This window comes from Lagenorhynchus albirostris, chromosome 16 (assembly GCF_949774975.1).
Source record: "Lagenorhynchus albirostris chromosome 16, mLagAlb1.1, whole genome shotgun sequence".
Lineage (NCBI taxonomy): Eukaryota > Metazoa > Chordata > Mammalia > Artiodactyla > Delphinidae > Lagenorhynchus > Lagenorhynchus albirostris.
In genome coordinates, this window is record NC_083110.1 from 81,554,909 (window position 1) to 81,626,997 (window position 72,089).

At 45.4% G+C, this 72,089-nt stretch overlaps 2 protein-coding genes across 4 annotated transcripts in view; one reads left to right on the forward strand and one right to left on the reverse strand.

The window, feature by feature from the left end:
* Nucleotides 1-7,446: 7,446 nt before the first annotated feature.
* C16H10orf143 (chromosome 16 C10orf143 homolog) lies at nucleotides 7,447-47,208 on the reverse strand. 3 transcript variants are annotated; one of them, XM_060126557.1, is made up of 4 exons: nucleotides 47,070-47,208; nucleotides 20,542-20,715; nucleotides 20,381-20,443; nucleotides 7,447-7,887 (listed from the first exon to the last, which is right to left on the reverse strand). In XM_060126557.1, exons 1-4 carry the CDS (start codon nucleotides 47,136-47,138, stop codon nucleotides 7,858-7,860), a joined length of 336 nt encoding a protein of 111 aa, XP_059982540.1. In that variant the 5' UTR covers nucleotides 47,139-47,208; the 3' UTR covers nucleotides 7,447-7,857. The 3 variants fall into 3 exon arrangements, 2 of the variants coding, with proteins under 2 accessions (XP_059982540.1, XP_059982541.1); XM_060126558.1 differs by lacking the exon at nucleotides 7,447-7,887 and adding an exon at nucleotides 18,814-19,357; XR_009536140.1 differs by lacking the exons at nucleotides 20,381-20,443; nucleotides 20,542-20,715; nucleotides 47,070-47,208 and adding an exon at nucleotides 8,307-9,433.
* A 17,054-nt stretch (nucleotides 47,209-64,262) lies between these two features.
* GLRX3 (glutaredoxin 3) overlaps nucleotides 64,263-72,089 on the forward strand; it is a 17,648-nt gene continuing 9,821 nt past the window's right edge. Inside the window, exons 1-2 of the mRNA XM_060125781.1 lie at nucleotides 64,263-64,393; nucleotides 70,126-70,234. Of these exons, the coding sequence (XP_059981764.1) occupies nucleotides 64,305-64,393; nucleotides 70,126-70,234 (198 nt within the window). The 5' untranslated portion in view covers nucleotides 64,263-64,304. The remainder of the gene's footprint in view (nucleotides 64,394-70,125; nucleotides 70,235-72,089) is intronic.

The window sequence follows — 72,089 nt, forward strand, 5'->3', positions numbered from 1 at the left end:
TCTGTGTGACCATTTTCCCAAAGAATCCAGGGCAGGGGGGCTTGTCTGAGTTCCTGAATTATCCCAGGGTTTCCAGTGGCTGGAGGAAGAGGAAGAAGTGGAAAATGAGTGGTTGGATTTGGGTTGTCCACAGCCGGTGACTTACAGGAAGCAAGGAAAAGAAAGGGAAGCGGTGGGACTTCCCTGGCGGTCCAGTGGTTAAGACTTGTGCTTCCACTGCAGGGGGCTTGGGTTTGATCACTGGTCGGGGAACTAGAATCCCGCATGCTGCGTGATGCAGCCAACAAAAAAGAAAGGGAAGGACTGAGTCACTGCAAGTCTTGATTTTTTATTCTGGTGAAATACACGACAAAGAACTTACCATTATAACCATTTCTAAGTGTACATTGCATCGGCATTCAGTACATTCATATTGTTGTGTAACCATCACCCCCCATTCATGTCCAGAACTTTTCCGTCCTCCCCAACAGAAGTTCTGTCCCCACTCCCGCTCTGAGCCCTGCTGTTTGCATTAGACAGCCCTGCCTTCCCACCGGGTGCAGAAGTGACAGTGATCATGGGAGGCGGACGCCCAGGAATCCTCACCAAATAAGCACGCATTCTGTAAGTAACTGATGGGCCAGAAGTTCCTAAAGGCTCTCTAAAATAAGCACAAAAATCAAGAATACTATCATGAGCTCGGGGGCCGCGGGCCATGGTGATGAGGTCTGGGATGGTACTCGCCATGTGGCTCTGATGGCAAGGGAGGGGGCTTCACAACAGGGTCCGTGTCAGGGGCAGAGAGAGCCCGCTTTAACCTCCTCTGTCGAGGCTGCCTGTGACCCTGCACACTGGGCTGGGTGGCTCAAAGGCCCCATGCCAGTGGACCCCCTTCTAGCACCTCAAGTACATCACAGCATCGGCCCCGATGCAGCTTATTACAAGGGGGGCACCGTGGTTGCCATTTCACAGGCAGGAAACCGAGGCGCTGGGTTGGAGTGAGGAAGCGGCAGGAGCCCCGGGCCCCCGACCCATCAGACGTCACCACTGCAGGTGCTGGACACCGAGACTAGGGACTTCCTAGGCTGTCCAGTTATTCCAGGAAAACGGAAACACCTTCCACACTGGAGCCCGGGGACTGCCTGCACCTCCACGAAGGCCCCATGTCACAGGGTCCTAAGTGACTCGGGGACATGCCGGTTCTCAGAGTGTGGTCAACGGCACCTCCTGGGGCACCTCCTGGGAGCCCCTCCCCCAGACCCAGAGACTCTGCTTTTTAAGCAGCCCCTCCCGCCACCAGGATCCAGGAGTGCTTTGAGGAGAGCGGGCGGGTCTGGAGGGGCAGATGCTGGGATCCAAGGAGCCTGGTTTGGACCCGTGGCCTGGCCGTGGATAACTGACCTGGTCTCACCGATCCTCTATCCTTATAAGTACAGTGAGGATAATTCTCCCCCCAAAGGGTTTTTTGAGGGTTAAAATTGATACTTTAGTACAACATCTGACATACAGTGTTGCTCTCTAAAGGGCAGCTTCCTTCCCTTTGCTTTTGGGGAAAAACTGCACCAGAAAACTGAGTTTTAAGCAGCAAAATTTCCGGAAATGATCTGGTATAACAGTTATAATCAGAAAATGTAATGGAAAAAAGATGATCTAGGACTGAGCTTAAAGTGTGAGACTGATACTAACAAAACAAAAACCAAAAATGAGGGGAAAGAAGGAAACTTTTAGCTGCACACGGAAGAAGTATTATCAGAGTAAAGTGTGCTGTGTCTCCGGTGACAAGTCACAACAGTGTAAAGTCACCGCTTATCCCATTTAATCGGTAAATTCAGCACAAATCCAATAAATACTTTATGTGGTTTTTACTTCTGATATTTTGACAAAACGATCCTGAAGTTGATCTGGAAGAACGAGCACGTGAGGAGAACCGGGAGCATCTGACAAATACCAGGGGGCGGTGCCGCATCAGCCGTCCACACAAGCGTGTGCGCTGGGCCTGGACACTCCTTTTTTTCCCTTTTCTGCTCATGTGTTATATTTTAACAAAAAGGCCCCCCCCACACGCACATACACATCCCACACGCACAGGTGGTGTAACAGCCACCAGATGAGAAAGATCAAAGAACAGAAGAGGAAGTACAGAAGCAACCCCACGTATAGAAGTGGGATTTATAATCGGTGCAGAAAGATGTGGTTAGAATAACTGGTTAATATTTGGGGAAAAGAAAAGTTAGATATATCACCCTTTATGTCCCCGAACTTTGCAGCTAAAGCAAAGTTCTATGTGTTCAAAATGAAATCAGAATCATGACAAATGTCGATGCATAATTTACATGTCAGTTCATATAATGTATGTAATCCGGGGGAAAGGAAGGTCTTTCTCGAATGGTTCCAAGAAGAGAAACAGGCTAAAAAGAGGCCAACAGATATGACAGCTAAAAACTTCCAGCAAAGGACTTTGTAGACCTCACTGAAAAGAATGTGAAAAATTGTAAATGGGGAAAAAAATACATGTAAGAGATGAGAGGAAAACAGACTTATTATTTAACTCCTAAAAATAAACGACCATGACATGCACCCCAACAGGAAAATGGCCAAAGATGGGACATTCAGAAAGGACACCCACGTGGCCGATGACACGTGTCAGAAACGCAACGCAGGACCCGCGCATTAAGACCACGAACTTGGTGCAAAGGTCAGATTGGCAGGGATCAAAAAGGAACTTTTGCCAAAAAATCAAAATTGAATCTGATTAAGCTTCTGGATCAACATCAATTTATAGAAAGTACAGAGGTCAGAGAAGTAGGTAGAACACGGGAGATGCAATTAGCAACATCTCAGCACAAACTCTACGAATAGTTTCCTGAAAATACACTGCAAGTGGGGACAGGAGGTGGGGGACCCATGATGAGAGACTCAGGACAGATCAGCCACTCAGGTGCGTGGACCCTGTCTGCGTCCTGCATCCAACTCAAACAAGTCATGAAAAACCAAACAAAATAAAAACAGTCACCTGTGAAATCGAAGAGGCATGTAGGAATTTGACCAAAGACTACAGAGAGATTTCATAGTATAAGGAATTATTGTAAATTTTGTTTGAGGGCTGAAAATTGTATTGTGGTTATGCTTTTCACTTTGTCTGTTTGGGAGAACAGACTGAAATAATTATAGTTGAACTAATATTATGTCTGGGATCTGCTTCCAGTACACAGGGAGGGGGAGAGGAGGTGGGCAGGACTGGCCGTGGTGACCCTTGTTGGAGCAGGCCAAAGGCTAAAGGGGGTCCTTGTACTATTTCTTCTGCCTACTTTTGTGTGTGTTTAAGACGTGCTAAGTTAAAAAGAAAAAATAAGAGTGGGTTCTATTCGGTGTTGGTGAAAGGGAAGGGACATGGGACCACCTTTCCAGAGGACAGAAGACAAGTGCACCCACTGACCTAGCAATACAACCTCTAGAATCTTCTCTTATGAATATAATTGAAAAACTTTATAAAAATGTATGTGTAGGACTTCCCTGGTGGTGCAGTGGTTACAAATCCACCTGCCAAAGCAGGGGACACGGTTTCGAGCCCTGGTCCAGGAAGATCCCACATGCCACAGAGCAACTAAGCCCGTGCGCCAAAACTACTGAGCTTGCGCTCTAGAGCCCGCAAGCCACAACTACTGAGCCCACGTGCCACAACTACTGAGCCTATGTGCCACAACTACTGAAGCCCACGGGCCTAGAGCCCATGCTCTGCAACAAGAGAATCCACCGCAATGAGAAGCCTGCGCACCGCAACAAAGAGTAGCCCCCGCTCACCGCAACTAGAGAAAAGCCCACGCACAGCAACAAAGACCCAACACAGCCAAAAATAAATTAAAAAAAAAAGTATATGTAAGAATATTTATCCAGCAATTTTTGTGATAGCAAGTAGATGAAAGAAAGAAAGAATGAATGAATGAATGCAAAGAACCTACATGCACATTAGACAGAAAGTGGGCAAATGCACTGTGTATTTTCAGTCAATGGAATACTATGCAGCCCTCTTTTTTTTTTTTTTTTTTGGCCATGCCGTGCGGCTTTTAGGATCTCAGTTCCCCCACCAGGGATTGAACCTGGGCCCTCGGTTCCCCCACCAGGGATTGAACCTGGGCCCTCAGCAGTGAAAGTGCTGAATCCTAACCACTAAACCACCAGGGAACTCCTGATGCTGCCCTTTAGAATGACAACCTCATACACACTTGCTGACATGAGAAGAGGTACATGATGTTAACATCAAAAGTACAGGCCTACAGATGTGCGTGTCCACACAGAAAAAGATTTATAAGGATACACGCTGAAATGTAAACATTAGTTACCTTTGCATAGGGATCATAGATGACTTTTTAAAAAAAATTTATTTTATTTGGTTGCACCAGGTCTTAGTTGCGGCAGGCGGGCTCCTTAGTTGCAGCTCCTGGGCTCCTTAGTTTCAGCTCACCATCTCCTTAGTTGTGGCACGCATGTGGAATCTAGTTCCCCAACCAGGAATTGAACCTGGGCCCCCTGCATTGGGAGCGCGCAGCCTTATCCACTGCGCCCCCAGGGAAGTCCCTGACTTTTATTTATTTATTTATAAATTAATTTTATTTATTAATTTTTGGTTGTGTTGGGTCTTTGTCGCTGCACACGTTTCTCTCTAGTTGCAATGAGCGGGGGCTACTCCTCGTTGTGACACGTGGGCTTCTCATCGTGGTGGCTTCTCTTTGTTTCGGAGCACGGGCTCTAGGCACGTGGGCTTCAGTAGTCGTGGCTCACGGGCTCAGTAGTTGTGGCGCACGGGCTTAGTTGCTCCACGGCATATGGGATCTTCCCAGACCAGGGCTTGAACCTGTGTCCCCTGCGTTGGGAGCGCAGATTCTTAACCACTGTGCCACCAGGGAAGCTCCCTGACTTTTATATTTATATTTCATTTCAACTTATCTAAAATTAAAATTTTTCTTTAGTAAGTGTGAATTTGAGGTATCATTTTGAAATGCATTAAAAACAAATTTGAAAATAAACTATTTTAAAAGCAGGCAAAACAGTTCAAGTGATGTTAATAAGTCTTCGATAACCATTTACCATGCTTTTGAATTTTCTGAGAGTTTTGTAATTTGTTCCAAGGTTTAGAAACCATTATAAACTTATTTGGTAAAATGATAAAAGGTATGTGTTGATATTTTTGTCCCTACACAAAAAGCAAACAATGACAGATCATGATTAAGAAGAAATGGAAAATTTAATGGATGGATATTCATGTATATGTATATCTAATACACATACGCAAGTGCCTGGTCTGTTTCCTCAGTGTTCCTCCTCTTTTGACAAGAAGAGAAAGACGAAGCACCTTAAAGGGATAATCACATTTCATGCCGTCATGGGTGTGTCAAAACCCCGTTTCGTGGAATCTGTGCAGGTTTTGCGTGTCGCTAGTCTGTTTTCGTACCTGTGGTGTGGACAAATTGGTGTGGCAGGGAGAGGTGGTCCCTGTGCGGGGTCTCCGGGCGGCGGGCCTGCTTCCTGCCTGTCACATCCCCTTACATCCCGGCAGAGACAGACAGGCTCCCTGCAAACTTGCCTACGGACTTTAAAGCCAGCCCTTCCCCACCAAAGGGCACAGCTAGTGTCAGAGCCATCAAAACAATGCCCTGCTTGTCCCCAGGTGGGGTACCGTGCCACCTTTTAAAACGATGTTTTCCTACAATGATGTGGGAGCATGTTCACTACAAAACACTCAGAAGTAAAAAAGAAGTCCACATCCAGAGGGTGGCCCGCCAGCAGGCCAAGGGTGGCAATGCGGGGTGAGGGGTTTTGTTTTCCTTTCTCTATTTTATTCTACATGAACAAGTATTATTTTTATAATCATAAAAAAGCCAATTAAGAAAGTTTTACCAAAACGTCGTCTCCCTCATCCTTTGCAGGCTGCAGGGCCCAAAAGGAGGCGGGTTGGGCGGGACAGAAGGGACGATTCCGGAGCCGGGGTGAAGTCAAAGGCCAGGTGGGCGAGGTGGGCTGCAGGACGTGCTGCCAGGCTCTGCAGCGCCAGAGGTCTCTGCTGGGCAAGAGGGCCTGCTGGTGGGCTCCGCGGGGCACAGGGGTGGTTCTGGAAGCCTAGACCCAGCACACTCTACCGCGGGCCTGTTCTACAGGGACAGAGAATGCTGAGGCCACACCTCCCAGGGGCCCCCATAAGCTCTTCCATGCTGCGTTTTCTCTTTACCATTTAAGAACTGTAGGAATTTAGGATAAAACTGCCGGTTCCCGCACGCTGGCCGGCTTCACCTCACCCCTCTTGTCACGTTCACACTGTGAGGACTCCTCATACGGGGCTTTTCCAGAGAAGGTCGCCTGCTCTGGCCTCAAAGGAGCCATGTGGCAGGGCAGGGGACGGACCCTGAGCAGTGGCCAGGCCTCGGTCTCACTCCTGGGTCTCACACTAATGACAGCCTGTGGGTCACCAGACCCTTTCACAGAGGGACGGCAGCCGAGACGCTGGAGGCAGCGCGGGAAGGTGAGCCCTGACTGCACGTCCACCCAACTCTACCCAAGGGCGTCCGTCCTGCGCCAGGCAGGGTGCTGCACAGGGGCTCTTCCCCCCCAGGAAAGCTTTCAGTCCATGTAAACGGCTGGGGCGACCGCTGTGCTGCTTCAATTACCAAAACACCTAGCTGTGAATATGTGGTCAGCTCCTCGCCCCATGAATTTGGGGGAAAAGGAAGAGCTTATACACAAAACAAAATGTTGTCATCTAAGAATTTTCACGTTTTCCATAAAAATTAAGATGTGTATCTCATTTGGAAAAGACAGAAGCAAATTAAAGCTCTTTAAAGATGTATTTTTAAGGCCACAAATCTCAGTACTTTCTCTCTGCCCTGACTGGCGTTTCCTCATCAAGTCACAGCTCTGCGAGCTTACTCGGGTTTAAGATGCTGCGGACAGAAAAGTCAGCTTTCTGTCCTGAACCTGGCAGTGCGTCCAGTGACTGGGTAATCCATATCACAGACGGTCGCACTAAGCTCCTTTCTGCCCTGTGTCTTCTTCTGCCCCATCTTTCCAGTATGAGGTACTTCCGTGACTACACACAGTGGTTTACGGGTCGGGCTCTTCGGGACGCGGATGCTGCAGCCCGTCACTGGCAGAGGACACGGCCACACAGCTAACACAGGGCAACACGGCGAGCACGGGGCTGCGTCCGCCCGGGCAAAGGACCCGAGAGCAAGCCTACGACCCAGTGGTTTCACCAGGACCCGTCTCTAGGTGACAAGGGCATCTCAGGGTGCCTGCAGACCCAGGGGAACAATGCCAGTCTCCACAGTCAGGCCATACACTGAAAACGCAAGAGAAGGTGAGAAATTCCCATTTTAACATAAAGGTGGTCCTGTGCCTGATAAGTTTAGTTGGGGAATCACACAGAACAGACTGGATCCTAACATTTACTGAAATTCAGTTTAAGATTATAGAGCATTTTCAATATAAAAATAAGACTTTTAATTAAAAAAGAGTACATAAGCAGCTCTGGATACATCCACAAAACAACAGAAAAGTATAAAGTGGGGCGACATCTGGATATGGCTCCGTAAGCTACAGGGCTCTCAAACCTCACGGGAAGTTTGATACTGAAGTTTTTAAACTTTTAAATAAAGCAATTGATCTTCTTCTCAAGCAAGATGCATTTGAAAGGAGGCTTCATGAGGAGTAACATTTGGAGGCTCTTCTGGCTCTGGAGCGGAGGAGGACGTGGGATTTCCTGACGGGAGGGTACCGGGCGCTATTTGAACAGGTGGGCACACACATCCACCCAGGAGAGGTTTACATTCGCTGGCACGTGAGGGTTCAAAACCACAACTGGAATCTTCCGTTTTCAGCTTGCATCTTCTACCAACTCTCCAGATGGTTAAAATGTCCCTACAATGATAAAACAGCATGTCGTGGGAATCAATTTACCTTGGCTTCACATTCACCAACACAAAGCACTGCATTTAAAACGGCTGAGCTAACACTTATTTCTGCGGTAAGTACATATTTATAGAATATGTATAAAATACTGTAAGATATTTAAAGCACTTCCTACAGTGCCTGGTACATAGAATGTTCTCAATAAATGTTACTTCTCTTCTCTCCCACAGTTCTATGAGAGGGAAAAAAAATAAAAATCATTTATAAATTCATAAATAGTTTTTAAAAATGATGTCTAAATATGGAATATGATTCAGCACAAAAGCACTGCAGCAGGGGCCAGGGTCTGGAAGTAACCCAGCGTCGGGAGGATCCGCACCCGGTCCCCCGCCCTCCCCGCCCCTGGAGCAGACCTCCTGTCTCCTCACCTTCGCCCGCAGAAGTCACTAGGAGCACCGGACGGCTGGGGGCAGACCCGTGGCCAGACACTGTGCCACCATGAAATGAGAGGTCTTGTCCAGCATCCAAAAACCTTTATCACACTTGCCACTGTCCCGGCAAAGAGCAGTGTGGCTCCGTGGCCCCTGGGCAGAGGCTGGCAGGGCACCCCTGCACTCCAAGGCTGCGCCGTTGTGGCAGAAGGCTCGCTGCGCTGGCTGAGGCCAGGAAGGGAGTGGTGGGCCAGGCGGTGGGGGGACAGAGCAGTCCGGTCCACGATGGCATCCTGTTTCCTGGAAGGCGGGTGCTGCCCTGAGCCACGGGGACCCAACAAGAGAGACTGAGGACTTGCGGTCGGCAAGGGAAGCAGCACCCAAGCTCGTGAACACCCGTTTCACACGGATGGCTCACTGGGGTGACTGGAACGGGATGCTGTGGCTGATGAACCTGACGAGGGGTGGGGAAGGCTTCACACACATGGACCGTGGAGGCACAGCAGAACCTTACAAGATGGGAGATGGCACCCCAGGCAGTGAGAACGGCAGGTCAGAGTGTTCCAGAACCAGAGCAGCTGCCTGTGTGACCGAAGCCAGGGTTCATGGTGCACAGAGACAGGGACGGGAGATCTGCCTGGAAGGTCAGGGGAGGTCAGGCTGGGCCAGGCTGCAAAAGGTCCTGAAGACCACGATGAATACAGAGGCTGGATTTGTTCAATGGACCTGTGTTTTCCAAAACAGTCTCAGAAGCACATGTATAACAGGCGTCCCTTGACAAAAGGACGTTCTAGAAATACTAGGCTGAGCAAAATCAAACCCATCTCTTCACTTGATTCTCGGGACCAACAGTCTAATGTACATCACACCTCCAAAGGTGGGGAAAGGATGCAGCATTTCCCGAACTCCTCTGGCCGGAAACTCTTGTCAGGAGCCCCTGAGCAGCAGGGCCCCCGGTGGGGAGGCGGGGAAGAGGCCAGACAGAGCGTGGAGGCTCTATGGAGGGGCCGCGGGAGAGGTAGAGGAGGGGACAGGTCAGCAGGCAAGGCTGCAGAGAAGACGGGCCTCTCGGGAGAGACACTGGGACTGGGGGGAGGGGCGGGGAGAAGACGAGCGACTCTTTTTAATTAATTTCATCATCATCGTCGTCAACACCACCACGTGGGTCAAAAAAGTTTTTTTTGTTGAAAAGGTCTTCAGTGAGATGCTCATTCCTGCCCCCACCCCCACCCTCCTGCTTGGGTGGGGTGTACGTGAAGCCACGCTGAAGGCAGAACAAATAGGACTTAGGACAATCGGACGCGCGAGACACAGCAACAAGAGGACTGAGATCTAGAACCTCCCACGCAAAGGAACCACTCATTTAAACCTTCCACCCAATCTCTGTTCCCTGACCCGACTTCAAGTTCCCACATCACCATGTTCTTCTCCCCACAGTCCAGTTTGTCAGTGTTCCTCTCAAAGCCCCCCTCAAAGCTCAGACCCCCAGGGGCACCCACAGAGGACCTGTCCTGTCCCTGATACAGATGTGAGGCCTGACGTCCTCAGACTCCGACACACCTGGTGGCAGGGACCAGCCACTGGAGGCACGTCTGATGGGGGATGTCTGGGCACTGAGCCCCTGATTTGGGTTCATGCTTTAGAGGGACCCCTCTGGCCGTACCTCTCCATGGATGTTCCCACCCAAAGGCCCTGTCCCCTTCTAGAGCCTGTCCCCTGGCTAGGCCAGCCTCTCCTGCAGGTGCATTCTCCTGAGATCACAGCACATCACTAGTGCGATTGCTGCAAGCCTGAAAGATGCCCACGGGCCGGGTGCTTGCTGGAGAGGGGTGTGGAGATGTGGGAGCAGGAACGTGGATGGGGTGGACGTGTCCACGTGCACGTGCTCAAGGCCCCTTGTCATGCAGGACAAGGCCTGAGCTGAGGAGGGGGGTGGGCCAGGGGCCAGCTTTCCCTCGTTCCACCATGTCCCGGCGTGGCACTCTGAGAAATTCAAGAATTCTATATTTGAACCTGACCTTCCACCTTGTTAGGAAGGATTATTTGTCTGTATACGTCTGAAGTAGTGCTGGAGAGCAGGGCACAAACCAAGGAAAAGAAGACTTGATTCCTGCGGTCACGTTTTACCTCTGTTCCAGATTGTCCCGTAGCTCCCGTGTGCTGGAACGTGTCCTAGCCTAATCCGCTAGGGCCCTTCTAGGAGGCGGGCATGGCCAACGCGAACAAAGCTTAGTACTTATCGGTACCCAACGACAGCGTCTGGTGAGCAGTTCAAACAACGATGAGCACACGATGTTTATAATCAGTCTCCTACTGAATATCTTTAAAGGGATCAAGTTTGGGAAGCAATCCATTTAGACCAAGGAAAGGATAAGTGGGTAGCACTGAAGTCAGGGGAGGTAGCGTGACATGACACCCCATAACCTTCTCCACTCCTCTGAGGCTGAGTCAGGTGCTCACGCTGGGAAGGAAGACACAGGCCTGAACCCAGGCCCAGGCTTCTGCAGGGCGCAGCTCCACCAGCCACAGCAGTGCGACAGGCAGCGCTCTCACCCCAGATGTACAAGGATCAAGAGCTTTGCAGAGGAGCTGTTGTTGAGCTTGCGAGACAAACAGGCAACTTTAAAAATAGGGTATAGGGGCCCGCACGCCACAACTCCCGAGCCTGTGCTCTAGAGACCGCGAGCCACAACTCCTGAGCCTGTGCCCTAGACACGAGCCACAACTCCTGAGCCTGTGCCCTAGAGACCATGAGCCACAACTCCTGAGCCTGCACCCCAGAGCCCACGAGCCACAACTCCTGAGCCTGCGCTCTAGAGACTGCGAGCCACACTCCTGAGCCCGCGCCCTGGAGCCCACACACCACAACTCCTGCGCCCATGCCCTAGAGCCAGCGCACCACAACTACTGAGCCCACGCTCTAGAGACCGCAAGCCACAACTACTGAGCCTGCGCTCTAGAGCCCGCGAGCCACAACTACTGAGCCTGCGCTCTAGAGCCCGCAAGCCACAACTACTGAGCCCACAAGCCACAACTACTGAGTCCACGTGCCACAACTACTGAGCCCGCATGCCACAACTACTGAAGCCCATGCACCTGGAGCCTGTACTCCGCAACAAGAGAAGCCACCGCAATGAGAAGCCCACACACCTCAACAAAGAGTAGCCCCCACCCACCACAACTAGAGAAACCCTGCGCACAGCAACAAAGACCAAACGCAGCCAAAAATAAAGAAATAGGGTGTAAGGATGAATGTATATATTCTAGGAAAAGTCTTGAGTTTAAGACCAAAAAAAATTGTAGGCACAGCTTTCCTGGACTTCAAAAGCAGGCATTAAGGACAGACTCTCCAAAATACATATAGGCTGTTCTCTTACATAAGTTTGCTTTATCTCAAATTCATTGACATGGGCTCAGGAAGGGACATCCTGGCACCTTGGAGGGGATGCTGACGTCTTAAGAGGCTGCCCTTGGAAGGAGCCTCAGGAGCTTAAAGAGCCCACTTACCCAGTGCTGCTGCTGCTTTTAAAAAAGATTTTTGTTGCTGTTTTCTTTTTACCTTTTGACCCCCTTCACCAATTTCTCCCCCCCCCCACTTCTGGCAACCACCAATCTGTTCTCTGTATCTATGAGCTTTTTTTTTTTTTTTAAGATTCCACATATAAGAGAGATCATACAATATTTGTCTTTTTCTGTTTGACTTACTTCACTTAGCATAATGCCCCGAAGTCCATCCATGTTGCTGTAAATGGCAGGATTTCCTTCTTTTTATGGGTGAATAATATTCCGTTGTATGTATAGCACAACTTCTTTAACCACTCATCCATCCTATTTTTGCATGTTTTTCTTATATTCAACAATCTTGTTGAATATTAGTTCTAGTAGTTGATCTGTAGATTTTCTTGGATTTTCTATGTAGATAATAATATCATCAGGAAATAACAATTTAGCTTTCTTCCTTCCCAATTCTTGTTGCCATTGTTTCTTTTTCCTTGTTTAATTGTCTGAGTTAGAAACCCTGGTAAGCAGAAGTGGTGACGGAAAACAAACTTGTGTTTTTCTCTTCATCAGCAGAAATGCCCACCCAGTGTGAGGATCCTTAAACCTTACCAGGATAAACCCTTCTATTTCTGGTTTTATCATGAGTGTGATTTGGAGTAACTGAACACTGTTTCTGTCTCTATTAAGATGATCATTTGTTTTTTTCCCTCCTCCTTCGACCAAACAATGTAGTCATTTTTCTAATGCAAGTCATCCATGTGTTCTTCAGGTAGGATTTCTTTAAACCTATAAAGCCATCTGGGATGGTAGCTTTTGAGAACATTCCCAAATTATTCCATTGTGATTGGTCTACATTCTCTCTTCCAGAGTCAGTTTTGGCAAGTGAATTACTATGGGGGGAAGAGAATTCCCACTGCACTCACTGGTCATTCTTGCTCTGAGCCTAGCACAGCCACGTGTTCACACAGGACAGTCCCCTTAGCATTTCAGAGTGTCATTCCAAGGTCTTTGGTGTCTGTTACAATGCGGGGTCTGTTGTCACTCAAGTCCCTGTTTCCTCATGGATACCAGTCCTTTCTCTCTAGCAGCTCTCCAGAATTCTGTCTTTAATGTTCTTCAGTTTCACCATGATGGATGTGCACATACATCACATCCAAGACTCACCAGGACTTCTCAGAAACACACAAAAGTATAGACAGCAATATAACAACCCCCATGATCCATCACATAGCTTAAGAGGTAAAATATTACAGATATAACTGAAACACGCACCATATCTGAGCCCTCACTCCCTAGGCAGGAATAACCTTCTCATGCTGAACTCAGTCCATCATTCTCAGGAACGTTTTTATTCTTTTAGTTAATATGTATCGACGTTTTACTTGTTGAAAATTGTATCTAAATGGTGTCATTTTCTTCTGTAATTTCCTTTTCTGAGTTCATCCATTCTCACTGCAGTGTGTATTTCACTGAATAAATATAGCCAATTCATTTATCCATTCTCCTATTGATGGACGTCTATGTGGTTTCTGGCTTTCTGCTAAGCAAACAATGCTACAATTATTTTGTACACATTTCCCTGGGCACATCTGAATATGTACCTAGTATTGAAACTTCCAGGCCACAGGGACACCTACCATCACCTTTACTAGACATCTGCTCTCCAAGTCACTATGCCAGGTTATACTGGCTCCACTAAAGTGGACAGACCCTTCAGGTCCACATCCTCACCCACACTTACATCAGCAGACATTTTTATTTTTGGTGCTTTAATTGCATGCCCTTAATTATTAGAGAGGTTGAATCTCCACTTAATATTTATTGGCTGACCGGGTGTCCTCTTCTCTGAACTGCCAATTCATATACTTCACCCCTTTATCTGCTACTCTCTGTTTTGTGTGTTGCAAATGTGTTCCCTGCTTTATGGTATCTTCTTAAACAGTGAAGGAGGAATTTTGATATGCAACGTCTTATGTGCATAGTCAAATATGTTAGTCCTTTCCCTTTGGGTTTATTAGTTTTTATAAATCTTCCCAACGTCATAAATGTATTCTCCTATACTTTCTACTGAAGGTTTTAAAGGTTTCTTTGTTTTGGGTTTTTTTTTCCCCACATTTAGGTTCTTTACCTTTCCCCCACTTCCCAGAATTGATTTTTGTGTGGGGTAGAGATCTAATTTTATTTTTCCTCACATGTGGATAGCCAATTGTCCTAGCACAATTTATAGAGTAACTGGTCATTCCCAGCTGACTTGTAACACATTGTCTGTAATATATCCAGCTGCCATATATGCACTGGAGCTACATTGTTTGGTTAACTGAAGCTCTCAGTTTTATTCACTTGTCTATCTGTCTACCCCTAGGCCAATAACACTGTCTTAATTACTACAGCTTTGTAATATATCTTGACATCTGATTGGTGATCTCCCTCACCTTGTTCTTCTTCAAAACTACTTGGCAACAAATGCCTTTCTTCAATTTTGGGAAATTCTCAGCCATTACTCTTTTCAAATCAGATCTTTTCATTATCTTTTTCTCTCCCATATTCTAAATTCCTTCCTTCTAGATTCCCTAATGAACCTTCTCATTCTTTCCTCTGACTGCTAATCACACTTTTTATCTCTTTATCTCTCTTGCTGTATTTTGGGTGATTTCCCCAGATAAATTTCCTAATTCCCTAATTCTGTCTTCAACTGTGTCTAACCTGAGAATTTTTTTTCATTTCAACGACTGTATCATTCATTTTTAGAAGTTGTTTCTTTTTTTTTTTTTTAACCTCCCAATTCCTTTTTCATACCATCCTTTTCTGCATCATGGCTCTATTTCTTTTTAAGTCATTTTTAAAATTCTTAAAATATTTACCTTTACAGTGAACTTCAGGTTCTTCTGTTAATTCAGATTCTTACAGGTTTGTATTCTCCTGTTTGTTAAGAGTTCCTGACGCCACTCCCCTACTCCACCCCCCAGTCCCACCACGGTAGATTTGTTTACACAGCTTACGTCACTCTATTGCGACCTTACGCACAGTGCCAGCTGTTTCACCTCTGAATCCTGTGCGCTCTGGATGGTGGAAGCATCCCTCCAGGCGGATTCTGACTTTGCCACTAACCGAGGCTTTAAGGACTTTAATAGTCCGTGTCTATTTTTATGTTCATGATTTAACTTTTGATTTTTGTAGCACTGAGACAGAATAAACTTGGAGCCCACACCCATGTACGACCGGTACTTTAACTTCTAATCCTCTTTTATGGTATAGGCAGATCTTCAAGGCAGAGAACTTTAGGGAAGGGTCCAAATTCTAGCTCCCACATCTCCACTGGCCAAAGTCTCATCTATCTCTGGACATCAGCATTCTAGCCCCCATGCCCTGGGCCCATTCTACTACCAAACCCAACAAAGGCCAAGACCTAACAACAGCCACAAAGGAATATGTTTGTATCCACTGCTCTGCTTCTCTCTTCACTTATTATATTATTAACTATGTATCTAATGTTTTTATCTGTAGCAGGAAGGGATACATTTGCATTAGCTTAGTCTAACGTGCTTGTAGGAAATCTAAATTGCATTTTTCTTAAAACACTACCTTTTCTGTAAAAATCCATTTCACCGTCTCCTCATAGTATAACATTTTATTCCTAGAGAAAGGTTTAGTTTTGTTCTTCTAGTCACCTGAAGGCTATCTGTTCCTTCAGAGCCTGGAAATGATCTCAACAACACAGTTAAAAATTTTTAAACTCTTTTTCTGGCATCCATATTCAGAGAAAGCATTTACCATCAGAAGTTATATCCAAAGATTCTGGCAGCAGGTCTATTCAAACTCGTCCATGTTGGGATTCACGTCTGGCTACGCTGATACAGCCAAACTCCTCTCTTGGCCGGCTTGCTCGTCCACCGTTTGAATAATTCAGCCCTACGTCTCAGCCAGGAAGCTCTCACCGTGTCTGGGAACAACATTCACAAAGACCCACCACCTCACACTGTGCTCCTCAGAGGGGCTGGAGCAGGTCGTCACTGCGCACCGTCCGGGGCTGCTGCCACACGGGCTGTGAGCACAGGGCCAGCCAGGACAGCGGGAAGGGAGGGGGCGGCGGTCCTGGGGCCGCCACCTCCCCATCAGCCACGGCGCACAGTGGGCCAGTCACTTAACCCCTGTGGACCTCACTTTCCTTATCTGTAAGGTGACAGGGTTAGACCGGTGACCTCTGGGGTCCCTGACGGACCTCAGGGAAAATGCACAGAGCGCAAATTTGATTCCTACAGAATGATCAATGAAATTCCCGTTGATCCCTCTATGACTGTGTTTCCTTCTCTCAGGACGTAAGAGTAAAGGACTCAGGAGGAGTAACTGTTGCTGAAACAGGACACCCAGACCAGCCCACTGCACACAGATCTGTCTTCACCTACAGCACAGTGTTACCTTCTCATCCTCGGCCCTTGCTCCTGCCTGACGCCCGGGCCCAGGAGAGAGAGAGAATCCTGTTTACACCAGCTTCCGGGTCCATTCCGTTTCAGTGCAGTATTTACAGATGCTACAGATGTAGGAAGCAGTGGCTAATAAGACAGATAGGTAAATAAAATAAGGCAAATATTTTAAAGGTCACCCATTTGGAGATAAGAAGTAGTACAAGGAAAAAAATGTATCCATTCAGAATCAGAATCATCATCCCTGGGCTCCTCCTGCCATCCCTACAGGGAAAACGGAGCCCAGACAACAGCTGGGACGTGCCGCCCGCACCCCCCCCCCCAATGTCTACTCTCACGTCCAGCCTCTTCTTCCCCTCCCCCAACACCACTGTCCGGCAAAGGATTTCCACGTCAAAAAGTGAGTAACATCGAAGCTTATTAAGGCTGCTCCCTTAGTATTTGCCCTCAACACTAACGAACAGGCTGTTATCCAAAATCAATCTGTCGGGGATTGGGAGTGGGGGGTGGTCCACAATACCCAAAACATCATGTTTTGCATGTTGGCTTTTATGTGGCAATTCACTACCAGCTTGGGTTAAAAACCCAATAACCTGAGATAAATTGAAGCAAAGGAATACCAGTGATGTGCAATACATAAGGCCTACCTTTTTCAACTTAACGCCCAGGTTCTCCACTCTGTGGGCACTCCTAAATGCTGAGCCTGCTGGGCAACCAAGACCCACAGGCCTACATTTAAAACGGCAAGGCTTTTGTTTGCAGGAGGATTTGTCCACTCCTTAGATGATTAGCCCAGGTGGGGTCCAGTCAGAAAAGGGAAATCAATCTAGGTATTTCATACACAGGGATTCAATTTCACAAGTGATGGAGGAGAAGAGAAGCCACACAGGGGAAGGGAGGCAAATATTCCCCCAGTAGAAGCCCCACCCTCCTGCAGGCTGGGAGGACAAAGGGAGGAGATGGTGTGACTGCAGAGCCCCCGAGCTGGCTCCACCCAGCAGGAGCTGGGACCGGAGGGAGGGGCTGAGAGGCTGCCTTGGGCGGGGTAGGGGGAGGGAGCCATGCCCTGGGAGATGCAGGGGAGACGAGCATGGTGAACGGAGCTGAGAGAAAACAGACAAGTGACCGTCACACGGACCCAATAAAGTCTGAAGGTGGCCCCTTCCCTGAGGAGCTGTAGAGCATCAGTGGCCAGGTACCATTCAGAAAACGGGGTGCTGTCCCTCCAGCGAACATCTTAACTCTGTTCCTCCTGTAGTTTCCTGCATGATAGTGCCCACCCGCTTTCACGCATCTTCCTTTCGTTATCATGGAGACCTCTCGCAGCCTCACTAGGTTTCATTTAATGGGCAGAATCTCCAAGAAGAGCGTGATTTCCAAGGCACACTTGGCTGCCATGGACCCCTGTGCCAGGCGGGCTGAGTTGACCGAGGGAGGAAGCTGGCTGCAAGGCGCAGCCCGGCCTTGGGACCACTCGTGGAAGGAAAGGAGCCTGCTAGAGACGGCGACCATCACCCTGCTCCTGGCCTTGCAGCCTGGACGGTGCACAGCCCGCCCCGGGGTCGGGGGTGGACACCCCAAGTGACATAACACCATGTCCCACCACCACAATTGGGGATGGCTTCACCCCAGTTGTCCGTAACATGAGCAGGGTGACTCAGGGTGAAGAGGAGTTGTTTCTAAATAATAACTTGTACTAGGAGTTGAACCTGAACAGTGATCACCCTAAGAAACTGTCAGCAACGACTGAAACAGTCATCCCCACGACAGTGAGCTGGAACAGACCAAACAGGAGACTTGTGTGCCCGCCTGGAAAATGAGTTTGAGAAGGTCTACAGAAAAAGTCCTTGCACAGTGAGCAACGACTCATGGTAACAACAAGGAAAAGCTTCGCGGGAGAAAGACAACAGGAACTCAGGCAGCGGGCTTAGACAGCCACGTGAGAATTCGCAGCAGAAGCCATCGATCAGCTGATACCCTGCTGAGGTCAGAAATACCCAGAGAACTGGGATGCAAAGGAGGTTTTCAGGGATAAGCAGCAAACAAGCTGAGAAACACAGGTCTACGTTTCCGTCAGGGATTCCACACAAACTCCCCAACGTAACCTCTGCTTCTCTTTGAGCCAAGGTCGCCATCCCGGGTCAGCTATGGGAACTGTGGGCCAGGACAGGGCGGGCTTGTGTGTGAAGTGGGGGGCACACTTGTGAATGGAGCTGTGTGTTTAATAAAGTCTTCTGAAATTTGGAATTGCTGCCCATCAGTGATTTACCGTTAAGCACTTCTCCCTGGGATCTTGCACTTCTAAAAATACTATTTGCTTTTTATTTAACACTGAGCCTTTTGATGTTCTAGAATACAAAAATAGTGTCTTATTATTTTAAAAGCTTAAGAGAGAAACTAGCCATATTATTAGAAAAAGAAGATATATGCAGCTATAGTCTGTTCAAATATCAAGAGGTGTGACTTTTCAAATTCACATTTCAATCTTTATTTACATAAGACTTTTAGAAGTAGTGGGTGTAAATATTAAATCACCCAAGCTTGGGTGAAATTTTATTGAGAATAACTACAAATAAAGGGAAACTGATTTTTTAAAGTCACTTTCTGAAATTTAGATGAAAAGAATATCGAGCATTAACAAAAAAATGATATATTTACATATCAATATAGGTTTTCTGTGCGCAGATTCATCTCCTAGGAAACATACAGAGGCAAGCTTGGGGAATTACAAAGGAAGGAAAACCCTAATCAAATAGGTACTGTTGTTCAAACAGAACATTAGCTTAAATGATCCAATCAGCTGCTTGGGCCAAATTTTTTTTCTTTAAGCCCTTCGTGCCAGAAGACGACCTCTCAGAGCATGAAGAACCCACATTACGTTCCAACTGTTTGCCCAGCAGATGGGGGATTTGAAAGATACATTCCATGGAAATGGGATAAGAACAAGGAAGGTCCTGGTTAGTCACCAGCATCAATGCAATCTACCCATAATGGGGTCGCACTGTTTACTCGAAATCCAGGGCATGTTTGGCAGTTACAGTGAATCAACCGAAATACAGTAAGTTCAAGTTGCTGGATCTTTGATTTCACCATTGTTCAGGATTACACCACAAAACGCAATACAACCTGCGGAAAGTTCCCGGAAGATAGAGGGCGAAAAGTAGAGAAGCACATTGGGGCAGGTCTGCCACCAACCTTTGTCTTCATATTTGTCTGATGACGTCACAGAGTCAGAGGTTCGCATGGGCGATAACTGACACAGTTCTAGGCCTCAGTTTAAAACAGAGTCATTGCCTCTCACTATAAAACAAGTTGCCTGCAATGCAGCACGTGAAGACTATAGTTTACTGACTCAGTCTTTTGCTTATCAAAAACAGCAATGTGTTTCTCTAAAGATCTTTAGGGGGCAATCCTGAAAATACTCACACAGACACACACACACACACACAGACACTCCTGCTTTCTATGTGGAAATTAAACACAATTCTATCTTACTGCAATATGAAGACTGCAAATTTAAAATTAAAAAAAAAACAAAAAACAAGAATTACAGCGGTTTCAAACCTATTAACTTGTTTTTAGAACAAGTTCAGAATTAGTAACAAGGGTATCATGATGCTAACGCACACTTTATGATTTTCTGCCCAGCACAGGAGACTGAGAATCTGACTCTGGTCACGTTAAGACCTCCCTTTACTTTGAATTAATGGTGTGAATACTGTGTTTCTCCTTCTGAAATCTGTGGTTTGTGTGAAGTTTATGCAAACATGAAAGAAAAGCTTAAAGAGGGAAAAGAGAAAAAACAACGTTGATTCCTATTTGGATAAGTAAATGAAGTTAGGACTTTTCTCTAAGATGTACTCAAATAACCTCTATTTTAACCATATCCAGAGACCTGTTCCCTTCCCTGAACCCTGTGTTTTAGAAAGAACTTAAAATGTATATTCAATTTCTATTTCCAGTCTGAAGCTGGAAACAAATTAGTTTGCAGCCGGGTAGCATGCTAAGAAAAGCTTATCTGCACCTTTTTATTTACATCCCTCATTCCTTAGAAACGTATCTGCTGTTTTTATGAACTTTGTTTTATGGATCTAATATTTAAGGCCAAGTCTATCTTTTATGTCACAGCAAGAAGGTAAATGTACTTACAGACTCCCCCGCAATGCATCTTGGGCAAGGCTGGGCCCAGCTCTTTCCACCGTCCTGAGGAACCTATTTAACAAATCACAGCGGCAGGTGAATCAGAACGGTGGTTATTTACACTTTTCATTAGACATTTAAAGGCTGGTTTGGTGGGAGCAGAAACCTACCCCCACACTTGGTCGCCCCTGGCCACTGTCTGGCCTCAGTGCAGGGAGGTGGCCTCTGGGCTGGGCATCTGGTGACTCGGGCTCCTTGCTGCCCCAGGATGCGGGCACGCGCACCTTCGCCTGGGGGCAGCCCCACTCCTGCGCCGCTGCTTCTGATCTCTTGCATGCCCGTTTCTGCAACAAACAAAATCTCACTTGAGATGGCCTCGTAAAGCACACGACACTCTAATTGAATTTGCTTTCTGAGCACCTCAGCTGCAAAGACAGACCCCTGTGGAGCTGGGAAAGTTTATAGGACATTTGAGGAGATGACTTTAAACTTTATCTTTCGGGAATAAACACCATCAATTACACTTAACCTCATTATTTCTAGCATTGTCTGATATTTACTTAGTTTTACGGATTTAAAATAGTCATTTTAAACAATTCTGGCTGAAACTCTTGTAATAAACTATTGTGACTGGTTTATTGATATTGAAAATGTACAAAACCTATAAATTTTGTTCAAGAAACTGGTTATATGCTTCAATACATTTTGCCTGGTATCAAGGCAAATACTTTCTTAATACAATATGAATAATTCACATGTGGATAATTCTTTGTCTTACTGACACTGAAGAGTAAACTAATTTTATTTATTTCAAAAGTTGCACACACAGCCCATAACTGATAACCTTTGGGAAAGTCAGCATTTGGCTTTTGCTTCTCCATGAACTAAAGATGAATTACAAAAGCAACCCTCCAATGCTAAAGGAAAACGGTTCACTCTCTAAGTGCGAACGAAGACTGTGTACTTTGCGGGGTAATGATGTTTTCAGTGACACAGAGCTGAGGGTCAGGAGGTCCACCCCTTGCCAGCGCCAGCATTCCATCCTGGGTCCCTGGGCCAGAGGGCGGCCCCGCTGGTGGACAGCTCCCACCTGAGTCAGAAAGCACCCTAGCACACGGGCGGCCTGCACACCCTCTTCAGTCACTGGCAAACCATCGTCATGACTGGTGCCAAATCTGTTCATTATCTGTCCTATTATTTATTTATGGTTTTCTAAATTGACTTTTTTTTACTTAATGGATTTATCTAATACATTGATAGAAACCTCCTATCATGGGTTTAGAGTGCCAGGGTTACTCTTCCCTAACATGCCTTGAAACAGATACCTGAGGATGAAAATGGAAAACGTTGACATCTGAGCCCCTTAAACCATTGAGAATAATGTCCTGGGGTAAATAAAGTGTGGAATCCATGCGGCTGAGACAAGGACAGAGGCAGTCACCCCTCTCCCTACAGTTCTTCCTGAACACCAGGAAATACAGAAAGGTCACAGTCACTTCTGCACTGAACCACACCCTGGGCACAACATGAAATCAGAGAACACTGACATCTGAGAATACGGCCAGTGAGAAAGAAAAGCCACCAAACCGCAGTGCGGGGTCCCCTCTACTCCAGCCCACACCCCCAGCGTGGCTCCATGCTGAGCAAGGGCAGAAGCTGTGAGCTGGACGGAGCGGGGACGCCAGTGAGGGTGTGAGTGATCTGCCCCCGGAAAGCCCACCCAGACACGGCAGCTCGGGGGGAGCCTGAGCCCTGGAGCACAGACTCCGGGCAGGGCCTCCAAAGTCCACACCATGGAAACAGACGCCATTTAAAGAGGCTCTCCTCCAAACTCACAGGTCCTGAGAGGGAAACAGGCAAATGAGTTGGGGGAGTGCCCCTTGGGTGCTGGGTGGTGAGAAGGAGAAAGAGGGGAAGTTAGGGTCCTGCAAGCCACGAGGACCATAATACCAGGAGCCTCACACCCTCCCCTGTCCATCACCAAAACAGACAGACAGACACCTGCTATACCTGGACTCAGCCAAATTAACAGAAGAACTGCCATTAGACCAGCAATCTTTACAAAACACGCATTAACATAAAAATCCCTCCTGAAAAACAACCAGGAATCAAAAGAAGATTGTAATTCAAACAGTCTAAAAACATACTTAAACGCTCAAACATTTGAAGATATGAAAAACCACCTTGAATTAGAAATGTAAAAACAGAAAGGGACAAAAGCAGGGAGAAACCAAGAGAGACTTGAATGAGTTCAGGAAAGTAATGGAAGGAAAAAGCACAATTATCTCAGAAATGAGGAATAAATTATAAAATGCAATAAGGAGAATAAATTCAAATGAAAATAAAGGGCACTAAAGAAGGACAGGAGCACAACCAAGAGAAGGAAAAGAACATAAAGGAAAAAAAAAGGGTAGGAAAGGAAGCAGTGGAAATGGAAGACAAAGAAGGAATAGTGTTCATAAATCAGAGTTCCGAAAAGAGGAAAACAAAATAATGGAGCAAAGCTAATGTTTAAAACTGTAACCTAAGAAAACTTCCCCAAAACAAAAAAAAATGACTGAATCTTAAAATGAAAAGGTTCATAGGGCACCTGGGAAAATTAACCCAGAATGATCAACGCTGAGATATATCCTAATAAAACTAGGAGATTTCAAAGATAAAGATAAAATCCTCAAGGCCCCTGGGCATGCAGATCAATGAAAGTGCAAAGGAACTGGACTGGCATCAGGTTTTTCAAAACCAACATACAAGTAAGATGACAATGGAGAAACATTCTTTTCAATCTCAAGGAAAGAAAATATGAAATAAGAATTTTAAATCCAGCAAGCTGTCCTTCAAATATCAAGATTACAGAAAAAGAGTTTCAACATACAAGAATTTAGAGAATACTACACCCATCAGCCCTTCCTGAGGATTCTACGTGAAGGTAAGCTTTATCTCACCAAGCGATGACTGGGAAAATTCCAGCATAAGGATTTTTTGTAAGCATTTGAAAGTATTTAGATGTACATCTAAGACTAAATTTAAAATAAAGGTGGGATTAGGTCGAAAGACTAATGTGCAAATATTAAATACTCTGACAAAGCAGAAATAATTCAACTAAAATATGAGAGACGAAGGGGGAGGGAAAGAGGAAAAATTCTGACTGGGGGGGCTTCCCTGGTGGCTCAGTGGTTGGGAGTCCGCCTGCCGATGCAGGGGACACGGGTTTGTGCCCCGGTCTGGGAAGATCCCGCATGCCGCGGAGCAGCTGGGCCCGTGAGCCATGGCCGCTGAGCCTGCGCGTCTGGAGCCTGTGCTACGCAACGAGAGAGGCCACAACAGTGAGAGGCCCACATACCACAAAAAAAAAAAACAACACTACGAGAAATTCTGACTGTGTATAGGCCAATACTGTATAAGTGACAGGAGCATATTAAACAATACTGGGAAAAAATTGATAAATCAGACAGTAAAGAGTTAAATGATAAAACCGATTACTAAGGACATTAAAATAGGTTTAAATACAAAACTAATCACTAGGAAATACAAATCCTCCTAAATCCAAAATAAAAAATCTCAATAAAAAAGCAAAGAATACAGATTGCATAAAGAAATAGCAAATATAAGAAAATATACATAATTATGGAATATTATGATAGAGTTGCACGCAAATAAATCAGTCACGTCAAATGTTAATGAGCTTAACTCACCTATTTTTAAAGAAAGGTTTTAAATTTGGTTCACAAAACAAGACCCAATTATATGCTGTATACAAGAGGCACACCTAAAATAAAATGATTTTGAAAGGCTAAAAATAAAAAGAATGGACAAACATATACCGGCAAATGAAAACAGAAAGAAGGAATAGACCAAGTAGATTTCAAGCCACAAAGCATTAAATACAACAGAGGACATATTTAATGCTATACGCCATAGTCCACAGTGAAGACTTAATGCTCATGAACATCTATGCACCAAACAATATAACCACCACCTTTACGAAGCAAAGACAATACAGAGATACAAGGAGACAAAATCATGCTAATCATAGGAGACTTAATACACCATCCTCAGTACAAGGCAGAGCAAGGGTTCCAAAAAGTAAGAAGACAGAAGATCTAAATGGTGTTCTCAATCAAGGTAGATCTTACGGCTATGTACTGAACTTCATACCCTGATAACACAGAATCACATTCTTCTCAAGAACCTACAAGGAAAACACTACCTATCAGAATCTATGCAATGGATTTAAAGCAGTTATCAGAGAAAACTTCATTATACTAACATGTTACCAATAAAAATGAAAGAATAAAATTAATAAATTAATAAAACCTCAGCTCATAAAAACTAGGAAAAGAACAACACAGTAACCCAAAAGAAAACTCAAGGAAGGAAATAATGGAGGGAAAAGCTGATTAATGAAGTAGAGGGTTTTTTCCCATCGAAAAATAGTAGATGTAAATCCTGGGGAGTTGGGGGTGGGGAGAGAGGAATTAACAAAACAGACAATCCACTGGCTAACTTAACCAAGAAAAAAAGGGGAAAAAGCACAAATACAGAAAATAAGAAATGACACAGGGAAATAAAATGAAACACAAGAAATTTTAAAACTCGTAAGAGACTATTTTGTACATTTCTATACAAATGAATTTGAAAATGTAGACAAAATGGATAACTTCCTAAGAAAATTCAGATGACAAAACCTGACCCCATCAGAGATAGGAAACTTAAACAGATGACTGCCATAGAGAAAAAACCAGAAAGGGTTATGAGCAAGTACCCCACAAGAAGCACCAGGACCAGCCAGTTCCACAGGGGAATTCCACTAAACTTTCAAAGATCAGATCATTCCAGTGCACTACACAGAAATTATTCCAGAGCACCGACAAGGAAGGAAACTTTCCAACTCCTTTTATGAAGCATGTATACCTCTGATAAATCAGATAAACAGAGCAAAGAAAGAAAACTGCAGACCAGTATCACTTATGAATTTCAATGCAAAAATATTACATAAAATATTAACAAATAGAATTAAATATCACATTAGGCAATCACATATCATGACCAAGTAGGATATTTTTCTAGAAATGAAAGTTGGGTTCAGTATTAGGAAATCCATTAATATCATTCACTGTATTAATAAAGCTAAGGAAAAAATAATATTATCTCCATGGATGCTGAAAAATCCTTTGACAAAATTAAAACCCATTTATAAAAACTAAAGAAAATAGGAATTGAGTGTTATATTCTTAACATGGAAAAATATACATAGCTTAATCCTAAAGCCAGTATCTTATTTATTGTAAAAAGACTAGCAGCATTTCCACTAAGATCAGGAACAAAGCAAGAATGCCCAGTCTCCACTTCAGTTCACCATTGTCCTAGAGGTATTATGTTACCCAATAGAGTTACAGAATGGCCATCATCAGAAAGTCTACAAATAACAAATGCTGGAGGGGGTGTAGAGAAAAGGAAACCCTTGCACCCTGTTGGTGGGAATGTAAATTGGTACAGCCGCTATGGAAAACATTATGGAGGTACCTTAAAAAAATAGAAAGAGAACTACCATATGACCCAGCAATTCCACTCATGGGTATATATCTGGAAAAAATGAAAACTCAAATTCAAAAAGATACACACACCTCAATGTTCACAGCACCACATTTACGATAGCCAAGACATGGAAGGCAACCTAAGTGCCCGTCAACAGACGACTGACATAAGAAGATGTGGTGTATATGCACAATGGAATATTACTCAGCCATTAAAAATATCGAAATATTGCCATTTGTAGGAGCACGGATGGACCTAGAGAATATTATGCTTAGTAAAGTAAGTCAGACAGAGAAAGACAGATACTGTATGACCTCACTTATATGTGGAATCTAAAAAAATATTACAAATGAATCTATATACAAAACAGAAACAGACCCACCAGATATAGAAAACAAATTACCACAGGTGGGGGGGAAAGTAGGAGTACTGGATTAACAGAGACACACTACTGGGCTTAAAATAGATAAGCAACAAGGATTTACTGTATAGTACAAGATATTATACCCAATATCTTGTAATAACCTACAAAAGAATACAATCTGAAAAAAAAATTTCACAAGTACACCTGAAACTAACACAATATTGTAAATCAACTATACTTCAATGAGAAAAAGGAGGGGTAGTACTGGTGATAAACAGACAAACAGACCAATGGGACAGAAGTTCAGAAAGAAACTTGAATGTGTATGAAAATCTGGCATCTCGAGTCAGTGGGATAAAGATGGACTCTTTAATACATGGTGCTGGGACAACCGGGCAGCCATTTGGAAAAAGATAAAATACAATCTGTATCTCATACCACATACAAAAGTAAACCTCAAATGGATTAGGGAGCTAAATGTAAAAGAGAAAAGAAACTATAATTCCTAGAAGAAAATGCGAATAGATGCTTCTTGAACCTTGGTGTAGGGAAACACCTTCTAACTGTGACTCAAAATCCAGAGCAACAAAACAAAAATGGATAAATTTGACTATTTAAAAATAAAGATGTCTGCAGGGCAAAACAAAACCAAACCCTAAACAAAGTAAAGAGATAACTACAAGTTGGAGGGAAGTATTTGCAGCATACACCACAAGAGAAGAGCTAATAACCCTAATACATGAAACTCTCATAAAAATTGAGGGACAAAGAACCAGAAACCCAAGAGAAAAATAGGAAAAAAAGACATGAACAGACAAAGTTATAAAAATGGCCTCCAAACACAGGAAAGGCTCAAACTCACTTATATTTACAGAAGTGAAAATTAAGACAATATCAAGATACCACTGTCATCTATCAGGCTGGCAAAATTTTTAAAGTGTGATGCGGCCTCTGTTGGTGAGGCTGTAGGAAACAGGCACGTTGCTGATGGGAGTGCAAACTCTGCAGGGAAATTTGGCGGTATGTAACAAAGCTCACTTTTTAACCCAGAAACTACACCTCTAGGAATCTACCCTCCAGGCACAGCAACAACCGTGTGAAAAGTAAAAACTGCACGGGGTTATTCATGGCAGCACTGGTTAAAGCACAAGGTATTGGAAACAACCTAGATGGAGAGTGGTTGGACAAACATGGTACTCTCCAGGCAGTGGGGTGCCATGCAGCGGTAAAAAGGAGGAGGGTCCCTGGCTTGCACTGATTTCCATGATACACTGTGAAGTAAAAAGACAAACTGCAAAAGAATATCTATAATCTGATATCCTGCATGTAAGAAAGAAGGGGATATAAGACATTATACACCTCTCTGCTCATCTGTGCAAGAGAAATATTGGGAGGATATATCAGAAGCTGAAGAGAGTGGGTGGGAAGGGGCTGGCCAGAAGGCGGCTGGCACCAGGGATGAGGCGGGAGCCCCGCCCTGCTGAGCTTGTTCTTGGGTAGCTCTGAGTCTTAGAACCATAGTAACATTTCATGTGCCCAAACAATAAGTTTGAAATTTAAATCAAAAAGCATGTCAGGGAGAGGGTACCCAAATGGAACACAAACAATAACAAACGAACAGAACTGTATTACAAAAGAGTAACATAGCCACTGAAGGACAGAACCATCCTGAGTAAGCCTGGAAAATACTATTCTGACTAGAAACTTAAACGGCTAATGACAGAGCCCATTAGAAATTATGGAAATGAAAAGTAGTTATGGAAAAACTCAGTAGATCACTAAACAGTGAGTCACTGATGAAAACTCACTCATCAACTATGAGACAGAACCAAAAAAATTACCTGGACCGCAGCGCAGAGTCAGAGACACAAAAACTATGAAAACCAGTAAAGGAGAATGAAGGTAGACTGAGAAGATCCAACACTCATACATCCTCCAGATTTGGAGTGTTAAAATAAATAAAGGATAGTGAGGCAATATTTGAACTAAAGACACAATTTTTCAGAACCAAGGCATGAAATGAATTAGATTTGAAAATCCAACCAAACGCCACACAGGATTGACAGAAAAAGAACCCATATGCAGACATATCACAATGTAACTGCAGAACATCAAGGATAAAGAGAAAAGAGAAGAGGCCACCTCTTTAAAAGTACCTCTTTTAAAGTAAAGAGGCTGTATGCAATTACTGACTCTAGTTAGTAAATCTGTTTCTCGCAGGGTTACCAGTTTTGAAGCTTTATTGGCATACTAGGATTGAATAAATAGGTAAATATATTGTCAATAATGAGAGCCAGCTTTCTATTAATGAAGAAAAATTACAAATAAAGAAAGGGAGAAGGCTACAATGAACCCAGGGGTGCTGGATTAGCAATGGAATTATTAGTATGAATGCACAGTTTTAATACATATCCAGATAGAGATACAGAAATATACATAGATGTGTGTATATATATGTAAATACAAATATATATACATTTACCCACATACATAAAATATGTATTTTATAATGTACACATTATAAATATGTATATAATATATACATTTCCTAGTTATGTCTGCTGAGAACAATGGCACCCTACCAGCAAGACTACACCTAAGCCCCTAGATACTGGTTTCTAAATATCATTCTCCCATTAAAGGAATCTGGGCTCCGTGGAAAGTGGCTGATTCAGGGATGGAGCAAGGAAAATATAAGCTGAGCCTTAAACATTTTCTGGCACCCAAAATAAGAAAGAGTTGTGCTTTTTTTTAAAGGACAAGGGCACATCAAAAAAAAAAATAGCACCAACCTGAAGGAGTTCCTAACGGCCAAAGCTGAAACAGCTCAAGCAATAAAATAAATAACAATAGCAGTGGATTGTAATCCACAGAATAAATACCTGTGAGGCTAACCAAAACAAAAATAATTGAATAATTGGGGGAGAAAGAATAGCTCTTCCCTGCAGATGAATTCTAATTAGTAAGTATAAAATGAATGAGGGAAAGACAAAATCATCATTAAGTATATACCACAGTGAAAAATATTTCAGGCAAGATTTACTAATAGATGCTAAATCAGTAGGCAAAGGTTTAAGGAGAAGTAGGATATGGCACAGTCTCAAAGTATCTCCCCCAAGGGATGTATTAATCATGAAGAGAAAACCAGTAACTTTACAGGGGATGAAACCACCTGCGTCCAGAGATAGAATGAAGGTTAATATCACCAGTAATGAGACATCCTGACATCATGGACCCCCGATGGGATGCGCTAAGAAAGTGTAACATCACCTCTGTGATATTCATGCCCGAAAATGCACGGCCTCAACCTCATGACAGAAAATGCTGAACAACCAAAATTGAGTGACGTTCTTCTGCAAGATAACTGACCACTGCTCCTTAAAAGTGCCAAGGTCGGGGCTTCCCTGGTGGCGCAGTGGTTAAGAATCCGCCTGCCAATGCAGGGGACATGGGTTCAAGCCCTGGTCCGGGAGGATCCCACATGCTGTGGTGCAACTAAGCCCATGCACCACAACTACTGAGGCTGAGCTCTAGAGCCCGCAAGCCACAACTACTGAGCCCGCGTGCCACAACTACTGAGTCCGCGTGCCACAACTACTGAAGCCCATGCGCCTAGAGCCCGTGTCCCACAACAAGAGAAGCCACTGCAATGAGAAGCCCGTGCACCACAAGGAAGAGTAGCCCCACTTGCCGCAACTAAAGAAAGCCCGCACGCAGCAACGAAGACCCAACACAGCCAAAAATAAATAAATTTACTAAAAAAAAAAAAAAAGTGCCAAGGTCAGGAAAGACTGAGGAAGCCTCATAGACTGGAAAAGTCTAAGCAAACACCAGGACTAAGTACAATGTGGGGTCCTGGATTAGATCCAGGAACAGAAAAAGGATGTTAGTGGGAAAACAGGTGAAACTTGAATAAGGTCTGTAGTTTGGTTAATCGTCCTGCACCAATGTGAACTTCATGGTTTGCTAACTGCACTACGATTACGTACGCTGTTTAGGTGAAGGGTGTTCATGAATTCTCTATATTTGGGTTTTTGGTTTTTTTCCCCAACCTTTCTGTAAGTCTAAAACAATCTGGAAATAAAATTTTAAAAATGAAGGTAAGAAAGTCTCTCGTACCCACTGTGGCATGTATGCCACACTTCTAGAAATACGGATGCAAGCCAAATTGCCTTCCCACAGCCCGCTAATTCTAATTTTTCCCTCTTGAGCAACATAAAGTAAACAGTGATAGGTGTATAAGATAAAAATCCTTTCCGATGTGTGAAGACAGCTCTCAGGTACTTTTGAGGCTATTCTCTCCAGCCAAACTTTCCTACTGCCTTTCACTATCCCGTATCTGAGGTTTTCCAGTCTTCCCATCCTAGACACGCTGCCCTGGAGTTCCTAAATCGTCAAGATCCCTCTTAAAATGCACCATGCAAAACACTTGCAATGCCCTGTCGCCAGCCACAGAGGAGAGCCGCGTCCCCACCTCCCCAGCTCGGCCCTGAGCCTGCGGGGAAGAAACCCCTGCCAGCCGAGCGGTCCTGGCGACCACGGCATTGGGTCCACGCGAGGCCAGCGCCCCCAGCTCCGCGTCTCCTCCACAGGAAGCACCGTCCCGTTGCTGGTGCCCACTGACTGTCCTTGTTCTTTAAATTCAACTGCAGGCTCTGCTACGTCCCCTTGTTAAGTGTAATTTGATTTCCATGTTGTTTTCTAGTGTATCAAAGTACTGCCAAATACTGCCGTAATCATGCGGATTGCCTTCGTGATTGGAAATGACGCCGCCTTCTGTGTCCCACCTGAGTCGACCGAAGTGTTGAAGAAGGAAAGACCAAGGACCTAGATCTCCGGTTACTCAGGATCTGCTCAGTCTTTACACTTTAAAAAGAGGCATGATGTGTAAAAGGGGTTTACTGTCAAGCTCCAATAATCTGGGCAGGGTTTCCCTGGCGGTCCGGTTGTTAAGATGTCGTGCTTGCACTGCAGGGGCGCGGGTTCCATCCCTGGTCAGGGAACCAGGACACCGCGTGCTGCGCGGGACGGCGGAAAAAACATCGGGGCAAAGGGACGAAGTGGAAATACTAAACGCGCCCGTGCCATGTTACACACAGGCTGCGACTTCCCGTCAGTAGCGTCACAGTCTGGTATAACTGCGGTATTACTGTCTCCCTCGCTCCTTCCCAACACCACTTGCCAAGAAGGAAAGCAAAGGGCGTGGGTGGGCGACTGCGGCCGCAAGCCGTACTTTCTGGATGGAGTCTACACACGCCGGAGCTACACTCGAAACTCTTCCTCTCTGGCGTCTAATAACTTCCGGCACAGTAAGGTCAGCAGACCTGGGACCACAGCCGGCGACAAGCTGACACTCCTCGCGGCGCTCAGGTGGCCGCGGCTGGGTCCCCAAATCCCGGGGCAGGGGAGAGGGGAGCCACACGGACACTGGGGTGCTCAGCGAGGGCTGTGCTCCTCTAGGGAATGTGGGGATCACCTGCTTGGTGGCCCTCAGCCAGCTGAGTGGATTAAATTATTCATGTTTTCTGCCGTTTACTGTGGATTGTTGAAAGCTGGCCGCATACGATACTGATCCGTATCATTTACTTGGGAAATATTCCAGTTATCGTGGATTGGCCTGGACCAGAGGAAGACGAAGGATGCAGAGGCATTTAACTCCGGGATGCTTGTGCTGCATGGCTTGCTCTCTTCCACTCCCCACTAGAGAGGCTCTGCCAGCCTTCATAAAGGCAGATGAAGATTTACCACCCAAATAAAAGACTCTTGCTCTGTATAAACAAAATTAAAATCCTGAGTATACACAAAGACCCCATTACTTAATAATTGAAGATCTACCGAACAGCAACCTCGCCAGAGAGGAGTTGAAACAGGAACATGGTTGAGTAAGAGAAGACACTTGATAAGATGCATAAATTAAAACATAAAAGATGTATCATGTTCCCACAATGATGGGACACACAGCTGGCCTGTCTGGGAAAGACAAGCTCCCCTCCGTTGAGAAGGCAGGTCATGCCTTTGCTGCCGGGACTCTTTCCTTTACTGGAAGTGATGGGGCCCCGGCGAGCTTGGTGAGTGGGGTGAACGGGAGGTGGGGTAAAGGTTTCACAAGCTGGCAGAAACGGAGTGCACAGCCCTGGCTCGTAGAAACCAGACGGGGGCTGTTCTCCTGATGCGCCCAGGCACACATGGGTGAGCCAGCAACAGGGAGCACACAGAGCACCGTCCAGAGCTGGCTCTGTCGAGGGCCAGCTCTAACCTGGACTGAACCCAGACATGCGGCCACCTCTGGAAACCCATTTCTCCACTCTGTGCTCGAGAAGGATGTGGAGGATAAAGACGCCAACTTCCTGAACCCTGACAGAAACACAGCGTGTATCCTCTTCAGTCAGCACAGCAACAAAGTGGCACGCTCTTAAAAACCTTAAGTTAAGCATATATAATACATATGCTAATATATGTCAAGCATATTTAAGTTAGAACGCCAGTGTAAATCATTAGAAGTTGGTAATGCAATTAAAGGTAATTCTCTACACACACGCACACAATAATCTCAGCTTTCATTTCAAAGGTATTTTAAGGATTTTTATTGACTAATGGAGATTATTTGAAAGATCATTTGTATTATAAATGTGTGATGCTGGTTAACTGAGTTCTAGTTATCAGAAAATTTGCTGAGTGAGTTTTTTATAGGTTACTTTTAACTCTATCGTAGTAAAGAAAGTTTACTTTTTCTGGAATAGCTGATGCAGACGTCCATCAGCTCTGATACAGAACCCTTAGTGCTTATGAACAGGATTAATAAGGCCTACAGACTGTCGTTGAGAAAGAAAGCGTGTTTCCATCAGGCAGAGATTCCCCCTCAGTGACACTTGGAAATGACCTTGTGCTCTTGGGGAGGGGTTGCTTTCTGTGGCACAGAGCAAACTACAGAAAACACCAGAAGCTAGGGTCCCTACTCTCAACCCCATGTTGTCAGGGCATGGCAGGACTTCAGCCACGTGGACCGTAATATCGAGATGCTGCGCTTCCCTCAGCTGCCCTTTCCAAAAGACTCCTCACCTTACCGGGCACGGGCTTGCATCCACGCCCTGGACCAAGTCTAGCTCGGCAAAGAGAATGCATCACCTCCCGATGAGGAGATGAACGAGGTTAAGCCTCGGGCAGGAGTGAGAGCTGGTTCCCTAGAGGAAGGTAGCGGAGGAGAGTGAAGAAAAACCACCTTTACTTCCAATTAAAAGACAAATGCACACTCTAGGCTGAGGATTAATTCTGCTTGCATGGTTTACCAAGGACACTATAACCCTAAATTGTAAAAATCTACTCACCACAGGTGGAGCCTAGTAACCGTCCCTGCAATGATAAAAAACTACAGCTTGGAGTGTTTCTGCATGTGTTCTTTCTGGTTTTGGGGGGTTTTTTGGCTGCATTTGGGTCGTCGTTGCTGCGTGTGGGTTTCCTCTAGTTGCAGCAAGCGGGTCTTTGTGGTGCGCGGGCTTCTCATTGCTGTGGCTTCTCTTGTTGCGGAGCACGGGCTCTAGGCGCATGGGCTTCAGCAGTTGTGGCGCACAGGCTTAGTTGCTCCGCGGCAAGTGGGATAGAACCCTGGTCCGGGAAGGGTTCTATCTGCATCGCCAGGCGGATTCTTAACCACTGCGCCACCAGGGAAGTCCGTGCATTTGTTATTTCAATAACAAACAAAAATTCTGCGACGTAGGAAGGATAGGGAATTTTATTTCTATGAAGTCCACAAACCTCAGGTAACTTGCCTGGTGATTTGAGATGGCAGAGCTGGGGCTCAGTGTGCATTCATTCTAACTGGGGAGACAAGACTGAAACATACACTAAAGCAACACTAAAAACTTTACAATAATGTATGAAAAATATTTCAAAACTTAATATAAAGCTATAGTAATCAAGATAGTGTGGTAATGGCACAGGGATACATGTAACAGATCGACGGAATGGAATTGAGAGTCCAGAATAAACCCTTCCATTTACGGTCAGCTAACCGTTGACAAGAGTGCCGGGACAGGTCAACGGAGAAAGAAGTCTTTATAGGAAATGGTGCTGGTGTAATGCTATATCCATACGCACAAAGAGAAACACAGGGCCCTATCGTTTACCACGCACAAAGATGAACTCAAAATGGATCAGAGAGCTAAATGTCAGAACTAAAAGTATTAAATTTTTAGAGGAGAACATAGGAGAATATCTCTGTGATCTCTGGTTAGGCAAAGATTTTTTTAGATATGACAGCAAAAGCATGACTCGTAAAAGAAACAAATTGATAAACTGGATTTGATCAATATCGAGAACTTTGGGGCTCCAAAAGACACCATTAAGAAAGTGAAAAGACAAGGCACATTCCTGGAGAAACTGCTTACACACCATACACACGCTAGAGGACTTGTCTCCGGAATATATGAAGGAGTCTTCCAACCTCACAAGAAGACAACACCATTTTTTAAACGGGCAAAGGATCTGAACAGTAATTCTGCCAACAAATATATACATACGGTCAATAAGTACATGAAAAGATGTTCAACATCATTAGTCATTAGAAGAAGGCAAATCAAAACCACAATGGCACTTCCCTGGTGGTGCAGTGACTGAGAGTCCGCCTGCCGATGCAGGGGACATGGGCTCGTGCCCCCGTCCGGGAAGGTCCCACAGGCCGAGGAGCGGCTGGGCCCGTGGGCCATGGCCGCTGAGCCTGCACATCCGGAGCCTGTGCTCCGCGACGGGAGAGGCCACAGCAGTGAGAGGCCCGCGTACCGCAAAAAAAAAAAAAAAAACCCACAATGGGATACCGCTTCCCACCCACTTAGAATGGTTATCATCCAAACAAGTGTTGGCAAGGATGTGGAGAAAATGGGACACTCATTTGTTGCTAGTGGGAATTTAAATGGTGCAGCTGCTCTACAAAGCAGTTTGGTGACTCCTCAAAATGTTAAGTGCAGAGTTAGCTGACAACCCAGAATTCCCCAGCTAGGTACGCACCCAAGAGAGATGAAAACATATGTCCACACAAAAACTCGGTCATGAATGTTCACAGCATCATTACTTATAAAATCCCCAAAGTGCAAACAACCTGAATGTCCATCAACTGAGAAATGGTTAAATAAAATGTGGTATTATCTATACAATGCGATGTTATTTAGAAACAAGATGGAATAAAATACTGATACATGCTTCAATATGGATGAACCTTAAAAACATTATTACGCTAAGTGAAAGAAGCCAGTCACAAGAGACCAAATACTGTGTGATTCCGTGTATATGAAGTGGCCAGAGAAGGCAAACCAAGAGACGGAGCTGGGGGAGGGGGAGCTGCTAGTGGGTACCAGGTTTCTTTTGGGGTGATGAAAATGTTCTGAAATTAGATTACGATGATGTCTACACAACCCTGTATGTACACTAAAACCACGGATCCGTGCACTTTAACAGAGTGGACTTAACGGTATATAAATCTGCAATACTGTGATTTATAAGAAATATATATATGGTCATTCCGGTGACCGACACATATTTTTCAGATATATGTGGTCTTTGTCCATGGTTCCTGGATCACAGCTCCCAAAACCCTTGGAATTTGCCACATGATTAGAGCAACGTGAGTGTTCTCTGTCAATAATATGTGGTCTCTAGTCCTCAGTTCCTGAAACCACTTCACAGCCATAAAGGTGAAGTGGGTGTCTCCTTATTCATAACAAGCCCCTTTCCACCCCGACTAGGTTTATGCTAATGAAGTGACTTTTGAAAAGCACCTGGGGGGCGGGGGCACTTGCTGCCTGAGGAAAAAGGTAGAAAACAAGATGGATGGAACTTTCAGTCCCACCCCCTGATTTCCGGGGAGGGGAGAGGGGACAGAGTCAGTGTTCAACCATGCGTATATAACAAAGCCACCACAAAGCCCAGAAGGAGGGGGTTCGGAGAGCTTCCAGGATGGGGAACCAGACGCTTCCACAACCAGTGTGCCAGGCCCCAAGCTCCAGGAAGACAGAACCTCCTTTGTTCAGGAACTCATCCTATGTGTTTCTCCATCGGGCTGTTGATTCGCATCCTTCAATGTCCTTTTACAATAATTGGTAATCTAGTGAGTAAACGGGCTTCCTGAGTTCTGTGAGCTGTTTTAGGAAGTTAATTGAATCTAAGGAGGGGGTCGTGGGACCCTCTGATTTATAGCCAGTTGGTAATAACCTGAGCTTTCGACGGGCATCTGAAGTGCAGGGCAGCCCTGGGGGACTGAGCCCTTTACCTGTGGGGTCTGATACTGTCCCTGGGTAGTTAGTGTCAGGATTGAGCTGAATCCTTGGACATCCTACTGGTGTCCAAGAACTGCTGTGGGCAAGCCTCTCCTCCAACACATACACACATTGGAAGTGGGTCCAGGAACCCATTTAAAATGATACATAAATAAAGCTATTTTTTTAATGGGCAAAAAAACTGAATAGACAGTCCACCAAGAAAGATATAAATGATTAATAAACACATAAAAAGATCTTCAACATTGTTCGTCGTTAGGGAAATGCAAATTTATATTGCTGTGAATACCTAACTTCACACCTACGAGGATAACTATAATCAAAACGACAGACACCGTGAGGATGTGGACAAACCAGAATACTCACAGGAGGCCAGTGGAGGTGCAAAATGCTACTGCCACTTTGGGAAACAGTCTGGCAGTTTCTAGGAAGTTAAACATCAATTTACCATTGGAACCAGCCATTCCAGTGAGGGACATCTATCTAGCAGAAATGAAAAGTTATGTCCACACAACGATCTCCATGTGACCCTTGTGAGTTCTCAGCACTATGCATAATAGCCAAAAAGGAAAAACAGCCCCAATGTCCATCCGCTGATGAATAAACAAAATGTGGGATATCTACACAATGGAATCTTATTTAGCAATCAAAAAACAATATACTAATATATGCTTCATCATGGATGAACCTCAAAAAACATTATGAGAGTGAAAGAAGTCAGCTGCAAAACCACACACTGTATGATTCTGTTTACATGAAATGTCCAGAAAAGGCAAATCTAGAGAAACACAAAGTACATCAGCACTTGACTGGAACTGGGGGTGGGAACAGGAGTCACTGCAAACGGGCACAAGAGTTCTTTCTGAGGTGAAGCAGTCTAAACCTGGGTGGTGATGGTTGCACAACTAAAGTGACGAAAAATCACTTCATTGTACACTTAATATTTTAAAAACCCTAATCAACGTGGTCTTGATGATAAGCGCAAAAGGGAAATCCGAGAAGTCATGGGCCACGGGCATGGTCCTGAAGGGGAACACTGCACTCAGCTGATTTATAATTTCCCCTAAATAAATGAAACTTTGAAAATATCAACAATTTTATGCATCAATGTAATCCTCCCTTCACTTCTTTTCAGTTAAACACACATACACACACGCTCTTCCACGTTAAGCAGTCACGAAGTAGGTGCTGAACACCTACTGGGTGCCTCGCTTGGCTCTGGGCACCTGGTAATTAGAGAAGCAGACGCCAGGTCATGGTCCTCCATGGGCCACTGCTGAACACAACAGACACCTACAAGGGCCCAAACCATGGAAAACTACCTCCTGACTGACCTAACCTCATTTTGACTTTTCTGTGTCATGTACAAAGAAATCTGCTGAAAACTAGAAATGATTGAGGCTATGTGTAGCTGGCAGTATGAGTATTTGTATTAGAGTTATAACTGAAGGTGAATTATGATTGATAAATTTCCTTTTTCAAGATGGAAGAATGGCTGAATACAATTAAACTGAGCAGACCAGACAATACGAAGTAGCTCAACAGATGATTTCTAAACTAAAAGACAGGTGAGAGAAATAAGTAACTTGTTTCTTGAAGAGTGGGTTACAATTACTTAGAATGAAGAGTGGCCACAGAAAGGCAAAACAAAAGGGCTCTGTCAGGGCTCCGCATCATCAGCTACTGTACGTTAGGTTTTTTGTTTAGTTTTGCTTTTTAATTTATTTTTGGCTGGGTTGGGCCTTCGTTGCTGCACGTGGGCTTTCTCTAGTTGTGGTGAGCGGGGTCTGTTCTTCGCTACAGTGCAAGGGCTTCTCATTGCAGTGGCTTTCCTTGTTGCAGAGCATGGGCTCTAGGCACATGGGATTCAGTAGTTGTGGTACGTGGGCTCAGTAGTTGTGGTTCGCGGGCTCTAGAGACAGGCTTAGTAGTTGTGGCGCATGGGCTTAGTTGCTCTGTGGCATGTGGGATCCTCCCGGACCAGGGCTCAAACCCGTGTCCCCTGCATTGGCAGGCAGATTCTTAACCACTGCGCCACCAGGGAAGTCCCTGTTCATTAGATTTTCACAGTGGGGATCTCAATTCAGCAGATGAGCCATAAAACCTACATCCTACAGGACGAAACAAGCAAATTTAACTCTGAATTTTCTCACTTTGTAAGTTCAACCCCATAGGACAACCTGGATGGAGTTAAAGCCATCAATATGTCTAAGTGGTTTTGCCTACAAGGACTACTAGCTTTACTGGATAACTTTTCAAGTGTTAACAAAGGCAGATCTAAAAGTTATCCAGAAAAGAGTGGATATAAAATACCCTCGGCCCTCTAATTTAGGGGCAGCTATTCGTAATACCAAGAATTGGTGAAAACGGCAGACTGGAATTTTACAATTTACTCACACCTGAATTTCAACAGCTGCATCCAAAACATTCCAGATTGCAGCTCACAATTACCTGCCCTCTCCCCAAGCTCAAGCCTGCTCATCCCTGGACTGAAGACATGACCTGTGTACAGGTGTGGTGCCCACAAGGAAAAACATGTCTGCCAACAGCATGTGCACCTGAACACCTTCAACCTGCAGAAGAGCCCACACAGCACAGCTAAATAAAGTCACACCAGGGCTGACAAGCTAAATGCTGTGCAGAAAACATTCACATTGTTAGCGGTTTTAGCTAGCAGTGACTTCACTGCTGCAGTGCACAACCTACACAAACTTCTAAATATTCTAAGTCAAAACAGATAGAAAGCATTGACAATTGACATTCTTGCACTGTTTAAGGAGTGCCTCAAACTTAACTTTACTGAGTGTATGTGTGTGTGTTGCAACTTCTTTCTATAAGCTTTGAATCAATAATGCAAGTAGCTCTTCAGGCCAAGATGGAGCAACAGGGGCCAGATTCACCCTTCTGCATGAAACAACCAAAAATGGACAAAATAAATGAAACAAAAGATTTCAAGACACTGACCAACAAGTAACAAAGAACAGTGACCCCTGAGAGAGGGACACAAACGGGCTGAGCCCTATACCTGCCCTCCCTCACTGCCTTGAGTTTCCAGGCTGCGGCATGGCAAGGGGAACCGAGGCAGAGCCTGGGGGATTCCCTGAGTTCATAACACATTCCTGAGCATGTTGGGGGCTCACAGGACAGAGCCCTGGAGAAAAGACAGTGGCCTAGAGCGAGAAACAGGATGATGCACACACATACAGCTGAGTGCCGATCAGCATACATGTGTAAAGGAAGTACCCAAGGGCAGGAGAAGAGCCACCCGGAAGGATTAGAAGCAGTAGTGCCTGGTGCTCAGACGTGGCTGGGAATACTGTCTGACCCTGCCGCCAAACCTGGAAAACCTCATGACTCATGACGCAGAGGGCAGACTACACAGATCTTGCTTCAGGAGTGGGGACTTATTAGCCCTAGACCAAGCCCTATTCTGGTCTCACCTAACAAATCTTAAAAGCATGATCCAAAGGCTCAAACTTTTTCCAAGTAACTTATCTGTGACCCAGAACAAAGTTCAAGCATGCTTATAGGAATCTAAAAATATCCAGCACCCCATATGGTAAAATTCACAATATCTGAGCAGCAAAGCAGCAGAAAAATATGATGCACAGTGAAGAGAACAACCTATCAAAGCTGGCCCCAAACTGACACAGGTGTAAGAATTAGCAGAGAAGGACATTTAGAAAGTCATTTTGACTGTATTCTATATGTCTGGAATGCTACGCAGAGATATGGAAGATATTTTAAATCCCAATCAAACGTTATAAGTTGAAATCTACAATGTCTGAGATTTAAAAAAAAAGTAACGGATATAATCAACAGCAGATTAGACACTGCAGAAGAAAAGGTTAGTGGACTTGAAGGCACAGCAATAGAAACTACCTGAAAATAAAGAAAACAGATTTTTAAAAAAGAACAGAGCATCAATGGTATGACCTCAAGAAGCTTAAATGATGTATAATTGGAGTTCCAGTAGGAGAGAAGAGAGGGGAAACAGACAAAAATATTTGAAGATATAATGGCTGAAAATGTCCCAAGTTTGAGGAAAACTATAAACCCACAGATCCAAGAATTTCAGTAATACCAAACACACAAAAACATGGAGACAATTATACCAAAGAACACCATGGGCAAATTGCTGGAAGCCACTGATAAAGAGAAAACTGAAAGGACACAGAGACCAAAGATATTACATTCTGAGGAACTGAGATGGGATGACAGCAAATTTCTCATTAGAAACAAACCAATTAGGAAGACAGCGCAGCAACATCTTTAAAGTACTGAAAGAAAAAACTACCAACTTAGAATTCTGTATGTGGTAGAAATACCTTTCAAAAATGAGGGTGAAGTAAAGACATACAAAAGGTCAAAATTTTTATCACCAGTAGGTTTGTCCTATAAGAAATGTTAAAGGAATTCCTTCAGGAAGAAAACCAAAATATAAAACCAGATGGAAATACGAATCTACACAAAAGAATGAAGTGCACTGGAAATGGTAACTCTGTGGGCAAACAGTAAGTTTTTGCTCTTGTTACTGAAACTTCTTCAAAAGATGACTGACTGTTTAAGCAGAAATAGTAATAATATAGTATGGTTTGCAGCATATATCAAGGTAAACTGTAGGACAAGAGCAGAAAAGCAGAGAGGAGAGGGATGGAAGTGTATATTGTAAGGTTCTTACATGTACAGTGGTATGGTACCACCTGATGACAGACTGTACAATTTGAAGATGCACATTCTAAATCATAAAGCAAAAAACAAAGTTACAGTTAAGTCAACGAAGGAAATAACATGAAATCATAAAAAATATCTTACTAAACCAAAAAGAAGTAAATAAAACAAATAAAAAACAAAAAGCAATATGATAGACTTTAATCTAATTATATCAACAGTCACATTAAAAGTAAACAGACTAAATACTCTAATGAAAAGGCAGAGATTGTCAGACTGAGTAACAAAAAAACCCCAATTATAGACTGTCTACAAGAAACTCACTTTAATACAAAAATACAAATAGATTAAAAGTAAAAAGGTGAAATAAGATATACAATGCTGACACTAATCCAAAGAAAGCTAAGGTGGCTATACTAATATCAGACAAAATAGATTTCAGAATGGAGAATGTTACCAGGGATATAAAAGGTGATTTCATAATGACAGAGGAGTCATTTAATCAAGACGACATACAATTCATAAATGTATATGCACATAAGAGTTTCACAGTACATGAAACAAAAACTTATAGAAGTTTTTGCAAGGAGTTTTTGCAAGTTTTTTGCAAGGAGAAAAGACAAATCTACAATTATATTCAGAGGTTTCAATACCATCTCACAAAAACCGTTACAACATTAAAAATATTATAGGACATGAAAAAAATTGTTAAGGATACAGAAGATATACACCAAACTATCAACCAACTTGACTTAACTGACACTTATAGAACACTTCACTCAACAGCAGAATACACATTTTCCAAGACTAACCATATTTTGAGTCATAAAAGAAGTCATCTCATAGGAAAAACAGTATGGAGGTTCCTCAAAAAAATTAAAAATACCATATGATCTGGCAACCCTACTTCTGGACATTTATCAAAAAGAATTGAAATCAACATCTCAAAGAGATATTTAGCATGTCCATGTTCACTGCAGCACTATGCACAATGGCCAAGATGTAGAAACAACCTAAATGTCCATTTCAAATGAATGGATAGAGAAAGTGTGGTATATTCAAACAATGAATACCATTCAGCCCTTAAAAAGAAGGAAATTTCGCAATATGCAACAACATGGAGGGGCATTGAGGACATTAAGCTAAGCAAAATATGCAAGATAATGAAAGACGAGTACTGCATGATTCCATTTATACGAGGTATCTAAAATAGTCAAATTCACAAAACGAAGACTGGAATGCTAACTACCAGGGGCTGTGGAGAGGAGGAAATGGAGAGTTATTCATCAGCAGAGACCCGCTGTACAACACTGTACCTACAGTCAACAATAACTGATTGTACACCTATGATTTGTTAAGAGGACAGATCTCATGTTAAGCATTCTTACTACAATAGAATTTTTAAAATAAATTAAATTTTAGAAAAAGAAAAAAGTGTCAGTAAACTTCAAAGGATTCAAGTCACACCAAGTATGTTCTTGGACCACAGTGGAATTAAACTAGAAAGCAGTAACAAAGATCTCTAGAAAATCCTCAAATATCTGGAAACTAAATAACACACTTCTAAATAACAAATGCATCCAAGAAAAAATCAACTGGAAAATTATAAAGCATTTTGAACTGAAAAAATAAAAAACAAAACATTACATTCACTAAAGAAGAAATGTATAGCGGTCAGTGCCTACGTTAGAAAACATGAAAGGCCTCCACCTAGTGACCTCAGAATCCACCTTCAGTCACAAGAAACAAAAGAACCAGTGAACCCAACATGAGAAGAAAAAGGGAAATAAAGAAGATGAGAGTGAAAATTATTGACAAAGTAAATAGAAAAGCAATAGAGAAAAATCAGTGAAACTTAGAGAGACATCACATGTACATAGATCAGAAACTTAATATTGTTAAGATATTAAGAGATAATATTCCTCAAATTAATCTATAGATTCAATTCAGAATTCCAGCTGACTTCTTTGCAGAAATTGACAAGCTGATCCTAAAATTCCTATGGAAATTCAAGGAACCCAGAATAGCAAAAACGATGTTGAAAAAGAACAAAGTTGGGGAATCTCACTTCCAGGTTTCAAAACTTACTATAAACCTACAGTAATCAAGACAGTATGGTACTGATATAAGGACAGCCATACTGATCAATGCAACAGAACTGAGAATCCAGGAAAAAACCCTCACATTTGCAGTGGGTTGGTTTTCAGCAAAGGTGCCAAGACAACTAAATGGGGGGAAAGAATAGTCTTTTCAACAAATGGTGCTTGGACAGCTTAATACCTACACGCAAATGAATGAAGTTGGAACCTTACCTCACACCATATATAAAAATTAACTTGAAATGGAATGTAGATCTAAATGTAAAAGCTAAAACTATGACTTTTAGGAAAAATACTGGGGTATGAAATAGAATAATTTTGAAAATCATGTATCCAATAAGGGACTGGTATTAAAATATACAAAGAACTATTACAACTTAATAATAAAAAGACAACAACCCACTTTAAAAATGCGCAAAGGATCTGACAGACATTTCTCCAAAGAAGATATACAAATAGCCAAAGAAACACATGAAAAGATGCTCAACATCATTAGTTATCAAGAAAATGCAAATCAAAACTACAAAGAGGTATTACTTCATATCCACTTAGAATGGTTACAATTTAGAAAGCAGACTAAGTGTTGGTGATGATGCAGAGAAACCGAAACCCTCATACACTGCTGGTGGGAATGTAAAATGTGGCAGCCACTTTGGAAAACAATTTAGCAGTTCCTCAAATGGTTAGAGAGTTACCATATGACCCAGAAATTCCACCACTAGGTATATACCCAAGAGAAATAAAAATATATGTCTATACAAAAACTTGAACATGTTCATAAAAACATTATTTATAATAGCCAAAAAGCCAAATTGTACACTTTAAGTACTTGTAGTTTGTTATACCCCAATAATGTTGTTAAAAAATAAATAAAAAGAAAGAAAAATTATGGGCAAAAAACCCTGCAATAGCCAATCAATTAATGTATCCTTCTATTTTATTTCTAAAGGACATTGACAAAGAATGGAAAGAAATTACAACACAGGAAATGGCCACTTATCTCTAGGAACCAAAAGCTGGGAAAAGGGATCTTGGATCACCTCAGATTAAACCAGAAAAAAATATCAATTCAACGTGAGCCCAGGTATGCTCTGCCTAGAGAACTTGCCCTTTACAGAGCTTTTATGGAAGGAGAGTCTTCAGGGAGATGAAAGGCTGAGTAGACATGAATCTTCAGGTGTTCTAGGCAGAAACTTCTATTCTTAAAGGAAAGGTGAGTGTGGTGGGCAGGGACTGAAAGGAGCCAGGCACTGGATGCCCCGAGTCACGGGGTCAACCTAGGCAAGGACCTCACGTCTCTTCTTCCAGAGCCTAGAACAGTTCCTGATACACAATAGATGCTCAAAAAACGGCTACCCGACGGAAACGATAATCACTACTGATATTTAACTGCTACACGTGTTACCACATTAGCCAACCTTACCATGCTCAGGACACTAACAAGATTACAGGAGAGGCACCTGACTCTGGTTCATGAGACTCACTCATTCCAGAGATGGGTCCTGGTGGCTGTAGCTCCTAACTCCACGGCTGGTTTTAACGCACAGGGTGTAGGGCCACTAGGCTGCCACAGAGATAGGAAAGGAGCTGCACTTCCTGAGTGACCAAATTCTGAAGGGGGGTGTGTGTGTGAGAGAGAGAATGGAAAACTTGGGACAAGAGCTTGGCTACTTAATTGAACTCAATCTGGATTATTAGATCAAAGACTAGGACACAATACAACATAAACAAGAACTTTATCAAATTAGGAGGCAATATACACCACAGCAATAAGATACCACCTCATCCTTCTTTGGTCACAATCAGAAAGTGTTGTAGCCTCAACCTGGGCGTTTAATTTCAGCAATTCCAATCTGAAAGATCACTCAAGGTCTCTTCCATTAAGCCCTTCCTGTTCTCTCTGATCAACAGTGACCTCCGGCTCCCCACCCCTGACAGCCCACGGCATCACACTTTTCATCATTTTATGGCCAATTTAGGACTTCGTTTTGAAGTCCCATGTTTTAGTTCCACAAGCCCCCCATGGGAAGCTGTATAGCCCAGTGGTTAAGAACACAGGCTCTGGAGGCAGACAGTGGGGTTTAAGACCTACTGCCACCACTGCTAGCTGTGCACCCTTAGGCCAGTTGATTAACCTCTCTGTACCTGAGTTTCCTCATTGGTAATACGGGTATAATAACGGATTGTTGTGAAACTGATAACCCACATGGTAGCCGCTCAAGCTGGCAGTATCTGCCACATCTCTGCTAAATGTCTCTAAGACACACAACTCAGTGTGGCCTAACAGGAATTCCTCATTTTCTCCTGCAGTCACACGTCAATCTTTCCTCAATGACAGCACCACTGCATATCTGGGTGCTCAAGTCACAACCCTGGGAGTCACCTGGACTCCTCCCTTTATATTTCCTTCCACATCCACTCCACCAGCAAGACCTGACAGTTCTTCCTCCAAAATATACAGCCAAGTCTGTGTACTGTCACCATCTCACTCCCCTCTGTCTGAACCTCTGTCGCCTCTCACGATCTATTTACTCCTGGCCTCCCCTCTGACCACTATCCCTTTCATTTCCCACAAAGCTGCTCTGTGGAAAGAGTTAGCTCTTTAAATGTCAGTATGATCGTGTCATTCTACTATTTACTTCCCACTGTCTGGAGGACAACACCCAGGGAGTGGTGAAGCCACGGACAAAAGGAAACTGAGTCCTTGGATGTCTTTGATCTGGGTACCACCAGTCCCATACTTATATTTAGCGGCTCTGTGTTCCACGGCCCTGGGCTCACCTCCATACTGTAATGTATGGGAGAATCAAACTTCCATCCGGTTTGAGCCAATGTGGTTTGAAGTCCCTCTGTTACAGAAGCTTAACCTATGCCCTGTAATATGGCACAAGGGAGTGGGGCGCCACTGTGACAGAACATAAGTGATACTGGCTCGTGGTCAGGCAGTGGGTGGTGAGGAAACATGCTGCAGAGTAGAAAGCTCGTCACTCCTGCTATGCTGTGCAAAACATTTGAGAAAAACGTTGCCTGCATTAACTCAGAAGGCACACCCCGTGCTTATGGAGCCCGTAGGTCCAGAAGAAGCAGACAAACAATTAAGAAGCACGGTATAGTAGCAGATCCTTGCTGCTCTTAGAAGGAAATAAACGAGATGAAGTGAGAAACAGCAATTCGCAGGCAGAGGTGTTAGACAAGAGCGCAGCTCAGAGGCCCTGCACTCCTGCTCCAGTCCCACAGGACTTCTTTCAGTTCCCTAAAAGCCTACGCGCTTCCTACCCACACTGTTTCCCCTTCAAGCCTCACACAGACCCGATTACCCTCCCACCCCAGCTTGATTAGGCCCTGGCCCCCCTTACTGATCACCTCTTACCCTGCTCTCTCACAGCAAAGGACTGGCGTGTCTACTCACCTGGCACCCATACCACACCCAGTCCAGCGCCTGCACGTGGAGCCGTGACTTAGGAACAGCGGCGTGCAGAACGCAGGACACCCCCCTGACCTAGACATAGAGACCCTGCAAGGAGCCCCGCGCACATCTGACGGACCCTACGTCTCCAGTGCTCCTGAGCGCCCGGGTTCGCATCTCTGCGCAGGCGCGGTCTGAGGGGCGGCCCCGCCCACTACGCTCCGCCCCAGCAGGTGCGCGTGCCCCGCTCCGGCCGGGCCTCCTCCCAGGCAGGGCGCCAGAAGGCGCGAGGCCCAGTGGGGGCCCGCCGAGAGCCGCCACCTTCCCGTTCCTAAGGCCCAGGCCCCAGGGGACTCACCGCGTCCCCCGGAACCTGCAGCTCCTCTGGCCTCCGCCGTCGCCACCGGCCCAGCGCCAGGGGTTCCATGCGGGCCCAGGCCCGAGGCCGCCCAGCCTCTCATGCCCACAGGCTGCAAGGTGCCGCCGCCGGCCCGTGCCGCCGCCGGCCCACGCCGCCGCGACCACGCCCTCTTCGCCCACGTGCCCCGAGGGAGCCAATGAGGGGCTGGGGGCGGGGCGCCGCAAGGAACCCTTGAGACCCGGCGGGCCCAGGCGACAGGCCGGAGTAGCGGAGGCCAGAGCCTTGAGGAGACGAGGGGACGTTTGCCTCAGGTCATTGATTCGGGAAGAGGGCTGAACGTCACTTCTCCGATTACTGAGTCGGCCGTGGGGCTCCAAAGAACCTACTCTTAGGGTTTCGTCACGATTCGACTACAGACCCTGGACCGGCTGGAGGAGCGCCCGCCTCCTTTCTTGTGATTGGCCTCCGAGCCCAGTCTGCGGCCGTCTTCCTGTGGCTGGTTGGCTGATAGAAGGCGCAGCGGGCCTTATCAGCACGGGAGAATCTCTGGCGTCTCTGGGAGATGTAGTCCCGGGGATGCAGCTTCAACTTCCGGGCGGAAGTGGGCCCCCGGTTGCTGCGAGACCGCGCAGTGGCCTCCTGCCGAGTTTGCTCGTTGTACGGTAGCTTCTCGTCTGGAGGCCCCGGGAGCACGCGCTTCTCTGAGGCAGCAGGCCTGAGCTGCCGGGGCCTTTGGGCTGTGCGGAAGGGGAAACCGAGGCCTTGCTGTCCGCGCCGTCGTGGGGTGGGATTCCCTCTGTGAGCAGTCCCCAAACCGTGGGCATCGCACCCCCGACCCAGTGCTGTGCGGAGCTGCACTGCCCTCATCTCAGGGAGCCGAGGGACCTGTCCAGGCTGCAGCGTGCTCAGGCTCGGCCGGCCTCAGTACCCCACCGCAGAGCCGCACCGGCTTATGCACCAAAGCGCCGAGCCCGAGATCCTTTCTGGTTAACTAAAATTAGTATAAGCCAGTCCTTTGACGGTGATTGGCTAGTGGGTCTGTTAGGGGCATGGCTGGCTCTGGGACAGATGTTCCTTACTGTTTTAAAAAGGGGCTGGATGGTTGGGGGCTTAGTTCTTTCCTGCTGTTGTTGCCAGTGGAAGCTCCCTGGAGCTGCTGCAGCCTTCTTATCACCATGAGGGCAGCTGGTTGGAAACTTAGTGAAAAGTGGGAAGGCATCCAGGCTCTAACAATGTGAGCTTCTGAACCAACCCCAAACCAGCTGACCACCAATCTCCAGACGTCTTGTCTTGTCTCTGTTATTTGAGTCACTGTAAATTTACCATTTTGCTTCAGTTGGAGGCATCTTTTGTCACAAAGACTTGTCCTTACCCGTTGTGGTGAAAAGCATGACTCCCTACTCAGCTGGGCTACTTTCTGCAGGATATTCAGCAAATTAAGTAGCTAATCACATCAGTTTTCTCATTTATAAAAGATGATGACTCTTCTGGTATTGGGAGGATTAAATGTAAAGTGCTTAGAACAATGCCTGACACAAACTAAGTGCTCAATTCTACTACTAGTACTTCTAGGACTACTAGTTAATCCTGTATCAAAAACCTTGGGACCTTCCAGTTACAAGGTGATTAAGTTCTGGGTGTGTAATATACAGCATGGTGATTATAGTTAGCAATCCTGTTTTCTTTATATATTTGAAAGATGATCAGAGAGTAGATTTTAAAAGTTCTCACACAACACACACACACACAAAACGTAACTGTGTGATTGATGTGTTAACTTACCTGACTGTAGTAATCATTTTGCAGTATATACATATATCAGATCATTACATTGCACACAGTAAACTTAAATGACAAATGTCAGTTATAGCTCAATAAAGATGGGGGTGGGGGACCTTGGGGCCAGATGTTTTGGAATTCAAAATTTTTTGGATTTTGTGTTAAAAGGCAGTATGCATACTGCATGAAACACCTTCAGCGGGGTCTGGAACGGCATATAATCAAAGACAATATTTCTGCAGCAAAAGTGTGTGAATATTCACAAATATTAACCCGAAGTGGGATATATAAAGGCTATAGTCTTATGTTAGTTCCAATGAGTTTGCTCCAAACTTAGGGGGAAACTTCTAAGTTTTAGAACTTTTTGCATTTCAGAATTGAAAATAAAGTACTACTGTGGACCTGTATTACTACCTCTACTTTAAAAACTTTGCATGTATGTGTCTTGCAGTTGAGATTAAATGACCTGCTTTGTCGTCCAGTTTCAATTTCTCTGTTCTTTGCACCTAGGGCTGCTTTTTCAGATGCTTGAGCCAACCGTTGGGTAATGGGGGTACAAACGCTTAGTCCCTGAAGTAGTGACAGATGGTCTCCTTGACCAGACTACTCAGGTTCCTCTGAAATCTCTTATCAACTAGGCTCTGACCTTTGGGCTCCCGTGTTCATCCCTGCATTTTCCAGTTTCAGCAAGAATCTTGCTAAGGCAACTTAGCCAGAAGCCCCCAGCCTTGGTGTCTGGGCTTCTCATCCTCCAACATCCCCCAGGGGTTGTCTGGTCATGGTGGCCTGCTTTTCAGCAAGAATGCTGCTAGGTTAGTTTAGCTAGAATCTCCTCTTACCCTTGATGTTTCCTCGTAGAAATTTTCCATCCACTGACCCCACTCCCCCACCCCGCCATGCTCCTTGGCTATAAGTTACCACTTTCCCTTGTATTTAGAGTTGAGCCCAATCTCTCCACTCCTGCAAAAGCCCATTTCAGTAGTCACTATACCTGTCACAGTGGGGTCCCCCTGAGTAAAGTCTGCCTTATCATTCTTTAACAAGTGTCATGATTACTTTTTTCTTTAACACAATTGGTATATTTAGAAGGACGCAGTTTAGCTTATCACATTATTTACCAAACATCAGTCATTTGGGTACCAACCGAAAGATGTATACTAAACCTCTCCTATTATTTACCTAGTATATTTAAATTCTTAATATCTTAAAATTTAAGACTTTAAAAATAATACAAAATATCTATAAAGTGATAGTTTAAAGGACTTGTTATTCTAATATGTTAAATACATTAACAGGAGGAAGCTTCATGACATTGGATTCTTGCATATGATGCCAAAAACACAATCAACAAAAGAAAAATTAGATAAACTGAACTGTATAAAAATGTAAAACCTTTGTGCATCAAAGGACACTATTAACACAGTGAAATGCAACCCAAGAAATGGAGTAAATATTTGCAAATTATATATCTGATAAGGAGTTAACATCCACAACACATAACACCTACAGGGGCTTCCCTGGAGGTGCACTGGATAAGAATTTGCCTGCCAATGCAGGGGACACGGGTTTGATCCCTGGTCCGGGAAGATCCCACATGCCGCAGAGCAACAAAGCCCGTGCACCGCAACTACTGACACCCACATGCCTAGAGCTTGTGTGCTGCAACAAAAGAAGCCACCGCGATGAGAAGCCCACACACTGCAACGAAGAGTAGCCCCTGCTCGCCACAGCTAGAGAAAGCCCGTGTGCAGCAGCGAAGACCCAGCATAGCCAAAATTAGATAAATAAAATTTTAGAAAAAAAATTTAAGAAAAGAACACCTACAACTCAACAACAAAAAACAAACAACTTGTTTAAAAAACAAAGGACTGGAAGAGGCGTTTCTCCAAAGATGACATACAAATGGCCATGAAAAGGTGCCCAACATCACTAATCATTAGGGAAATGCAAATCAGAACCAAATGAGAGAGACTTCTCTGGTGGTGCAGCTATTAAGAATCTGCCTGCCAATGCAGGGGACACAGGTTCAAGCCCTGGTCTGGGAAGATCCCACATGCTGCAACTAAGCCTGCGAGCCACAACTACTGAAGCCTGCGTGCCTAGAGCCCGTGCTCTGCAACAAGAGAAGCCAACGAGAGAAGCCATCAAAATGAGAAGACTGTGCACTGCAACAAAGAGTAGCCCCTGCTCACTGCAACTAGAGAAAGCCTATGTGCAGCAACAAAGACCCAAGGCAGCCAAAAATAAAAATAAACAAATTAATTAATTAAAAAAATTCTTTAAAAACCAAATGAAATGCCTCTTCATATCCATTAGGACAGCGGTCCCCAACTTTTTTGGCACCAGGGACCGGTTTCATGGAACACAATTTTTCCATGGACCAGGGAGGTGGGGGATGGTTTGGGGATGATTCAAGCACATTACATTTATTATGCGCTTTATTTATATTTTCATTACATTGTAATATGTAATGAAATAATTATACAACTCACCATAATGCAGAATCAGTGGGAACCCTTAGCTTGTTGTCCTGCAATTAGATGGTCCCATCTGGGGTTGATGGGAGACAGTGACACCCGAAGTGTGTTGCTTATATCCAGTCTACTCTGTAAGATGTGGCTTAATTGTCACTTGCCGCTCACTGATAGGGTTTTGATATGAGTCTGCAAGCAGTTGATTTATTATGGTGTCTGTGCAGTCAAACCTCTCAGCTAATGATAATCTGTACTTGCATCCGCTCCCCAGTGCTAGCATCACCGCCTCAGCTCCACCTCAGATCATCAGGCATTAGATGCTCATGAGGAGTGTGCAACCTAGATGCCTTGCATTTGCAGTTCACAGTAGTGTTTGAGCTCCTACTCCTACGAGAATCTACTGCTGCCGCTGATCTGACAAAAGGTGGAGCTCAGGAGGTAATGCAAGTGATGGGGAGCAGCTGTAAATACAGAGGAAGCTTCGCTCACTTGTCCACCGTTCCCCTCCTGCTGTGTGGCCCGGTTCCTAACAGGCCACGGACCAGCACCGGTCCATGACTTGGGGATTGGGGACCCCTGCATTAGGAGGGCTATTATAACACAAACAAACAAACAAGTGTTGGCTAGGATGTGGGGGAACTGGGACCCCTGTTCGAGGGGAGAAGGCGAGAAGGTAAAATGGTGCAGCCACTATTAAAAACTGTATGGTATTTCCTCAAAAAGTTAAACATAAAATTATGATATGATCCTGCAATTCCACTTTTGAGTATACACACTAAATAATGGAAAGAAGGGATTTGACCACCTATGTTCATAGCAGTACTATTCACAGTGGCCAAAAGGTGGAAACAACCCAAGTGACCATAGATGGGTGAATGGATAAGCAAAATGCAGTCCATCCATACAATGGAATATTATTCAGTCTTTAAAAGAAAGGAAATTCTGACACAGGTTACAACGTGGATGAACCCTGAGGACATTATGTGAAATGAAATAAGTGGGTCACAAAAGGACAGGTACAATACAATTCCACTTCTATTAAATAGCAGAGTAGTCAGACTCACAGACAGCAGCAGGGTGGCTCCTGGGGGCTGGGGGAGGGGACAGAGTAGTCAGACTCACAGACAGGCAGCAGCAGGGGCTGGGGGAGGGGAATGAAGAGTTGGTGTTTAAGCGGGGCAGAGTTTCAATTAGGAAGATGAAAAGAGTTCTGGACACCGGTGGTGGTGATGGTTGCACAGCAATGTGACTGTGCTTAATGCCACTGAACTGTACAGTTAAAAATGATTAAAATGGTCATCTTATGTTCTGTGTATTTTAACACAATAAAAATAAATAAAAGTTAACTATTAAAAGAAAAGTTGTTTCTCTGTGCACCACTTCCAGTCACCTTGCACACCACCTACAGGGAAAGCGGCTCTCAGAGGAAGGTACCTGAGCTCCGATTCCACCTGGCCAATTTCCAGCACCTGGGCAAGCTGCTTTGATTCCTCAGCTTTAAATATATATATATATAAACGGTGCCTCCTACAGTGGAGTGCTCCGAGTTTACAGTGAGACGCCGTCTGTATAGTGCCCAGCGCGGTGCGTGGTACTTGGCAAGCCCGCAGTTCACTGTAGCTGGAATGAGGAATCTCTAGTCTTTCCCAGCCAAGCACTGGACCGACCAATCGGAGTCCAGGAAGTTTGTGGAGAGGTTTTGTTTGCTTAACTAGTGAGGTGTGCTGGGGGGAGTGTTCATTCCTGAGCCTCAGTTTCCTCATCTGTAAAATAGGAATAAAGCCTTCCAGGGAAGTCAGAGCTTCATGGAGTAGCTGGGGGTTGTCTTTAATAACATGCTCAGCTCAGCTTCCCTCAGATGGGTTGTGCCCATGCGCACGTGTCTTGCGCGTCTGTGTCTGTGTATGTGTTGTGAGGAGGGGGCCAGAAACAGTTTTTTGTTTTTTTTTTTTTTTTGCGGTACGCAGGCCTCTCACTGTTGTGGCCTCTCCCGCTGCGGAGCACAGGCTCCGCATGCGCAGGCTCAGCGGCCATGGCTCACGGGCCCAGCCGCTCCGCGGCATGTGGGATCTTCCCGGACCGGGGCACGAACCCGCGTCCCCTGCATCGGCAGGCGGACTCTCAACCACTGCGCCACCAGGGAAGCCCCCAGAAACAGTTTTGATTGAACTGTTGCAAGGTCATTACTTCTACTCTTCCATTGACTTAACCTTCCTCCTTTAAATCTTTAGTGACCTCTCTAAAAGATGACTACCTCTGCTTATCTTGTTGGCATGTAACAGAGAATATATATAGTGTATCTATACACATGCATATCTCCAGAAACACATAGCCTGGCACATAATAAGTGTTTAATAAATGCTCTTTCCCTTCCTTCTTGCCCTCTTATTTTAAAAAATATTCCCAGAACTACTTTGGGCACTAGAATAGGTTATTTTTTTCCTTTGAAATTCACAGTTTCTTTAGACATTATATGACAATGTCGGTTATCGTCTTTGCCTGGAAACACATCTCCCTAAACTGCAACAGCTCTCCTTGTTTTTCAGAGGCCGAGGGAACCGTCCCTCCGGAGAGAAGCCGAGCCCACCCCGCCCCCACCCCATCTGCCTGATTCCGGTCCCTCAGGGCACTCATGCCTGGATGGTGGGAAGCTTTCTTTTTTTATCCATTGATGTTCCATATCCTCTCCAGGAGGACTGTTCTCCACTGGGCAGATGCAGGCCTGCAGTTGGCACTCAGGAAATAACCATACACTGGGCGTTAACAGACTTTAGTGGTCAGTTTTGCAACATTGATCTCACTTCATCCTCCCAGCAACACAGCAGGGCTCGGGCTGTCTTCATGTTCAGATAAAGGAACAGAGAAACATCAGGCTCAGAGATGTTGCCTGCGGTGCCCAGGGCTGCAAAAGGTTGAAGGGCAGACCTGAATTCAGACACAACTCTGTCTGGATTTCTTACTCTTCTGCGCGCCTTGCCTTTGGTTCCGGTGGAAAGCCTCCTTGTTAAGCTGCAAAACCCGTGAGTTTGATCAAACAAACAAACAACAGTTCAACAAACAAAACGGCTCTGCTAGTTGCCCCAAGGGCCTTAATTTCACCACACAATTTTCCAGACGCTGCTGGCAGGTACAGAGTCCCAGTCGGCTTCCTCAAGGTGAGCCTCTGCTGCACCCGGACATGAATAATCTTTATTCTGATCACCCACCTTTGCATTCGAAGTGGTTCATGAACGGGAGTGTGTGGCCAAGGGCTTCTCCTCTTGAGAATCTGTGTCCCCAGCGCCCAGCACAGGCGGGACCCAGCGTGAGTACTCAGAGCTAGGCCAGTGAATGAATGAGTTCAGCAGAGGTAGCTGTGCGGCATCAGCTCCAGCCAGAGCCCAGGGAGGCCTCAAGACAGGTGCCCCTGCCCTCCTGGCCCCTCCGGGCTGTTTTTAGCTAAAGATATCTAACATCGCTGGGATTTTAAATGGGACAAGGAAGAACAGAGTGCACAAGGCGTGCACTAGTCCACCTCTTGTCTCGGTGATTACATCTTATGTTTCTGGGCCACAGTCAAAGTGTTACTGAAGAGTGGCTGGTCAGGACTGCCTGCAGGTCCCCACGCTCTGCCTGCATCTTCTGCCTTGGTCTTCAGCTCAACAGTACACAGGTGACTTGAGGGCCCATGCGCCGTGGACAGCTGCTCCATCCCAAGAGGGGTAACCTGAAGGATGCTGTCTCTCCAGAAAGTCAGCGCATGTTCATCTTCCTAAGGGTCATGGTTTTGTTCCCACGTCATTTTAGCTCAGGTTATTACTTTTTTTATGGCAAGACTCAGTATAAGATTTTTCTAAATGCAATCCTTATAATGATCCAGGAATATTTCATTAAGGCAAATAAGAATAACAATAATAATAACCCATCATTTTCAACTTTCAAAATAACATCTCTACATGGAGACCTTTGTGATCTGAGCCATTTCCCTACATTATTTCCTGACATTGTAAATATGCTCTTCAAGGATGATCGAAAATAGATAATTATTTGAAAGACGTTATGACCAGTGCAAGTCAGAGATTTGTATGATACAGTATAACATATGTGCCCCCGTCCATCCCATAATGGAACTGTAAACACTTGCTTTACGCCGCAGGCCAGGATTTTATAGTCTGCTAAACAGGTGCCGTAGAAAAATTGAAATATTAATAAACCACAAACGCGCCTTCTAAAAGCAATAGCTTTAGGTTCGAACAGAAAGTAGTAACTATATTTCATTTTAACCTACCCCTGCTTCTAATCGCTGGGTAATGATTGTTAAGTGCCAGACACCAGTGTACTTCCTATGAGACACTATGTTTCCACAATAGGTTAAAATTTTAGCATGATGTTTTATATTCCATCCTAAGATTTTTTAATTTGCAAGTATATGAAGTCACACTGGCTATGTTTGAGAATCCATTTTTGGCATGTATTTTCATGTAAATTATAAGGTGTTTTTGCCCCTCAGCTCTCACAATATAGTAAGGAGAAACCCCCAGGATGTGGAAATATGACTGAGGCCGCGTTAGTATGTGGGTTGGAAATAATGATTATAAATGACTCAGTAGGTAGAGAAAATAAGGGGAGAAGACTTACTGGGGAGAAGTAAAAAAGCTTGCTCTCTTTATGCACAGCTGGAAGAAAGCACCACGAAAGATATATTACTAGTCACCTTCTTTTTATTTCTAAGGGGCTTTTATTAACCCCTTTTTATCTGTCAAAATAAACTGATTGCCAGCAGATGCCATATTTTCTGACTATTTGAAATTATAAAACGAAAGCAAAGGCACACAAACTCACATACTATATCTTCCGGTAAATAAGAGACAAACCCCTCCAAAGAGATTGCTAAATAGTGTTAAAGATTTTTATAGCCATCCCTTAGAACAGAACATTTCATTTAAGGATCGGAGTAGGCCTCGGGATTCCTCAGAATGTGGCTCCCCCCTGCTGGGTTAGTGGACAGGAATTCCAGAACACTGTTATTAATATTTATGTCCCATCATAAAAGGACATATATCTGTAGGGTAAATACAGTTATGCCCGATAATAACTCTGTCCTGGGTAAGGAATGATATAATAACCTGATTCAATGGGAGAAAAAAAAACAGGGCCCAGAATCCATGTGAAGTGTACCCAGTCATTTCTAGCTGTGATGCAGTGACAGAGAACATGCGGAAACCAGAGAAGCAGCATTTCATCCAAGTGGGCGAGAGCATCTTCCTGGTCCTTACCCGTTGGGGAGAAAGGCCTGAGAGTTTGGGACAATAGGAATAAACACAGCAGTTTAGGAGCTGGGGCCTCCCGTGTAGAGGGGCTGGGGGTGTGAGGGTAGCAGGCTGAGACTGAAGACCTACCTGACGCCCCGGGAGCTTTGCCTCTTCCATCTCAGCCCTCAGGGCAGCCGCAGCCTGACTTCTGACGGCTCAGTGCCTGGCAGAGCTGGTGTGTCGTGTCCGTGCAGAATCGGCCAAACGTGCTGCTTTCTCCTTCAGGTCCACGCCATAAAGGGTTAGCCAGTTTAGGGTCCCCCACTTCTGCCTCTTATCATAGGAAGGAGACTTTCCCCCCCTGTATCTCCTGTTATTCATTTCTTAGTTCAACAGATATGAACTGAGAAAAGAATGTATGTCATAGCTGGAAGGTCTAAAGGTCATGTTGGTATCGACATTTTTACATGAGATATTTGTTCTGATTAAAATAGTGAAGTGTATTTCATACAAATGAGCAAATAATAGATACTAACTTAAACTTAGGCTAATAATGGAGTCACCACCAAGTTTTTGCTTTACTCTGGTGAAGAGACACAACCATAGAGGTTTAGCTACTTCATCAAGAGAACATGAAAGACTGACCCATTTATTTTATATACGTACTACAGGGCAATAGCGCCTATGCATCATTTAAAAATCAGTGGTTTGCTTTTTTCCTTTCTCGTTTGGTTCTAGAGGAAAGAATTTAAAGTTGGCAAGGAAGGGCCAGCTCTGTTCACGGTGTTTGCTGGACACTCCAGACATCCACTCTGTGACGTGACATCTCCAGGCAAAAGCAGCCTGTGAGAGTGCCAAGGTCAGCGGGACAGAGGACCTGTGAACTCAAAAGCCTAGGTGGAAGGATTCTCTTTGAGACGTGACATCTTGGAGCCACACGGCCCAAAGGAGCTTGCCTGGTTAGAACTTCTTAGTTCTCTTAAGAATTCCCTCTCATTTTACAAGTGATCTTGTTTGTGACACCAAGGCAAACTCATTTGTATCCTCAGTTTCTCAAATTTGAAACAAGAATTACAAATACAAGCAGAAAATTGACTCCAAATGGACCTGGAGAATAAATACATAGACACACACGCACACACACACACACACAGAACGCTGTTTATATGTAAAACGTTTGACTCAAGACAACACACAGCTGCATACAAACATACACAGTGACTATGTACACTCGTGATCAGCAAAGTGCCATGGAATCTTCTTCCGGGTGATCACATGGAAAACTGAAACTTCGGGTAGGCAAAGATGTATGTGGCAGTGTATGTGTAAGTTTTTCCTTCTCTCTCTCTGCACATGACCCTTCCCTCCAACCCCATGCTAGCGGCTTTCATATGTACAGCAGAGACTTGGTACATCTTATAGGACCTCAAATACACTGCCAATCGAACTGAGAAGGCAGGAGGTGTTAAAAATTGGCAAGTCAGGGTAAAGCACGTTTTTGGTGGATCAGAAGAACCTCTATAGATAGAGCATCAGTTTGTGTTAATTCTGAATTGTGATGTCTCCAGGTTGAATAAAGAAACCACTCAACAAAGGATGCTCCTTCCCCAGCCTGAAGAAGCGGCTGGTGCCACCTACAGCCTGGAAACTGGCTCTACAATCCTCACCTGCCGCCCTGGCTGGTCTTCCGTGGAAGACACATTAGAATTGATGCAGGGGATGGAAAATGGGTAGTCAACTCTCAAGATGAATTTTCCCTGATAAATTGTCAACAACTAGAAACGTGTTTAAAAATTATTTTGACTAAAGAGCTTTTGAAGATTGTAGCAATTAGATCAAGATTTGTGAACTACATTTTCTATAAATATATTTCTTCTAGAGAGCACTTTATGGGATGTGGTCACATTTTTTTTTTTTTGCCCTATAGCAACCCAAAAACGTTCAACTCAGTGCTAGATTGGGTTAGTGGGTACACGCTTATTCACATTGTCTTATTTTAGGGGAAAAGAGATTACTGTGAAACCATCAGATAACATATACTTCTGAAAAGAAATGAAATGTATCTTTATCGGTGGAGCCAAGATGGAGTACGTCTTGAAATGTGTTTTACACATAAGCTTGCTCATAAATTGTCCATTCACTGCTTCGAAACCTTTTTTCACATTTGAGGAGCTGTCAGAGGTCCCTAACAAACACGAGTCTTATTTAATTTACTGGATATGTAATTCTTCTTTTCTTTGAAAATAATTATTTTTCAAGCAAGTGCAGCAAAAATACAACCAATAAAAATCTCGCTATGGCAGCATAAACAACCTTTATAGCCAGCATATACATAGAGTTCTTCCAATAACAGCAGTTTCTGGTAAGGAAGGGAACAAAAAATTGGCCAGACTTTGCCAAGGTCAAGTGCGGGGCTCCTAAGGGTTGACAGAGGAAACATCACAGCCCATTCCCACTTCCCTATCCCAGACTAGTTCTTGGTTATCAGGGTGATATTTGTAGCACCCCAGTTGCCAGGAAGGCCCTTGGGCCAAGGAGAACAGGGCTGGTCACTTGGTTGGACCCAGTGTCCAGTTTACCTCAACGTGGTTTGCGACACAACCTTCCCAAGCCCCATTCTTGGGGCCGCCAAAGCTGAGGGACAGCGGGGTGAAATTCCCTGGAGGGCTCCCGAGGGGCAGAACACAGACTGTCCACTTCTTAGTCACCCCACTCTCGGTCCAGGCCGGTGGTCCCTCAGCAGGACTGTACCAGGGTGGGCGGCAGGGCTAGGGCGGGCCGATGGGGATCGACCTCCGCGAATCTGGTCCAGGGATTCTTCTCTGGGGTTCTGGTCAACCCGTTGGGGCTGCCGGGAGGGGCGTTTGCTTCGGCCCTTCCAGACCTGCGCCCAGCCGTGGTCACGTGGCCACGACCCCTGCTCCGGGCCACCCACGTGGATGGAGCCCGCAGCATTGGGACCCGGGGCCACCCCAGCTCCGCGCGGACTCCTCCCCAGGAGCTCCGTGTCGGCAGGTTCTCAGCAGACCTGCGGGTGCTCATTTATGCCATTTATAGTAGCTCGAGAAGATGTTATCGCAGCTTGAGAACGGAAATTAAATATGTATCCTTCAGGTGCAAATCTACTGTACTTACAGTTTTACTGTTTCTCAGCAGGGGGCTCCATTAATCTTGTAACAGTGAAATTCCTAAGGAAATTAATACCCTCCAGTTGGGGTTGTTCTCAACCGGCCTTTGGAGGCAGAGTGATTGGGATTTAGGAGTCACTCTTAAAAGAGAGGGAGCATTGGCCATTTTCCTTGAGTAACAACACTTCTTAATGCCATGCTTTGCCCATTAAAAACCCTGTGTGTCTCTTGGCTCCTCGAGGGAGTGTTTACAAAAACCTAGCCAGGCGGGAATTCAATTCCAAATCCTCCCCTGTAACGACCAGGTGTTTTTCTCCACCTGGGTTATCTGTGCCCACCTAGTACTCAGCACTGTGCCCTGTTGGGGAGTAACACTGGGGCCCAGGAGGGAATGATGTGTCACCAAACGTGGGATGGCTAAAATATTTCCTCACCCATTCAGGAGCGGTGAAATGTTAGCTGTCGTTAAAAATAATTACACCTCAGCCACACAAACACATCCCTTTTGAACTGAGGTCCATTCACAGACACAGGGTGCGGCACCTTTGCCACCAGGAAGGCTCCCAGCAGCCCTCTCTGAAGCTTGTGCTCTGCCAGGCCAGGACTTCAGCCACCAGGACCCAGAGCCTCAGCTTCCCGGTCCCCACGGTCCCAGCCCCTGAGGTGCCACACAGCCTTCTCAGCAAAACCTAATTGCCCCATCCTTTGCAGGGCTGTGCTGCTTGGAGAGCTGTCCCTGGTTCCTGACCAAGTGGGCCGGAGAGCCCGGAGAGGCCCCTGCCCAGAGCCACGAAGTGTCACTGGGTTCCCTAGGGGGAGCCCTCTGCCCCAAGAGGGTATAGGATGTAGCTAAATGATGCTTATATATGCATCAGCAGAATGTCAGTGTCTGGGATTAACCCACACTGGGGACAAAGGCCAAAATCAGCCCCAGCATCTTGCTTTCCTGTGGCTTTGAGTCTTCATGCACTAAGTTCTGTATGATAATGGTGAGTTTTCCCCTCTGTGCCTGAACACACTCAGAGAAACAGAGGACTGGGCTCTCCGAAGCATGAGCAGCGTGCAGGATGGGGTGCAGTGGGGGCAGCACAGGGAAGGCCATGGAATGAGTCCCAGCACTGCCCCTTCCCTGCTGTGGCTTTGGGCAATTTCCTTAGCTAGAAAGTGGGGCAGGTGTAACTGAGCAGGGCCCTATGGGGCCTTCCCAGGACAGAACTGCACCCTGCCTCCCATGTCCTCTGCCTGACTCTTGTCTGCAGAAAAACTTTAGCCTCCTAGGCCTTGCCTGAGTTCCAAAGAATAAATTTAATCAGAGAAGTGAGAAAATGCGGAGAGAAAGGAAAATGGTCAAGCAAGACAAAATAATAGTTTAAACAAAGTCCAGGGCCTTTAGTTCCTCCTCAAGGGCTATAGATAATATTCTGAGCCATGTCCTTGGAGCTGTTTTGCAGATACTGAAGCCCCTACCAGGTGGAAGAAGTTAACTGCATGCTGCCCACAAGCACGCAGAGCCCAGACCAGCTGGAACCAGAAGGTTGATGATGTTGACTCTCGATGACCTCACCACCAAACAATCAGAAGTATGTCCACGAGCTGATCACGCACCCCACAACCCTCCTCCCTTACCTGTCTTTAAAAACCTTTTCCTGAAAGCCTTCGGGGAGTTTGGGCCTTTTAAGCACTAGCTGCCTGGACTCCTTGCTTGGCTCCTGCAATAAATGCTGCACTTTCCTTCACCACAACCTGGGGTCAGTAGATTGGCTTTACTGTGGGTGGGTGAGAGGACCTAAGTTTGGTTTGGTAACACAGGCAGTGATGTCTTTGCATCATGATCTGGAAGCAGCAAGGACTTTGGAAAGCTGAAAAGCACTATATAGCTGTGTACACCCTTATCTACCTGTAACTCAGATGTGACAGCCCTCCAAAATGTGGCTTGGGCTCAGGGCTGAGTGGAATGGTCTTTGTTGTGAAATCAGAGCATTTTAAAGCTCAGAGATTCACTTGCTGAACATTAGGCCTGTTGATATCAATAGTGATAACAGCAAAAAGGGCAGGAGGCAGAACTGGAAAGATTTTTAGGGAGTTTTCCCAACTTTATTTTTAAGGTAGGGAGCATGCTCTCTAGCTGGTATATCCTGCTTTCAGCAAATTCCATTTAAAGAAGGAAAAATCAGGATTTTTAACAGTTACATTAGATGGGTGATTCTTGCATTTTTTAAAAAAGATTCACTATTGCACATTTCCCTAGTGCTTTACAATTTCATTATTTTTAAATTACAAAGCCCATCCATGTTCTTTGAAAAAAATGCAAGTGAAATGTTTTTAGTATTGATGTGTAAGCTTCCTTCAAATTAGAGATATAATTCTTGTACAACATTTGGTGCAGATGTGTTTCCAAACATACTAACATTTCAATGAATGACTCCAAAGAAGTTTAAAAAACAAAAAAAGAAAAAGAAAAAATGCAGGTGACACTAGGAAGCATATAATGTAAAAGGTGTAGGTCCTCCCTTTAAAACTTCCCTATTTTCACTCTCTGGGCACAAGTTCTTCTAACACTTTGGAGAACATCCTTCTGAAGACCTTTTGCTATGCTACATTTAGCTATACGGAGTTACGTGTTTTATTTACATATAATTCTGTTTAAAAATGGTCATCAGAGCATACATCTTGTTTTGCAACATGCTGTTTTCTCCCTTCCCGGTGCATTTTTTCATAGTAGTCTCTAGATTTTACTTACGGTTTTTAAAAAAACTAACCTTTTTATTTTAAAATGATTGTAGGGTCACATGCAGTCATAAGAAATAACAGAGAGAGATTCTGCCTATGCTTTTCGCCAAAGATAGCATCTTGAAACACTGTAGTACAATACCACAACTAGGATGATGATATTCATACGATCTGTCCATCTTCTTCCATTTCTCCAGTTTTACTTGTACTCTTTGTGTGTATTTCGTGCGTTTAGGTTTGTGTACCTACCACCAAAGTCAGGATACAAAACAGTTCCTCACCACTCTCTTATTGCATTTTAGATAATGGAATTTACCATCTTCAGGAACACCCACTTCTCAGGATGAGGCACATATGTAACTAAAGACCACTTTCAATCACTGGAGCAGAGTTGCCCAAGAGAAAATACAAAGTGAGCCACAAATGAAAGTCACCTATGTAATTTAAACATTTCTAGTAACCACATTTAAAAGGTAGAAAGAGGTAAATTTAATTTTAATAATGTTTCACAAAACCCAGTATATCAGAAGTAGTATTTCAACATGCAATCAATGTAAACATTATTAATGAAATATATTACATAATTTTTTTTTTTTTTTGTAATAAGTCTTTGAAACTCCACAAGCCCACTTCTCCACCAGCTGCAGGTAGAGAGCACATACTGAGCACCTGCCACGTTCTTGGCTCTAACTTAGGCACTGGGACAGAGACTCAGTTCCCGCCCTTGATGAGAACCGGGGCTGGTGGAGACTACAGGTGCAGTTCTAACCCGGTGAGATGTGCACGTGGTAGAAGGCACATAGGTGCCCTAACACCCACGGGAGGATCCATGGGGCCTGCCCTCAAACTCAGTGCAGAGCCCGAGGACCCCCAGGAGGAGCCTCACGTGTCTGGGTGGAAGCGATGGCTTCAGTAAGATGGGAGCTCCAGGAGTGGCTCTTTGGAGAGCAGGCGGGGTGCAGTTTGGGGAGAACCAAAAAGACTCCCCCGGCCCCAGGGCAGATGGATGCTGGGCTCCGGAGGCAGGGGAGGGCGCTTGGCTGGCGGCTGAGGTTTCCCTGGTTATTGAGGATACTAGGACCATGGACAATTTTACCCAGGCCGGAGAGTGTGTGGGAGTTATAAGCAGGGGAGGTGGAAAGGTGGTGAGCGGACACTACCTGGGGCGTCAACATTAGGCGATGCCAAGGAGAGCCAGGGAAGACCCGAGGTTAGAGGAGCGTGGGGCCTGCGGGCCTGAGTGAGAGGGTCCTGGGGCTGGGCCCGTGGTGCCGGAGGCGGCCCAGCTGCCCAGGCCGTGCTGCTCGGAGGTCACAGTGGGTGATGGGCTGTGTCCTGGCTGCGCCCAGGGATGGCCCCGCCGGCGGGTAGGTGGCGGGCCACGCGGTGGCGCGGGTTCGGGCTCTTCAGGACCGAGTTCGAAGCCCCTTGTCAGTGTTGAGGTTCGGAGAGGGCGCAACCTCCCTTTCCCTAACCTCCCATTCCATCCCCACCTTTACGTAATTTCCTTTTAGCTTAAAATTTCACTTTGTTAAACATACACTCACATCACACACACACTCACATCACACACACCATTCACCCAGCTGCCGTAGGAGTTGCAAGGAACGTACGGCGCCCCGACATCCAGGAACCCCAGAGGCCAGGATTCCTGACAGTCCGGAGCCCCAGGGGTCAGAAGCCTGGGGCTCTCACTTGGCCCGCCGGTAAGCCCCAACCTCCCGCGTTTCACCGGCTCCCGGCTTCCGCGCGGGCCTACAGGGCGGGGCGGGCGCGGGGGGCGGGGCTTCCGCGCGGGCCGGAGGCGGGGCGGGGCTTCCGCGTGCAGCCGCCCGAGCCCCTCCCCCATCGACCGCCCGCGCTCGATTGCTCTTGTCTGGCGGCGGCAGCATGGCGGCGGGGGCGGTTGAGGTGGCGGCTGCTGTTGTGGAGGTCGGCTCAGCCGGGCAGTTTGAGGAGCTGCTGCGCCTCAGAGCCAAGTGAGCGGGGCGGCGGGCGGCAGGGATGAGGGGAGGCGGCGGGGGCCGGCCGCGACGGCTGGCCGGCTCCCTCGCACCCGGCCCGGCCTGGGCGGAGCGGCCGGCGCGGCCCGGACCCCGAGGCCAGGTCCCCGCCCCGGAAGGGGAGCGGGGTCCACCGCAGACCCCCGGCCCCGGCCCTCCGGGCGCCCCGAGGCCCGGGTCCCGCCCTGCCGCCCGGCCCGGCCTCCCGGGGCGCGGCGACGCGGGGACTCAGCCGCGGGTCGGGGGTGGGCACGGAGACCCCGGCCCCCGCCCGGTTCGTCACGGGCGGGAGGCGGAGGAAGGCCTAGCTGGGTCGGCGGTCCTGCCTCCTTTCCGAGGGATGTTTAAGGGTGTTGGTGATGGGGCAGAGCGCACTGTGTGGCGCTGTCCGGGCCGAGGACGCGGGTCTCCTGTTTCCTGGACGGGCTCAGCCGGGGTCCGTTTTGGCTTGGCCCACGTGCCCCTCGCCCTTGGGACGGCGTCTGAAGGAGACCCACCGGGATGCAGAGGCCGGGCCTGGGGGAACACATGGAAACCCGGAGCTTGCGAGTCGGCGCCGGCGGGCGGGCACGGGGCCTCCGCAGCCGTCTCGCGGCTTCCGCTGGCCGAGCTCTCGGGGGCTGGGCGGTGTCTCGGGGCATGGCCGGTGGGGGCGGCGGAGCGCCAGCCGATTGCCCGGGAGCCAGCCCCAGAGCCGCTGCGCACGTTTCATAACCAGGTCTCAGGAGTGTTCTCTGCGGTGAGAGGGGTAGGACAGTGCCCACCCGGGGGTGTGGGAGCGGACACGCGTGCTGCCTGTCCTCGCGGCGCCTTCGCGCCCGGGCTCTTCTGCGTGCGGCGGCGCGGCTGCGCGGGCTCTCTGGCAGTGGAAGCGTATCGGCGCGAGTGCAGGAGCGGATCGCGGTTGGAAGCGGGTAGCGAGTACGCTGGCGAGCGGCTGAGCTGCGGAGTGCGGGTGCGATGGGAGAGTTGCCGGCGATGGGAGAGTTCCCGTCTGGCTTCGCCGCCGTGCTGAAGTTAAAGGTGTTCACCAGAGCCGCTCTTGCGGCATTTCCGGTCTTGCTGGGAAACTGCCAGAAACGGGCGAGTGGGGCGGGGGGGGGGTGCGCGAAGGGAATGACGTGGACTCATTGATGAAAGGTGATTCATCCAGCGCTCCCCCCATCTTACGGCGGCCCACTTATGGAGTGCCCCAGAGGCGGCGTCTTGAAAGGAGCAGGGCTCGGTTGGACCTGCCCTTCGTAAGTGTTCACGATCACCTGGAGGACTATTTTGCTTTTTGTGTGTTTCACATTTTTTATTTTATGTATCGTTTTTTAAAGAAAAAAGTCATTAAGACATCACAGTTGAAAAAGTTTAAATGTTAATTCTTGCCACGGGCCCGTACTTGAAATGATCCGGAAACCAATATACCTTTTTCGTGGTGATGAGTTTAAATGGGCACATGGGAAGGAGGTGATGCCTGGCATGTGCGGAAGGAACAAATCTCTGCTACTTTTGGTGAAATTGGCAGCATTTCAGAATATTAAATAGTACCTGTTAATGTAGTTACTTAACGTCTACTTTACAAATTTTCATTTCCCAGTATTAAAATTTCATGTGAATTGAAAATTTTTTTTGCTTAAGTCAGATAATCAGATGTTTATATGTTACTGAGACCTCAGTTGGTCTATACAGTGGGGATATTAATACCCATTTACAGAGTAACTAAGGTTTTTACCCATTTGTAAAATATTTAACAGAGTCTAATATTATATGATCTTAATAGATGGTAGCTGGTGTTACCTGCAGAGGAATAACTATAAGAGAACACCTGTAATAACAGAGAAACAACCATTTATCAATCACTAATTATCTTACTGAAAAAGAACCAAGGTTCATTACATTGTTTAACATCACAGTAGTTAGGATTTGAATCTCGTCTTTCTCTAAAGGTTTTCCTTCAACAATGCACCCTGCATATTGGGCTGTCCATGAAGGTGGAGAGAATACTTACATATAATCCAAGAGAGGGTGACAGCGTTTGTTTGTTTCAGGTTTATGTCCTTATGATGTTAGGCATCGTGTACGTAATTGGAAAGTGGAAGTTAAGCATCTAAATATGAGAATATTGTGGATAATGTAAAATAACAACGTTAATATCATTCTTTAATGTTTTCAAAGTGCGTGCATAGTTTTGTTTGATCTTCCCAACCTCCCAGGGTGTTACTGCTGTTTAACAGATGTGGAAGTTAAGTTACTCTTCCAAGCCACATTAGGAGTAATGGAAGTTAAGTTGTGTATGTGTACTTTTTTCTTTTCTTTTTTACTTATGTTGGCACATACTGTTACAAAGTTTGGTAACTTATTTTAATTTTTTAAAAATGTACTCATTGTGAGCATTTTCCCATGTCATTAAACATTCTTTGACACACGATTTTTAATGGCTTTATGATATTTTATTGTATGACCATTAAGAAAACTATCTTGTTGAACAATAGATTTTTACAGTTATTTGCTGTGTAAAATACTGGGAAAATGTTCATATACGTACGTTTTTGTCTCTTTAATGACTTCTGTAGGATAGATACTTGGAAGTGTGTAAGTATCTTGAAATTTCAGGAAGGTTCCAATTTAGTTTTTACTGGTAGGATATGAAAGTGCCATCTCACTTTATCCTTTTTTCATTGAATATTATGATTTTAAAAATCTTTTTGCAGTTTGGTAAAAAGTGGTATCTAACTTTTAAAAGATTGAGGTATTAACTTATATACTGAGTAAAATGCACAGATCTTAATTGCTGGGTGTGATGAATTTTGACATTTGTATTAACACAAGTAACCATCATTCAGGACAAGAATATAGAGCCCCAGAATGCTCTTCAGGCTCTTTCCAGTAATCCCCCACCAGTGATCTGCCTTCTGTCACTGTAGATGAGTTGTGCCTCTTCTCTTACTTTATGTAAATGGAGTCGCAGAACTCCTGATCTTTCATGTCTGGGTTGTTGTGCTCAGTGTGTTTTTGGGATTCATCCATGCTGCTGTGTATCTGTAGTTGGTTCCTTTTTTATTGCTGAGTGGTATTCCGTTGTGTTAATATACAGCAGTTTCTCCAGTTTGTGGACATTGGGTTACTTGCAGGTGTCGACTGTTATGCGCCAGGCTGCTGTGAACATTCCTGTGCAGTCGTTTCGTGGGCCTGTCTTCCTTCCCACCATCCCTTAGGACCCAGAGGCCCCCCGCCACTCTGTGCAGAAGCTCTGTGAGAGGAGGCTGGAGTAGGCCGAGGCTCACGCGGGAGGCTTTGCAGGGCCAGGTAGCTCACTTCTGCCCTGCATCCCACTGGCCACAGCTCAGTTCCAGGGCCCCAGCCCGGGACACAAGCGAGACTGAGAGGTGTAGTCTAGCTGCATGCCCGAGAGGAAGAGGCAGCAGGGATTGGTGAAATACTTCCTCCATAGTCTCTACCCACCTACCCACATGTTGAAGGTCCTGCCTTCTGCTGCTGCACTTGGTACCCATGGAGTAGGGGCCCTGCCACGTGTCCTTTCCCACCTTAGGCGGCTCTGCCTTTAGAGCCTCCTGCTTTACTCTTGTGTGCCCCAGGGCAGCCCTCCCGTCTTCCTCGGTCCTGTCTGTGACCCCTGTCCTCCATTTTCCTTCGTTTCAGCACATGACCTTGCTTCCTACCTGGAAAACAGGACTTCCAGAAGCATCTTCCAGAGCTCTTCTTCGACTTGCCCCTCCCCCGACACCTACACATTTACTTGTAGCTTCACCCATTCTTGATTCCTTTGCTCTTGACCCGGAGGAGATTGTCCCTCTTCTCAAGGCGAATTCTTCTCTGCTCTCAGTTTCCCTCTCCTGCCACCTTTGAGACCTTGAATCCTTAGCTGTCTCTCGTGTCTTCAGCCTCTCCCTCCCCATTTGCACTCTGTCCCCTCACAAAATAAACGATGAAAATTCTCTTGTATGGAAAAAAGCCCATTCCCTGATTCTGTCTTCATCCTTGCTGTCTCTCTGTTTACAGCCCAGTCTCTTACAGAGTAGGTTTCTAGCCGTCTCTGCTCCTCATCCTCAGTCCAGTGGTCTACACGCTGCTTCTATCGTCCACTGGACTTAACTCTCACTGTTGCTGGTTGCCCTTCCTGCTGCATTTGATGATTGTCTCTCCTTCCTTCTTGACTTCTGGGAGACCCTAGAACCTTGCTGCGTGCCTTTTAGGTCCCTTCTCTGGTCTACCACCAGGGCTCCTTTACCGCCATCTGTCCTAACTTAGTGTTGATGAGCCCCAGAGGCTCTGCCCTCGGCCTCCTCTTTATCCTCCTGCATGGATGAGCATGCTGCCGGTGCTGTTTCTTGATTCCCAGATCTGCAGATCAGGCATGGACTTCTTTCCTGAGCTCCAGACTATCACAGCCCACTAGACTTCCTTTCCTCTCAGGTTGGCAGCTTCTGTACTGTGATTCGTGGCTAGTGCTATCACTAGCCATCAGTCACTAAGCCAGGAACTTGCAGGTACTGAAATTTAGACTGTGCTCCAGTGCCACCAAATCCTGCCCCCAGCTCTCTGAAGTCCCCAGTGCCTCCCTCGGCTTCCGGCCCCCAACACTGCATGGTAGGCTCCTCCTTCTCTCAATACTTAGCTCACATGAGCCAAGTATTCTATTCCTTTCCTTGCCCAAGGTTAGTTGTCCTTTGTTTCCTTTCTCCGTGTAACATATTTTTCAATGTATTTTCTTCCTGGGTTTTCAGATTTTTTTGTAGTCAAGGGGGATTATATTTGAATTTGGAATTCTGTAAAACTGAAGGGTTTTTCAGTTGGGTATGAGGATAGAATTAAATATATCTTTGCCAAGATAATTTTATATGAAAATAGTTGATAGGTACATACTGAGATTCTTGAGAATTTCATTGACAATTTATTAATCGCTATTCTGTCTGTTCATACTACCAATTTTTAGAAAATCTTCTGTAGCATAATAGAAGTATGTGAAAAGCAGCTCCCTTTTTTTCCCTTTGTTTTCTGCTTATATACCTTCATTTGCAACATTTTTTTTTTTTTTTTATTTTTTTTGCGCTACGCGAGCCTCTCACTGTTGTGGCCTCTCCCGTTGCGGAGCACAGGCTCCGGACGCGCAGGCTCAGCGGCCATGGCTCACGGGCCCAGCCGCTCCGCGGCATGTGGGATCCTCCCGGACCGGGGCACGAACCCGCGTCCCCTGCATCGGCAGGCTGACTCTCAACCACTGCGCCACCAGGGAAGCCCTGCAACATTTTATTTCTATTCCTATGGACACTTCATCACAGTACCATGTCTAAAAAGTAAATACTAACATGAGTAGTAGTAACGCATATGCAGTCATTTTTCACAAACGTTGTGCCTTGACTACAGAAATCTAGTTTCCATCTTTCTTTCCTAAGGGTCTCAAAATAGAGTTAATTTACGTGGCTAGTAGTTGAGGTGGATGAATATTCAGAACCACTTCATGTGAGCTAAGTATTGACTCAAGAAATATCATTAACTTGGAAATTCATCCAAAAGATTCTCAAGACCTTGCAAGTTGTTATATTTTCGTCTGTGTTTAATATAACAAGATTCTAGCAGTACAAAAACAATTCAGGCGGTCCTTGTACAGGTTTCTTTGCTAATAGAATTTGATCTGCATCAGTATTCGCTTATTTCTAAAGCTACTGTATTTTTAAAAACTGCATTTTATGGATTTACAGGTCCCTCCTTGTAGTCCATTTCTGGGCACCATGGGCTCCACAGTGTGGTCAGATGAACGACGTCATGGCAGAGCTAGCCAGAGAACACCCCCAGGTTTCATTTGTGAAGGTACTGTATTTTCAGTGTCATGTCTTTTAAGAATTTAATTCTGATTTATGGGTTAGAGTACATTTTATTAACATATAAGGGAGGACTGGTGTGGGATTCCTCATATTCATAGCTGGTGTTGGGATCACAGTAGATTATTCTTAAACATCTTAAAATGTTTTTGCATTTTTCAAGTACCGAGTGGTGTAAAACTCACCACACTTTCCCTGACACATGCTTGGTTGGGAGGACAGGATGGCAGTCGGGGGAGTGTCTACGTGGGCAAAAAGCAGATGAGATCATTCATTTTGGGGAATTGTGGTTTTAATATAGTAAAGATAGTAACAAGACTTACTTCATTGAAAAGCTAGGTGTGACATGGAAAGTGATTCAAGAAAGAGTGTGTGAAGGCCGCTGTAGGGACCGGGGCAGTAGGAAGAGGTTGCTGTCGGGACCGGGGAGGTGCAGACCTGCAGGAGAAACTGAGTTCTTCTGACCTGCCAGGAAGCAGAGGAAAAGGAAGCCAGTCTCTCCCTTGCTGCCTTTGTTTTTTTACCCTGTTGTGCGTGCTCTGCATTCCTGGTATCTTTCTTGGGTAGAGGCAGTACTAGGAAAGTGAGAGTTGTGACTGGATTAGCTCACTAGGTTTCAGCACATTTAACGTTATCAATCAGGACTTAGTACTCATTTAAGCAGCAGGGCCAAAATAAGAGCTGAATATCTTAGAAATGAAATTTTGGGAAGGGAGAAAGCTGAATCCTTTGTATTTAAAAAAGCAGACAGGAAACCAAAGATTTATTTTTATTTTTTAAAAATAAATTTATTTATTTATTTTTGGCTGCATTGGGTCTTTGCTGCTACGTGCAGGCTTTCCTCTCGTTGTGGCGAGCAGGGGCTACTCTTCGTTGCGGTGCGTAGGCTTCTCGTTGCGGTGGCTTCTCTTGTTGCGGAGCACGGGCTCTAGGCATGTGGGCTTCGGTAGTTGTGGCACACGGGGCTCAGTAGTTGTGGCTCGCGGGCTCTAGAGCGTAGGCTCAGTAGTTGTGGCGCGTGGGCTTAGTTGCTCCGCGGCATGTGGGATCTTCTCGGACCAGGGCTCGAACCAGTGTCCCCTGGATTGGCAGGCGGATTCTTAATCACTGTGCCACCAGGGAAGTCCAAAGCCTTATTTTTTAAAACCAGGGTTTGTGAGTTCAGAGGATATGTTGGCAGGTATACCTGTATATGGGGTTAAAAGTGACATCAACTGTATTGCTTGTATGCCGCTTTTTATGTAAACTGAAGACCCAGAATTCCGACATACTAATCCATTTGTGTAGTGAGTGATACAATTTTCAGACAGTTTCTATATAAATAAGTGTGCTTTGAATAGGTATTGCACTTAGATGGTTCAGAAATCAAAACAGTATACAAAGATGTACTTTGAGAAGGTCCGCCCCACTCCTTCCCCTGTCAGCCCTGTTGTCCCATCCCGTAAGTAGCTGCTTGTATTAATTTTGCATGAATCCTTCCAGTGTTTCTTTATGCAGATAGAGCAAGTATGAATATAATGGTTAGCTTTTTAAAATTTAAGGACTTATTTAAAATTCCAATGAAATGTGTAATGAAACCTTAGAATGTAACCCTAAAATGTTCAATATAAATAATGGAAGGGAACATTAAAACTGCATGTTTGGTCAGTGATAAAAGATAATGATTACAAGTGAAATGAATGATTAAACATTCAATCATAAGATTAATCAAGATGATGGTAATTGTTGTAAGTCTGCTTTTATGTGTATAATGTTACTGGTTTAAGCAGCACATTGTTCTTAGCTGCCATTTGAATGATTTATTTAAAGTGACTATAGAATTACTTCTCACGTTGGTACCAAAC

What these genes read in the sequence shown, in the direction of transcription:
- C16H10orf143 (XM_060126557.1), bottom strand. Translation starts at nt 47,138, where the DNA reads ATGGAACCCCTGGCGCTGGGCCGGTGGCGACGGCGGAGGCCAGAGGAG. An exon ending in TGCAGGTTCCGGGGGACGCG is followed by an intron (nt 20,716 to 47,069) that starts GTGAGTCCCCTG and finishes TGTTTGTTGCAG; the next exon opens with AAACGGGCATGCAAGAGATC. An exon ending in AGGGGCGACCAAGTGTGGGG is followed by an intron (nt 20,444 to 20,541) that starts GTAGGTTTCTGC and finishes TTTGTTAAATAG; the next exon opens with GTTCCTCAGGACGGTGGAAA.